The sequence below is a fragment of the Melopsittacus undulatus genome, chromosome 4, assembly GCF_012275295.1.
Source record: "Melopsittacus undulatus isolate bMelUnd1 chromosome 4, bMelUnd1.mat.Z, whole genome shotgun sequence".
Taxonomy (NCBI): domain Eukaryota; kingdom Metazoa; phylum Chordata; class Aves; order Psittaciformes; family Psittaculidae; genus Melopsittacus; species Melopsittacus undulatus.
Window position 1 is genome coordinate 7,178,121 of NC_047530.1, and position 69,665 is coordinate 7,247,785.

The 69,665-nt window shown below is 47.8% G+C and overlaps 3 protein-coding genes across 3 annotated transcripts; 1 reads left to right on the forward strand and 2 right to left on the reverse strand.

Annotated features, from left to right (window-relative positions):
- Window positions 1-667: 667 nt before the first annotated feature.
- Window positions 668-10,354, reverse strand: PPP1R14D (protein phosphatase 1 regulatory inhibitor subunit 14D). Its single transcript, XM_005143935.3, has 5 exons — window positions 9,982-10,354; window positions 7,457-7,918; window positions 4,274-4,369; window positions 4,029-4,061; window positions 668-1,492 (listed from the first exon to the last, which is right to left on the reverse strand). Exons 2-5 carry the CDS (start codon window positions 7,637-7,639, stop codon window positions 1,424-1,426), a joined length of 381 nt encoding a protein of 126 aa, XP_005143992.1. The 5' UTR covers window positions 7,640-7,918; window positions 9,982-10,354; the 3' UTR covers window positions 668-1,423.
- A 6,335-nt stretch (window positions 10,355-16,689) lies between these two features.
- SPINT1 (serine peptidase inhibitor, Kunitz type 1) lies at window positions 16,690-35,610 on the forward strand. The gene is made up of 11 exons (XM_005143934.3): window positions 16,690-16,846; window positions 16,959-17,431; window positions 25,660-25,811; window positions 27,543-27,681; window positions 28,742-28,912; window positions 29,461-29,487; window positions 30,351-30,476; window positions 31,365-31,415; window positions 32,023-32,193; window positions 32,897-32,953; window positions 34,080-35,610. The coding sequence occupies exons 2-11, from the start codon at window positions 17,002-17,004 to the stop codon at window positions 34,271-34,273; spliced, it is 1,518 nt and encodes a 505-aa protein (XP_005143991.2). The 5' UTR covers window positions 16,690-16,846; window positions 16,959-17,001; the 3' UTR covers window positions 34,274-35,610.
- A 19,462-nt stretch (window positions 35,611-55,072) lies between these two features.
- RHOV (ras homolog family member V) lies at window positions 55,073-62,032 on the reverse strand. The gene is made up of 3 exons (XM_005143933.4): window positions 61,636-62,032; window positions 58,223-58,281; window positions 55,073-57,907 (listed from the first exon to the last, which is right to left on the reverse strand). Exons 1-3 carry the CDS (start codon window positions 61,829-61,831, stop codon window positions 57,467-57,469), a joined length of 696 nt encoding a protein of 231 aa, XP_005143990.1. The 5' UTR covers window positions 61,832-62,032; the 3' UTR covers window positions 55,073-57,466.
- Window positions 62,033-69,665: the final 7,633 nt, after the last annotated feature.

A 69,665-nucleotide genomic window follows, 5' to 3' on the forward strand; every position in this document is an offset into this window, starting at 1 on the left:
CAGTTAGAAAAGCATGTGAACTTTCACACAATCTGAGTTATCTTGGTATAATCAAGAGGGCAAAGTTCCTTTAAAGAGACATTCTTACACAGTACATGCATACCAGACATTACAGCCTTATACGAGCAATGGTGCTGACAAACAGCAGAGTTAAGTGGCAGCTGTTTTAAAGAATGGTAAATAAAAGCAAGTATGATCTACTATTTTTAAGACCTAAACAAAAAGAAATTGCTGTGATGGCCTTGCATCCACCTTTTCCTTTTGCACCAGTGAGCTGAGAAATCATCCAGCACTGGCCACATCTTGCTTTGTTACCGCTGCTGCATGAGAGCATAGGGGCAGGACATGACGTGAGAGTCTGCTCTGCCTGAGCAATCAGCCTCCATTTGCTGTTATAGTTCCTAGCCACATGTGTCAAGTTACTGGCTTGCTGAGAGGCTGGATGTAGTTTCCTCTGTATTTTTCCAGCCACACAATATTGTAGCCAGAAGAGTTTTTGTAGCAAGACAATGTGTCCTACTTCATATCTGGTTTGTGAGACCAACCTGTCTGCAAAAGACTTGCTCTGAGATGCTCCCTGCAGGGGATTTGAGAGCAAGTGTTTTCTCATTTCAGTTTTTCTTTAGTGTCTAAAAAGAGAGCAAAAGCAAGCAGTGCATGGCCGGTTTTCTCTGGTTTAATATACAAAATAAGCATTTTTCCATTTCTAAATGATGACAAAAATCATTCCCAGATCTTAATAGTTTAAATGTGTCTTCTAAAGAAGCAAGTCCTAAATTCCACAAAAAGGAAAAACAGTCTCTTCTATTAACCTTAGCAGTTGTTTCCCCTTAAGTAGATCAGGTGCACACATTTTCCTTCCATCCTACCATGTATTTTCTGTCCAACCATCGGGGATAACAGAGGCTTAATAAGACCTACAAAGTACGTGCAATGCTGTACAGTCAGGTACAGCAGTAACAGGCAGGAGATCACAGCTGGGTCCCAGTCAGACTGAAACAGGGTACAGCTTAACAGTAACTGATTTTCCATGTTGATGAATGAGTGATAACCAATGCCTTGTTTTCCTTGCAGTGGACGGAAAGAAAGAAGTCTTGATGAGCTCCTGAGAACTGTATTCAGTGCTTCTCAGCCAGCATGGAAATTCCTAGAAGAAACTAAAGGAGGGACATCTTGGCCTGTTCCCCAGGTTAACATGCCCTTTAAGAATCAGGAATATGTACAGTCTAGCTCCCTGCTGTATGCGTAGATCTGGGATGAGCTGAGACTTCAAACCACTGGTATGAAGTTCACAAACTTGGTGATGTTTCCTCAATAACAGTAAGTCTTAAACATATTCTGAAGTGATGTTGCTGATCCTGGGTTTTGTGGGGAAGATACATATTCCCTTGTGACCAAAGCTGGGTGTTCCACGGGGGCAAGGTCATTTCTTCTGAGGATTGGTGACTCTCCGGAGACCTTTCAATCGACTGAGCAGTTCTGTAATGAAGTCCTAGAATGAGAATTGGTTGAAGAATGTCAGTTCCAGCACTCACCAGCCCACAGTTTTCTATGACACTTGCATTATTCCCACATTTGCCTTCATGCTGAGCAAAAACCAAAATTTTAGCTTAGGAAAGGAGACCTTTGCATGGATGAGAAGGATCTAAAAGCCCTTCTATTTCCCTTCTCTTGTCTCCCTCTGGAGCAGCCATACTTTTTCATCAGGAGCCAGCCTCCCCTTTCTTCACAGATACCTGCTCTTTCCACCTTGAGATGACATCAAGATGCTGTTGACCTCTGTTAGGTTCCACTGCTTCCTGTTGCCACCATTACCTCCTGCCCACTCCTGCAGCCCTCCCTATCTAGGACAAAGCAAGTTGTCCCTCTTGTAGAACCTGTAAAGCTCCATGTTGTACATTGCAAACCATCTCGAAACCATGCCAATTCTACAAGGAAGTGGCTGGCAGAAAAGAGGTGGAGCAAAACACACATAGGACTAATGATAACCTGGAGCAAGGGCTGAGGGCAGGCAGAGCAGATAGTTCAGCAGTTAATGGAGATAAACCCCAACTACTTTGCTGACACAGTCAAGGACTATGAACTAAACTGGACCATCTGGTTATTCCAAGCAGAAGTTAATGTGACTAGAGTAAATTTTACACTTTGCATGCCAATGTAACATCGCCATAATGGAGTGTGCAAGCTTTCTTCACCCAAAGACAGAGCTACATGTCCTTGTAAGTAGGCAAGGTCACTGGAAGTACTGTAGCTCACCATCTGTGCTGTGAGGAAGCACAAATAGGCAGAAAGGAAGTACAGCTTCCTCACTTGGGTGATCAGGGATTGCCTGCCACAGCATACCCTGGAAATAAATACCTAGGATCATATGTACCTTTTCAGTCAGTCCCTTCAGAGGAAACCAGTTTATTTTCACGTGAGACCTCACTTGGAGTATTGTGTGCAGTTCCGGTGTCCTCAACATAAAAAGGACATGGAACTGCTGGAACAAGTCCAGAGGAGGCCATGAGGATGATCAGGGACTGGAGCACCTCCCATATGAAGACAGGCTGAGAAAGCTGGGGCTGTTCAGCCTGGAGAAGAGAAGGCTGCATGGAGACCTCAGAGCAGCCTTCCAGTATCTGAAGGGGGCCTACAGGGATGCTGGTGAGGGACTATTCATCAGGGACTGTAGTGATAGGACAAGGGGTAATGGGTTGAAACTTAAACACCAGAGGTTTAGATTGGACATAAGGAAGAAATTCTTTACTGTTAGGGTGGTGAGGTACTGGAATGGGTTGCCCAGGGAGGTTGTGAGTGCTCCATCCCTTGTGGTGTTCAAGACCAGGCTGGACGAAGCCTTGGGTGACATTGTTTAGTGTGAGGTGTCCCTGCCCATGGCAGGGGGGTTGGAACTGGATGATCTTAAGGTCCTTTCCAACCCAAACCATTCTATGATTCTATGATTTCCTCTTTATGCAAATAGGCTGCTGTGATCTTCCAAGGGGACTGGATTCAAGATCACCAGGGTAAAAGTACATACATTTGCTAACGAGGCAGCAGTATTTGTAGTTAGCAAGTACCATGCTGTCCACAATACACTTTCAGGGCTCATCAACCAGTAGAGCAAACTCCAGTTATATCTCTGGGAATGTGGGGTTCTTGCCTAAGACCTGAAATTTCCCTATTGCCAGCCTTGTCTGCTAAATACTCGCTAGGGGACTCTCTGTAATGATCACTACAGCAAAGTTAGATTTCAGTGATGGTTGTGTATCCACCTCATTTTCTGTATGTTCATCATTGTACAGCTACATAGGCATGACAAGATACTGAGACCTATGAATGATGTCCAAGCACATGCAATGCATGTGACTGAAGCAGTGACTGGGGACCCCATTTTGCACAGGTATGCAGTACAGCGAGGGCAATTGTTGTGTGGTGCATGCACCACACTGCAAAATATTGGGTTCCACTCCTTTGGCCATTGTGACAGCTTGTGGGAGTTCTTCAGCTCTCTGACTCAAAACCAGTAAACTTCACATGGGAAGAAAACCAAACTTGAAAAATGGATTTATATAGCCACTACTCAACAATTATCTGCCCAATCCAATCTGAGGGCCATCTTTTGTTCTTGTCACTCATTACAGTGGAGTGGTTTAAGCTAAGAATGCTTTTAGTTAACAGTGTGCAAGATGGTTATGTGAGCTGTAATCCCCAAATATGGATTTTCTACACTGAGGTCCAAATAGTAACTCACCTTGGTCAGGTTAGGATGCCCAAAACATGAAATGGACTTTCTTTGGTTGTAAGGTGTAATTTCTTATTTGCTTCACTGCTCTGCCCTCAGCTCATTATGTATATGATGTAGATTTACATGTCTTTTTCTAACACAGCAGAATAAAGCAGCAAAGACTTTCCACTGGGAATTAAATGAATTTGCAGCATTGTGTTAGGCACAGGAATACTGTGGCTATTCAGTGGAGCAGCAACAATGACACACTCTCCCAGCACAGTATAACATATGAGTTATATGAATGTGCTTCACTCACCTCTGTTGGGTTGGAGCACTCATGGAGGATTTCCTAAAAGCAAAAATAGGGAGGAATCATTTCAGTATTCTATGAGTTGATCTCCCCTCTCTACAGAAAGGATATATAATTTTAACTACATTTGACATGCTAAGGCACAAGAAACCATCATGCAACACTATATACATATACACGTAACACTATATACACATACATGCAACTACTTCTGAAGGAAGTCCTAACTTAATGTCCCCAGTCCCTCTGACCTGTAGTTTTAATTTCTGTTCTTCATTAGGGACCTCCAGCAGATCTTCAAGATCAATTTGTGGCTCAGGAGCTGCTGCCTCTGTCTCCTCTCTTAGCTAAAAAGAAAAAAAAACAACCCATAGTTAATCTTCAAACTTTAAGAACTCTGGAGGCCATTTTAAAGAAGGGAGCAGCTTTGTCCTCCTTGCTTTAAAGAAGAGAGGAAGAACTAGTTGCATAGAACTGCTGTGCAGTTGAGATCAAGATACAAATCATCTCAAAATAATGAGATTCTTAGAGCACAGATTCCTGTCCCTCTCTGGTGTCTGCTACACCTGCACATCCTGATGTACATGTTCTTCGTCTTTTCCCACCCCAACACTTGATACCACTGCTCGGTGGGGAAACCCAGTTGACAGAAATCCAGTGGCCTTAATCTTAGAGAAGTACAATTAATACAAGGAAATTAGGCTAAATACATTCACATAGTTGGGATTTATACTAAGGCTTTTTGCAGTTATGGAGAGAAAAACAGTAAGGCTTTTGAGAGGCCTAATAATAATTTGCCAGCTTTCTCTATCAGACATGAGAGGGGTATAATAGTCTTCTTTAATGTAAAAGAAACCCCAGGCTTTGGTGATCGGAGTAATAATCTTGTCATCCATGGGGATGTTAGTTGAAGCAGTTTAAACCTGATCACAGATATATTTTAGGTCCACGTGTCCTTACCAGACTGTATAAAAAGCAGGCTGTGGTTTTCAATGGATTTGCAAAATAATCTTTGACAATACAACACTAGCGATATTGTAACAGTAATCAGAATAAGGATATTGATGAAACAACATAGTACCTGATTGCTGGGTAGCATTTATGGATGTGAATGTAAAACATTGCACAATAAAGGCAATACTTATGGAAAAAAAAAAGAAACTTGTTCTCTGATACCAAGGCAGAGATGAAGTAGAAAACCTTTGTTCACCTTTGTAATGCAACTGACCTGATAGTAAGTAATAAACCAGACTTAAATATATTGTATTGCGACCGATACAGCATTTACTCTTACAAATAATAGTTAGAATGTGACTGTTCAGACCAGGTGTTGATCCAGCTTGACTTTGGCTAAGAAGCAAAATAGGCAAGGAGAGTGAGAAAGAGTTGGAACCAATGGGCTTTTGGGTCCAAGTATGGATGGTGTTATGGCTTCCATGAGCAGGGAATCATCTTGAAAATCAAAATTGTCTCCTGGTTCTTAGTTTTGTTGCAGAAAGCCTCACGACAGTGAATAGCATATCATTCAGGTTATCTGTATCAGGAGGCAATGCTTGAACTAACCTTGCTGCAACTGAACAATTGCTGCAACCTGCTGTTCATTCTGACTCTGGAGATGGACTTTTCATCAGGGACTGTAGTGACAGGACAAGCAGCAATGGGTTTAAACTTAAACAGGGGAAGTTTAGATTGGATATAAAGAAGAAATTCTTTACTGTAAGGGTGGTGAAGCACTGGAATGGGTTGCACAAAGAAGTTGTGAATGCTCCATCCCTGGCAGTGTTCAAGGCCAGGTTGGATGGAGCCTTAGATGCCATGGTTTAGTGTGAGGTGTCCCTTCCCATGGCAGGGGCTTGGAACTGGATGATCTTAAGGTCCTTTCCAATCAAACCATTCTATGGTTCTATACCTTTCCTTTCTAGAAGTGTTTCTTCCAGGAACCTGTGTTTCTGGAAGACACTGAGGAACATTGCACTGCCCAGGGCAGGTGGAGCTAAGGAAGAAGCAGACTAAAAGACAAAGTAATGGAAATCAATGGATCCAAGGAAGTTCACACTAGCATGGCAAACTAAGTAGCCTTGCCACAATTAGCAGGACCTGCTGGCACCTGGGTGATTACAAGTAATTTACTGTGGCACATGTATTTAATTGAAGAGATCTTGTGTAACCCCCTGTTGTACCCTATTAACAATCTCTGACCTGGCACAGCATCATATTGTGTAGTTCCTGACAGCATATCTCTTCGGTTGGCCCAAATATACCAGGAAGTTGGGAAACCTGTTGTGCAGGACTGGTGCTAGCAAAGGCAATCTGCTGGCAATTGGTTCCTGTAAGGGCATTTCTGGATTTTGCACTTCTGGCTGCTGGGCTTTTGTAGCAGGAAAAAGATATGCCCTTTGGGCAGCTACTTTGAAGACAGTGAACAGCTCTCAGTTCTCAGAAAACCAGAAGTGATAACGTAACCTGACTTGGTTTTCTGGCACCTTTACAAGTGCACATCTGTAGACTTGGGCAAGTAAGTGAAGCACATGAGGATCCTCATCTTGGATCACATTACTGGTGGTACCAAGTGCTTTCATCTATCTCAAAAAAAAAACTCACACAAACCCACATGTCCTCTTTAAAACCAGAACAGTTTGTGAAAGAGTGAGATGTTCTGTTACTCAAAGCAGCAGCCATTCCCATTGCTTATCTCTGGCAAATGTTGTCAGGTAGCTCAGTAGAGGTAACTCTGTACTGAGCTACTAACCAGATAGATCCAGGGAGCAGTCCTTTAAATGCCAATGCAGGCAGGTCAGCAAGTGATGCCATCACTGGCACTTATTTTGACCAACAATCTCTCACCAGGACAACCACTAGCACCGCACAGACACACTGAATGTTGCCTGACTGACTGTATGTAGGTCATGTGTGTTTTCTGCTCCTATGTACACTACATGATCACAGAATCAGAGTCACAGATTGGTTTGGGTTGGGAAGGACCTTAAAGCTCATCCAGTTCAAAACCCCCTGCCATGGGCAGGGACACCTTCCACTAGACCAGGTTCCTCCAAGGCCCATCCAACCTGGCCTTGAACACTGCCAGGGATGGGGCAGCCGCAACTCTGCAGCTACAGGTACAGCATTATCCAAAGTGCCTCATTCAAACAGCAGCTACAGCTATGCTATTGTGACCAAAGGAATAAGGCTACACTAATAATTCTAACCCATCTTGCTTAGCTACCGCTTCCAGCAAAGACAGTCTGTACATGTAGCTCAGCAACAAGCAGCATTCCAGGTCCATGCTGTAGCAGGTGGCAATAAGATACCTAACGAAGACTGAAGATGAGGAGCTACTTGCAGTAAGTCAGAGCAAGCACACTTCTGTCCCAGCGCACAGGACACTGGTCCCATTCACCTGATGAGTAAGGAGCTGATCTGCCCCAGCTACTCACCCGGCACTGGTACAGCTCCTGCAGTTGGGTGTTGATCCATTCCTCTAGATCCAGCCAGCGCTGCAGGTCTTTGCGGTTGTACTTGATGGTTAACTTGCCCAGTTTCCTGTGTGATGATTCCTCCTCAGGCTTCTCTGGTGTCTGGAAAGTCACCCGGGGCAGTGCACTGGAGTTGCTGGCCATGCTCACCCCTCTGACAGCAGAAACTCCTTCCTGTGGGCTCCTTTTCTCTGTCTCCTTTAACCAACCCTTCTCTGCAACCAGTGGCCCACAGCACAAGCTAATCCCAGATGCGGAAAGCAGGATGCATTGATGATCCCAAGGAGACAGATGGAGGAGACCACACGACCAGGGCAGCAGCCAGGCTCCGCGGGCAGAGTTACAGCAGTGGAGTCTTGGGTTTCACCGTGGGCTGCGCTGACAGGAGCAGGGAGGGAGGCAGAGGAGTTGTTGTAACTACATCTGTTGTTAAAAGAAGCCAAGTGAACCAGGGAATTGATGAACCAAGGCTGTTAATATTTAACGCAAGGCAGCTCCAAGAGGTGGGGAAGAAGGAGGTTTTCTATTACTGCTTTCCTACAGGCATAACTTAGGTGCCTGTGCAGTTCCGGAGGGCTGATCCATACATAATGCATTGAATCCTGCTGTGTTCAACCTTCTGTAAACTACTTTGCTGCAGGGTTTAGCTCCCATTGAAACGGTGTAGTTGGCATTTTCTGGCTAAAGCACAGGACCCAGCACAGGTAAGAAGCGATCTGGAGTCAGGTGGCTACAGCCACTAATACTAGGTCAGTGACACTGAAGCCACACTTGGGCTCAGCAGTCCTGTTTGACGTCGTTCTACAATGGGTGAATCTATTCCAGCTTTCTCAAAGGTTGCTGTAGAAACCCTGCTGGCCTGAATTTGAGACCATTTGAGCAAGGGGCTTCTGAGAGAAAACAAAGTACCTGTGCTCTTCTTAAATAAACCAGGATTTGACCTGATGATACTGGAGGGGAAGGCCTGCCTAGGGACACAGCACTATCTTGTCCCAAAGAAAGGTACTTACCATAAACAGGCTTACCTGCTGAAGCATCATAAATGGCTGGTTTACTATGTCTTATCACTGCCGTGTTTACAATCTCTTTCTTACTGGAAGGTGGGTTAAAGGTCTGCAGCGTTATTGCCCTACATGTGAGCAGCACTGTTCAGAGGAACACAGATCAGGCTGGCTGAGTTTATGGTGTGCTGGAGCACTGCAACACCTGCATTCCCTCCAGATGCTGTATCACACAGGCTCCTTATTTATCCATTCCCAGAGCACTGCCCAGGGAACACATGCAACAGACAAACCAGCTGAGACCCTCCATCATGAAGCAGATCCACCAGTCCCAGTCTCATGATCTAAGTGGAAAAAGCAAGTGTCTGCTGCTCCTGCAAGCCAAGGTACTTCCAGGTAGGAGACCAAGAGCTAGATACACCAAAGGAAGAACAACCAGCCCTTCTCCCACTGACAGGTACTGCCAGGCAGCATGGGAATTCTGCAGGGAGCAAAAGCTTCTCTGTACCATAGGATCATATAATGGGTTGGGTTTGGAAGTGGTACCCAGTTCCCTAGCCAAAGCCCAATTCCTGTGCCCAGAGGGATGGTGGTACAGCCAGCCAGCAACATGTTGTACACAGGCCATTCCAGCCCTTCTCTTCATCCTGCAACTCAGCAAAAAAAAAAAAAAAAAAAAGCCTTTTCTGATGGAACATTCCACAAAATACTGATCCTGAAACTTGCTTCCTCATTGGTGAGGGATAAAGTGTTAAAGTGTACCTGAAACTGATACCATCTCCTCTGCTTTTCATAGCGTCATAGAATCACAGAATGGTTTGGGTTGGAAAGGACCTTAAGCTCATCCAGTTCCAACCCCCTACCATGGGCAGGGACACCTCACACTAAACCATGGCACCCAAGGCTCTGTCTAACCTGGCCTTGAACACTGCCAGGGATGGAGCATTCACAACTTCTTTGGGCAGCCTGTGCCAGTGCCTCAGCACCCTTACAGTAAAGAACTTCTTCCTTATATCCAACCTGAACTCTTTTCAGGCACCCTAAAATTCCTACTCAGAAGACAGACAGCAGGTATTTAATTTAAGCAGCTTTATCCACTTTTCCTCACTTGGCTTCCTCTAATCTTGCTCCTGAAATTGTTGTGAGAGGCCCAGACCATACTCAATGGGTGCAGATTCTTCAGAGGTTCTCAAGAGTTAGAAACCTTGCAAACCCCACTGAACACCCTCTAGTGTGTTTACAGCTCTTGGCTTTTCAAAGGTCAGTATCTGACCAAGCATAGGCAGATTCTCACAGGGTAGCTCTGGACCAAAGGACACTGCCAGGAGTCAACTTTTCACCTCCAAACACAAGTGCTCTATTTTGGTGTTCAAGGACCAGAAGTTTTAACAGGGAAAAACAACCTATGTTTCTTTGGTCCCAAGAAACCATGACAAGCTGTCATTAAGACCAGAGAAAAATAACCAGACTTAGAAGAGAAGTTACCTGGCTGAACTCTGGTGCAGCTGAGCAGTTCACTTCGACTCTGTGAAAGATGAGGTTTGCCCTGCTGATCTTCTACCAGCACAGTTGACCTCATGAAGTGCAGGATCCGGAGGTCACAGGATAGGTTTGAGGAAGAGGGAAAAGGGAATATAACCTTCCCTAATGGCTCTTCAAACACTTTGAGCCACTGTTGACTTGTAACCTCACTTGAGCATGAGCAATGCACTGAGATACCACGTCTGAAAAGGTCCACGGGCAGACTCACCCCACCGTCTCTATTGACAAGGTAGTGAGTGGAAGCCAGCACCCTTGTGCTGCTCTATCAGTGTCACCCTACAGTGGAATAAGACATATTGAGGGTGATGTCAGAGGCTTTCTCAGGCAACTGCAAACAAAAATGAGCCCGATTACAGGATGTTCATCATACTGCTTTGGCTTAGATAAGCTTAGTCATGGATTATTTGTAATGAGAAGGTGGCGACACAGGAATAAAGGTTTACAGATAAGGTAGGCCTCCTCCAGCAATAAACTATTTTAATGTATCATTAAAGCAAGAGAAAGAAGCAAAAAATGTGCAAGATCACAGCCTGAGGGTGTGGTAGAAAATCCATCAGGCACAGGATAGGGTGCCTCATACAGGCTAAGGGATATTGTCCCCTTTGAGGAAGACAGCATCTCCTATGGGTGCACCAGCCATCTGCCAGTGCTGATAAGTGCCAGTGCCACCAAGCAAGAAGAAGCTGTATAACTCTGCACACTGCTGCACCCCATCCTCTCCTCTTCTTGCTTCACATCAGATTCTGGTAGCCAAAGGGGCAGGACATTCACCATTGTGTCTGGACATGCACACTGGGGGGATCTCAGAGATCTCGGGCACAGCTTGGAGACAGGATCTTATTTTCAACCTCCTTATCTCTCATAGCCTTGAGCACACAGCCTGGACCAAAACTTGAGGAGTGAACACACATACTTGGGCAACTAAGTCATCTCATTAGACAACCTGTTTGTTCACCAGAGCTGTGCACATATAAACTCCAATGGGCCTCCTGCTGCAGTTGCTGGTGATTGTGCCCTCTGCAAACCCGCTTATGGAGTGAGTAAAGGGGGTTAACTGCAGCCAACACGTCCAAGTGTTAGACTGAAACACTGTGCCTCAGTTTCCATGCGTGTCACCTGAGGCTGCTGCTCCTCCTGGGGAGGGAGGTCTTGCCTCTGAAAAGGAGGGGGGATTCCATACTGTGAAGCTGGGCTTTTGTGACTCTCTATGGCTCCAGAGAGGGCCACCAAACCAAGATGAGCACCTGTGCCATGGTACCAAGCAGCTGTGACACAGATCCAGAGAGCAGAGCACAAGTGCATGAGGCAGATCAGTTACACTCCTGCGTTCTTGAAGCTTATAATGTCCATCCCACACCTGTGACCTAAGCTGGTGCTTCTCTTTCCCTCTGAGCTGATGACTCTGATGTGTACTCAATAATTCAGCAGGGCCCCAGCTCATCTTTCCAGAGATCCAGGTCGGCCCATTTCCCATTGAGTACCAGCATAGAGAGGGATGTTTCCCTTCAAGGGAAGCCACTCGCCACCTGGTTTAGAAAATAATCACTTTCCCTGTGGTTGCAAACATGATAGTTAACAGGGGTTACACCAGGGAAGACAGCAGAGGTGACTGTACCAGCACTGTGTTGACACCACAAGGTAAAGAGGCTCTGCACCCTCCTGTGACCAGGAACAGGCACAGAAAACAGTTGTGCAGAACAGAAAACATAGCCAGGACTGGAGATATAAAGAATCCAGAGCCCCAAGCACAGCATACACCCCTCACCCCCCCCCCCCCCCCCCCCCCCCCAGTATCTTGACATCCATCATCCACTTCCACAGCAGCGTGGAAACCAAAAAGGCTGCACTGAAATCTAGGCAGAGGAGGGAGCACACATCATCTCGTGCCTTCAACTCCTGGAGACTTAAGGAAGCAGCCAGGGGTTTCCAGCTCACAGATTCCCTACCTGAGCAATGCTGTACCTTCTCCTCAGCACACAGGACCATACCTATTCTTCAGACAGGCAATCAATAATCAGTCTTACTCCTCTCCCCCAACAGTCTCGCCCTTCATAAGGCAGTGAGCAGTGAGAAGGAAGAATGGCAAGAGACAGAGGAAGACATTTCCCAGCTCAGTATTTGCCTGATCAACTCCAAATCAGCACCTCAAAAACCAGGCAGGTCTCAGCAACAGAGAGAAGAGGTGAGAGGAGCTGGCCTGCCTGCCCTCCTGCCTCTGTTACTGGCAGGCAAGTGAAGTGTGAAGGGTAATGGCTCAGCACCAGCTGAGAAGGGTAAATGAGAACTAGCTGTACTTACTGCTTTGGCACAGCAGGACCAGTGAACTCTGGGCTCCCTTGTTGTTTAGGCAGTTCTGCTTATCTGTCCATCCTCAAACACTCTGTAGGTAGTGGGATCAGTAAGCATCTTCATTGAAGAGGAAGCCCCCCTCCCCTTGAGTACACGTGTGAAGCTGCCAGCATGGATTAGATGCCAAATGGATTATCTGGGGATCTTGGAAAACCTGTCCCTGTTGTTTTGCTGCCCTCCCTCTTGTGTTGCTTTGCTGTTTCCTACAGAGAGTTTTGCAGCACTAAAATAATTATCAGTGTTTTAATAGTTTTCAACAAGTCCTTGGATGGCAGAGTTGGAGACAAAGAGAAGCAGAGGCTGAGTAGATGAAGGGATTCTCCTTGTTTTCCAGCCTGCTTTCAATGAAAAAGTTTCTTGTGATCCATCACCTTGGAAAGGTGCAATTCCACTTGCAGGGTCTGTACTGCTCACACTGTAGGGAAATCACCATATACAGACCCAGGGCAAAGCAGCCTTTCATGGGAGGTGCTGGCAGCTGGCATGAAGTCTGAAGGTTTCCTGGGATGCAGTCACTGTGGGAAGTGACAGAGGAGAGGCTGTCGAAACCCCATGGCCCATCCTGTTCCACTGTAAAGAACAGGTCAGGTTGCTTATGGGGACTTCAGTAGGAAATGTTAAGCTTATTCTAGTATTTGCAAATTGAAGGTTCTTTGCTTCACATTTCCATATCCATCTCCATGTAAAAGCCTAATACAGACAAGACAAAAATGAAGATACTTTCTTGCTGTGACTCTTTTCCCTTCTTCCTTTTGCCATGCTCTTGCCTTTCAGGGTTTACCTTGACCAGCAACATGAAACTAAAAGCCAGTGCCATGCAGGACTATAGACAAGAATTCCCCATTGTAACTGCCTTCCCCAAAGCTACCCTCGATGCAATAGGAGTGGCTCTCAGGAGGACTCAGCAGCCTGTCATCCTTTCCCTTGCTTCCACAGGACCAGTTTTAGTCATAGCCTGACAAGGTCCCTCCTCGTCTCCTTCCTCTGCCACATCTTTGTGCCATCACTAGCATCCGGGCCTCACCCCTCAACCACACCAGGAGGTTTGCCTTGAGGCAAATACAATGAAACAAGCAAGCAAGCAAACCTGTCTCCCAAGCAGTAATAATACACAGAGTGGTTCCCAGGTAAAGCACAGCAGGATGGATTCATCTGCAGCAGCCGGTGGGACAAGCTGCTGTCAGGAAGCCACTGCAGATGGTGATGCCATGGAGCTGGGCTGCACAGCAAAGGGGATCTGAAACAGGTCTTCCCTATTTTTCTGCCTGTTGGGATCACTTCCTTATGGAAGTTGGACACCCACCTGCAGATGGATCTCCACAGCAAACACAGGGAGGCCAGTGACGCAGGCTCCTGCACCGAGTTCGTTACAAGCCATGCATGTGTGAGAGCTCTTAGAATCTTAGTTAAAGATTAACCTGTGGTATGGTTTCCCCCTGAGTCACCTCTTTGATGGTTATTGCCAGGCTGAGAGCAGACACAGCTCTCAAGGCTTCCCAAGGACAGACAGACGTTAACAATGACTCACTGTTCCACGACCCCTTAAACCACTCCAAGTCATGCCATTGCACACCCTACTTTCCCTACATGCTAACATGAATAACACGCAGCTCAGCTGAGATGTGATTTGTTTGGCAATGAGATGAGGGCTGCAATGGGATTTCTAGGGTAAGAGGGCAAAGAATGAGTTACTGAATTGGAAGGAAATCTGCTGCAGCAGAGAGAGGTTCCTGGTAGAAGTCCTTGATCTTGGGATTAATCTTAATTAAAGTTTTAATTACTGAACCTCTCCAGAAGAATCATAGAATAGTTAGGGTTGGAAAGGACCTTAAGATCATCCAGTTCCAACCCCCCTGCCATGGACAGGGACACCTCACACTAAACCATATCACCCAAGGCTTCATCCAACCTGGCCATATGTGAACAGTGTGCTACTGGCACAGAGGTGGGATGTATCCCTCCTACAGTGGAGGACCAAAGCTGTGATCTTTAAGATCAATAAATAAGCCAGACCCATCTGTGAAGCAATAAAAAATCGGACCAACTTATGATTATAGAGAATAGAAGAAGTAAAATCACTTACTTAGGGAATTGTCACCAGAATATTTATCTGGGACTCAGCTGAAAATGGCAGAGAGTATAAGACCAAGATCCATTCTGTTTTATCACATTGTGAGATGACTCTGCAGTGAACCTATGAATGATACTAGTGTGATCCCAAGATCTATTCAGCAACTTGCAGCAGAGAGAAGAAGAAATACATGGCAATGGTGATCCATTCTATAGACTGTGGCATGCCATTCTGTAACACATAATTAATACTAACAAAAATGGAACTGGAAAATGTAAGAAAATAAAGGCCATTAGGATAATAGAAGGAAAGTGGAGACTCTATCATAGAAGAGGATCCTGGCGTGCTTGCCCTAGCACACTGAAGACTGAGTTAGGATATGATTCCACTGAAATAAACACAGCTGAAAATGACAAAAGGAGAGAAGAATTTTGAGATGAAAGGACAAGACTGCACAATGAAACTGAACATAAAGTAACTATAAATGCATTTATGGTGAGCAGCAGAAAACCTTGCAGCAGGACACCAGCACAGCCCTCTGCTGAGAGCAAATGCTATTAACCCCCCTACTCTAAAGGACAGGCTTCATTAGCGTATGAAGGGACTTACCCCTTCATAAACAAACCAAAGCAAGGGCCAGAGATGCCAGTCAAGGAGTCATCCCAGCTCTGCCTTGGAGGAGTTACCTGGCACAAGCAGAGGAGACATCACGTCCTTCAGGTTTGCAGGAAACCCTTGACAGAGGTTTTGCAACACAACACAACTGCGGAGGCAAACTGGGTCACTGCCAGCCAGACACTACCAAGCCAGACTGCTCAATGTGCATATCCAAGCAAAGGGGATGAGGCCAGCAGCTCCCTGAGCACCATGGTCCTGTGCTGGGGAACTGCATTGAGCCTCCAGACCAAAGGCTTGAAATATTGATCTGGGAAAAGCTCTCTTCCAGGTTCAACACAAGAGAGAGTCCCCAGCAGAGTGCCTCAGACAGCGCAGAATGGAAGGAGGAGGCAGCCTTCATGTATTTAGAAGCAGTGTAGGGCAGTCTGCAGGCAGGTCCCAAAGACCTGGTGTAGAGACGGGGCCTGAATGGGGAGTAAGAAACACTCCTGCTTCTTCTGACCAAGATTCATGTGGCCAATAAGGGAAACAGACACTGCTCTGCTCCGCAGTTATGCGTGTTTCCTACTGCTGTTTTCATGGTTTATTTTTGTACCCTTCCATAGCCTGATCAAAGCCATTCCCTTTTCCAAACAGCAATCGCAATGTCAAGCCATAGAAAATTATGAGAGGTACTGAAAAGTAATATTCCCATAACATTATGGTCCCATAGCGTTTGTCTGTGACAGCCAGGAGAAGGAAACATGTCTCTAAGGACTCTCAATAAGTCCCATCAGGATACACAAGGCTGGATCATCAGCAAGAACTGAAACACTGGACACCAGAATGGTCCCCAAAAGAGCAAAGCTGCGACTGTTTGATGCATAGCTGCTGCTCACCATCTCTTTTCAAAGACATACCACATGAAACCACCTCACATTTGCTGCTGTTGCTTTAAATGATGCAATATTTCATTACAAATAATGTCTAAGCACATTACAAGCACTCCCTGCCTTCCTAAGGACTATGACAGAGGGATAACTACAGTTTATCCAGGGGCTTTAGGGCTGTTTACAGTCACAGGGGGGTGGACAACACTGCTGTGTTTGTTGAACTATTAATTTGAGCATGAAAGGAGAAAATACATGGACGTAATGGCAGGCAGCCTGTGTGTACCCAAACCCATCCTGTGAGGCAGGGCACTACCAACAGACCACAACTGATCTGAATGAGATGAAGTCAAATGTTGTTCACCAGCTGCGGGTGGCTGCTAGGTTTTCACTGCTGTGGTGGCAGGGCAGCCCCTGGGCATGCTACCAAACGCTTCCACTCCAAAGGAATCCTGTGTCCGAAGAGCAGAGGGATTCATGGTTTCAATGAGCACAAAACCTCTCACAGCAGAGACGCAGCTGGATCGTGAGTGCCACTGCTGGAGGCAGACTCCCCAGCTTTGGGTGCATCCTAAACACGGGGATGCAGCCAGCACCAGGCCGGTGGGATGCTCATCCCGAGTGGGTACCTACACCTGCATCCGCATGGCTCCTATGGGAGGAATCCTTCTCTCCCTTCACAGAGTGGACGCCGGTATCAGCCCCGTTCTCCTCCCCTTCCTCTTACGCAACTCAGCTCGTAGGGGAGTGCCTTGGTTTTTCTCCCCTCTCCCAGGGATTTCCTTTTCACTTCCTGCGCTCTCCGGGCCTTTGTCTGCGCTGGATGAAGCCGAGAGCACACCTGAGGGGTGAGCCACAGGGGGGACGAGGCGGACATCCCGCTCCCAGCATCAGAGCCCAGGTAGGGGACTGAGAGCCTGTACCTGGGGATGTGCTGCAGGGTGGGCGGACGCATTAGCCCCGCATCTGGACACCGTCCCTCTCAGCTTCATCTCTCTTCTCCCTTCTTTCAGGAAGGGATTCAGGTCTCAAGGTGGTGAGGATCGGGGCGCCAAGATGGCCAAAGGGAGCCCAGGTCCGCACATCGTGCTCTGGGTCTGCTTGGTGCTGGCGGTGGACTATGGAGAAGGGCAGGAGGGAAAACCCTTCGGTGAAGCGTGCCTGGAGGACTTTAGGGCAGGAATGCCGGATTTGGTGCTGGATACAGACGCCTCTGTCCAGAACGGAGCCACCTTCCTGTCGTCCCCCATGGCCCGCCGGAGGAGGGACTGCATAAGAGCCTGCTGTAGGGAGCCTGCTTGTAACCTGGCTCTTGTGGAGCAGGACCCTGGCACGGAGGAAGACCACATCCGGGGCTGCTTCCTCCTCAACTGCCTCTACGAGCAGGCTTTTGTGTGCAGGTTTGCCAGGAAGATCGGCTTCCTCAACTTCCTGAAGAAGGACGTGTATGATTCCTACCTGGCCATGCAGGATCACAGGTCGAACGGTAAGGTGTCCCTAATGGATCTGTGCAAACCGGGGCTGGAAAAGCGTTAATAGCCACTGGTGCCAGCTCCTCCGACTGTCATTTGTGCTGCCAAAGGATAAAGCAGTGTTAAAGATGGGGTTTCTGTATAGAAAATGGTCTATTTCTGTTGGCCATAGAGGTTTTCCCTAATTAAGAGCTGTGCTTCAGTTCACCTGTTAGTGAATGGAGAGGGAATTCTTTAACCTATTTGAAGTGGGTGAAGTGATTGTTTACCAAATGCAAGCTGGGGTTTGATACTTGTAGAGAAAAAGGAGTTGTTTCCCTTCTCCCTCCCCCCAGGCCTTTGAGGCTGGAAAGTGAAATCCTCCCAAAATCCCCACATCACCGCGTTTTAAAGGGCTGCGTTAACCCCATAATTGCTCAGGGGCTGGAGGCAGGACGCAATCCACTTACCTCTCATTTAGCCCCAGCGCTGTGAGCGGCAGCTTGGATGGGGAGGTGTGGCCATATCGCTGCTTGTTGAGGCTGGGTTTTGCTGCTGGGGGAGGCTGATGGAAAACTTCCCATTTGGAGGTGGGTTTCTCTTCCTCTCTGGTTCCCTGCACGCAGACCCACAAAACCAAGTGGAAAACAAGCTAATGTGGAGCTGGCTGTCTCCAAAGCAAGGCGGTGTGTTCAGAAACACGGAAACCACGGCCACTCCTCTTTTTGCCCTTCTTCCATGGTTCAGAGGAAGCCTAGCAAGGCTGGGGTGTCTCTGGTGTGGCTGGGACTTTGCCAGCCATACCCAGTTTATTGTATGTTGATGCTTGGGCAGGACTGTGTGGGTATATCTGGGTGTATCGGGATATGTATGGGTTATCCTCCTCATACCCCTTCCCAGCCCAGCCGTGGTGGGGAGGGGATCTGTGATGATGACCAGGGGAGTGGGCATACGGGCTTGGACTCTATGGCATGAGCTGAATAGCTCTTTGATTTTGTGCTGGGATACGCCAGCCTGTGAGCCTTGGAGACGTGCAATGGCACCAGACCCTACACTGACCACTTTGTCCATCCTGAGTAGCAGTGTGGGGCTTTTGGCTCCTATGGAGCAACCCTTGGGTATCACTGGTTTGAAGAGGGACATGGCAGAGGTATTCCTTTTGTCCTCTGTCTCTCCTAGTTGCTTCCCACTGGATTTTAGGGCCTTCTAGTAAATCTCTCCCCCACAGTTGCAATAGTTCTATGTCTTCATTCCAGCCTTAAAATCCTTTCCCTGTGAGGAAGTAAAGCCCACATTGCCAGGAGTGGAGGTGGCATGCTGGCAGCTGCCTGCATTTCTACATGCTACTTTGTAGGAGGAAAAAGGAATGCATCATCCCCAGTACATCCTGATTTCACAAGATTAGATCAGAATATGATGTAGTGTTGAGCAATTCAGCCTCTTCATCTCTGTGGACCAGCACCTTGTACCAGGAGGCTGCAACCTGCTTCTCCCTTGGCTGGTCCCAAGGATGTGTGTAGATCCTAGGAAGTATCCCTGGGTCATTGTGCTCCATGTGCCACCAGCAGTGCTATATTCCCCAATCCATGGCCCCTACCTCGAACATCCCAGCCACTGATATGCTGGTGCTGCCTTGAGAACCATCCCCATAATGCTACTTTCACAGATGCTGGGATGACAGTGATGGAGATGGAAAACCCTGGAAGGCTTATGAGTGGGAAGTGGGAAACACACCAGAAATGCTGCTGGGGATACTCTGCAAGGCAGATGTACCCTTCCTTACTCACATGCCATGATAGCTGTGGGTGTAGGAAGGGCTTGGTCCCTTCTACATCCCATGTTGGCACTCTCAGAGGGTGCAGGCTGCCAGGCTGCAGTAACAGACACTGGGAAGCTCGCTGCTTCATGGTTGGATCAGGCTGCAATGTTCATGCTGTGCTTCAGTGGGAAATGTGCTTCCCTCCTCTCCTGAAATTCTTGGGCATTGTCTTTGATACCCTAAGCTTTCTGAATCACCCTGAATGACATCAAAGGGCTGGTAGGAAAAGAGATGGAGGATAATTAGTTCATTAATCCAGAGATGAAAAAGGTTTATTTTACTGGAGAAATAGCAAATAATAACAAGGGTTAAATCAGACCCCATGAACTGGGACCTCCTTCCTGCAGCAGCTGAGAACTTTAGAATGCTGACCTTGATTTTGGTTCAGATCCAAACAAAAAGATCCAAACCTCAAGCCCCTACGGTGTGATGCTGGAATTTGGTCTGTGGAGAAGGAATGGACCTGGATGGGCAGGAAGGTGGGAGCCTGACTGGCACTTAGAAGAGGGGAAGGACACAAAGGTGCAGGAGGCCAAATGAAGGAGCCTCTTGGCCACTTGAGTGCATCCACCCAGCAGCATAAGGAAGCTTTATGGCATTTTTGCTTCCAGACCTTTTGAGGATGCCTGAAGAAATAAGGAAGCTGCGTTTGGAATGTCAGGTTTTCCTCCCAAATGTTTACAGGCAAAAATGTCTTGGCCCAGGTGTTGGATCTTCCTGCTGCTGTGCTGTATGGCTGTTAAAGTGTGAAGCTCTGTGGCTGCTCTAGAGCCTAAGTTGTTGTCAGCCCCCTGATACTGGCTCTAGCTACAGCTAAAGGTCTGCAGGAAGCTTATGTCCTGCTTTATCATCCATCCCTTTCATTATGTGCTGCTCTCAGGGGTCTGAGGAGCCTTTAGGCTATGTCCCTGTGGTGATGTCCTCTGCAGTAATGAGGATTAAAAGCATGTTTTTTCTAGTGAATGGTGTAATATATCTTTAGTGACCCCAGTGGGTGACATGAAACAAGAAAGCCACACATTGCAAGACCCTCACTACTACAGGGAGCAAACCTGTTGAATTGGGTTGTTTATATATGTTCAGGAGGAGACTGAAGAATGCTTGAAAGAGAGAGCACAGCCAGAGGCTGCTGAATTGGGCAGATTTGGAGTGTTTCTGGAGCTGATAGAAGTAGCTGAAAGCAGGGACAGTGTGAAGGGGGATGTACTGTGTGCATTTGCTCTTGCTCCACAGTGGGACTGCTGGCAATGGAACACAGGAACAGAAACACCCTTGCTCTAACCCACTGCGGCCAACCTGGGGGTAGAGGCAACAATTAATACAGCTGAAATCTGGCTTCTGCACAACCTCTGAGTGGTTTTTCAGTGTTCTGGAGAAGCTCTCAAGAGCTTCTGATTCATTTATAGGCCAGTGATGACAGCTTGGCTGTGTCTTTCTCCTGTTCCAGCTAACGTAGAGCAACAAGTCTCTGATGTTGTTGTTAAAAGGCACCATCCTCTTAAATGATTCCCCAGCCTGAACTTTGGTGCGAGTTTTCTGCCTGGCTCATTCGGGAGGGGCAGGCACTTTATTGGTAATAATGGAGCCTGGTGTTTAAGTAACTACCCTGAGCTTATTCTGGTCTGGGCAAACCAGTTCTGGGTGTGAAGCTGGAAAATAACCTCCCCGAACCTTTGTCCGTTTCTTGAACTGAGCCTTTTGTGGTGGTTGTGAAATGCTTGGTGACATCCTCCTCCTGCTGAATTCAGGGCTTTTGAGTGGGAGATGGGAAGCACTGGAGATGTGTTCAGGATGTGTCTGCTGCTGCCTCACCATAGGACATAAAATGGTTTGGGTCGGAAAGAGCATCCAGTTCGAACTCCCCTGCCATGGGCAGGAACACCTCACACTAAGCCATGGCACCGAAGGCTCTATCCAACCTGGCCTTGAACACTGCCAGGGATGGAACATTCACAACTTCTTTGTGCAGCCCATTCCAGTGCCTCAGCACCCTCACAGTAAAGAATTTCTTTTCATCTAACCTCAACTTCCCCTGTTTAAGTTTAAACCCATTACCCCTTGTCCTATCACTGCAGCCCCTAATGAAGAGAACTCCCCAGGTTTGAAGCTCATCCCTCTTCACATGCTTGGTCCCATGATGTTTCCTATTCTATGGGCACAGTGCAGCTAAAACGAGCAGTGCTTGGATCCTGGCTGGGGCTGAGACAGATCCCAACACTGGTCTCCCCTTGGCTGGTGCTGCTCAGTCCTGAGCCAGCTGCTCATCCTCCAGCATCCATGTGTGGCCAGGAGAGGTTGGAACTGCCGTTTCAGTGTAAGCTGAAACAGGGTAGGTTTAGATTAGACATAAGGAGCAATTTCTTCCCTGTGACGGTGGTGAGGCCCTGGCACAGGGTGCCCAGAGAAGCTGTGAAATTCACTTGCTGTGAGATTTCTGTTTGTCATGCAGAATCCACTGAAGTGCCGCCTGTTGTGGATACTTCACATCTTATCTCTGGAGCTGTTTAAGGAGGCCAGAGGAACAAACCTGTCGTCAGGGAATGGCATGAAGACCATTCATGCAGACCATTTAGTGGGAGAGTCTTTCCTTATACCCACTAAAGCCAATCATACTGGTTTCCCATGCCCTGAGGAAGGATGGAAGGAGCCTGGCAGCAGCAACAAGTTGCCTTATGCTGAAAATACAACACATTCAGTCATGTCGTGCTGTTTTGGAGAGGTGAAGTTGATCTGCTCTGTGCACCTCTTCCAAACCACCATAGAAACCTCTAGTAACTAAAGCTAAGAGCTGCTTGGCTCTGCATGAGTTATCAGAAAACTGCATGGCTTTATCATGACTGTATTTGTTGCCCATCCAGAATGAATCCTTATGGAAGGAGCCTGTATTTCTCTTTCTCCTTTGTTGCATTGCCTTGTTCCCCCTCCTCAGGCAAATTAACAGTGTGGCAGCATCATCACCCCTTGGTGATGTTGCAGTGGAGAGTTTTCTAGTGTTGATGGGCATGATTTGAATGAAATCTCCCTGAAAGCTGTTCACTTTTGAGTGACTTCCCTGCAAGCATCACAAGAGCAGAGCTTCAGCCTTTGCAGCTCCTAACTCTGCCCACCTTCTCTTGCAGCAGGCTGGCTCAGCTGGCTTCTGACCCCTGGAATCTCTGGGGTTATGTGTCTCATGGGTGCTGGAATTTGGGTGGCCTCATTTCTGCTCCTGTCTGCTTTGAGCAGTGGCTTTTGTGCCCAGCAAGGTCCTTGCTTCACAGTGCCTCAGTGTCCCTATAAGCTGCTTCTCCAATGGCAGACAACAGCGGGCTGTAAAAGCCCCTCGGTGACCATGAGAAAGCTTTCCAGCTGTTTCTAGTGACAACCTCGAATCATTCTCAGGTGTTTTCGAGCATTGCTTTATAGCCTCAAGTACTCAGGGTTCATCTGCATGAGTGCTGGAATGGAGGAGATCTGGTTTTCTGTGCATCTGTGTCTCCAGGGCAAGAGCTGGTATCAGCTCTACAAGAGAAATCTCCATACTGAAAGCAATGGCTTCCTGCTGCAGGATTTTGCTGGTGCAGGATTACACTGTGAGCCACATAGATACTGCTTAAACCATTTTGGATTTACTTTATCAAGCTTCTCTCCGGGATCATAAAGAAGTTTCACCTTCCAATGTATTTTATAAATGGAAGAGGAAGTGGTCACTTAGTGACATGACTCCAGGAGCATGTGTTCCACAGTAAAAGCACGCAATACAGAGCAGCATCATAAAGCTTTAATCTCCCTCTTAATTACAGAGTTTTACAGCAGAAACTTTCCACAGTCAAACATTATAGCAAAGGTAACTTTCCTTTTTCAAACAGGCTTTCAGAACAAACCACAATGGAGAATGTCCCTTCTACAAGCAGTTTGCTGGTAGTCTGCCTCAGTCAGCACTCAGTTCTGAGGCTCGGGTGGAGAACAGCCCCATTGCCACTGAAGGCTTCATGCAGTCAGTGTAGCAGAAATACTGCAAAGCCACTGAGCTTTCAGATGTGCTGGGGAGAAAAGGCAGAGACTTGAAGTCCTTCATTCCTAGAGGGATTTCCTCCTTGGCAGTCACCACAGATACGCAAATGCTCCTGACTGCTTTTTCTGGAGGTGAGGAGGGTCAGGGAATTTGGCTCATCAGAGATGGGATCTGGAGAAGTTGCTGACTCGTTGAGTAGAACCAGGCTTTTCAATCCACAGCCCAGAGTAGCTGAATGGACCTGTGGAGAAATGCTTGGTCTGCAATAAGTGTACATGTTTAAAGAGGGGAAGGAAAAACATGCTTTGGAGTTGGGAGTTTGTGATCAGCCTCTGGGCTGCTGAAGAACTGGTCTTGCCCTTGTGCAATTGCAGTCACCTCCGGGCAGTTGGGTGGCAGGGACCAGGCTGCATTTCTCCATGGCAGGGATATGTCCCTTTTAGTGTCCCTTTAGCTTGTAGTGCTGTGTACAAGGTGCTTGTAGGGCTGTTTTTCCCTCTTTGGTTTGGAAGGTGTTGCCAGCTTCAGTCATGGCCTTCGCCTGTGAATGTTCTGTGTGGCCACGTGTAAACAGAACAAAACTCCATGTATTTGTTCTACTGGCCCTGTCAAAACCAAGAGGTGTCAGGCTCCCTTGGCCCTGCTGGGTGTCCTTCAGCAGCCTTTGTGCCAGGCTGAGATAGGACCCATCCCTGTGGCATGCAGCCCTGAGGAAGGAGCGGTAGGGAGGTCTGCCTCCTGTCTGAGAGGACACCAGGGTGGGCATCTCTGCTTGTCTTTGTTCAGGTTCTGTTTGTGCCCAGTTTTGGGCCCCTCACTACAAGAGAGACATTGAGGTGCTGGAGTGGGTCCAGAAAAGGGCAATGGAGCTGGTGAAGGGTCTGGAGCACAAGTGTGATGGGGAATGGCTGAGGGACCTGGGGGTGTTTAGTCTGGAGAAGAGAAGGCTCAGGGGGGACCTTACTGCTCCTTGCAACTGCCTGAAAGGAGGTTGAGTGAGGTGGAGGTCAGTCCCTTCTCCCAAGTAACAAGTGATGGGACAAGAGCAGACTGCAGGTGGAATGTCAGAAGGTGGCACACACAAACCCTCCCTGATCCTGTAGCCAAACAGGCTGAATACCATGCTCAAACGTGTAAACAAGGGAAGGTTTGTTTCCCGTGTGACTTTCTGGTGGCAGCAGCATTTGTAAGAGCAGGGCAGAATGAATGTGGCTTCACTTGGTAAAAGATACCAGAAAATAGAAGGTTTCGGGTGGGTTTGTGATAACTGAGCAGGAATACATGTTGCAAAGCCCTCAATCCTACTGAGTTTAGTGATGAAGGAACTAAAAAGTAGCTTGTTTTGAACGTCATGTTTATTGGTATATATGCTTTACATTAAAGGTCCCTTCAGCAGGCTGTAAAAGAGTCAGCAGCTGGCACCTGAATCCAGAAACACTCAAACAGGAAATTAGGAGCAAGTCTGCAACAGTGAAAATAATTACCTGATGGAGTAGTTTCCTAAGGGGTTTGGGCACTAATCCTTCTCCTCAGTCACAGTCAATATAACAGTGTAATGGCTGAGTGATTTATATCTACCTTATAAATCGATGCCTTTACAAAAGACTCAGGTTGAACCTGGACATTGAATCTTGGACTTGGTACAGGTGCTACCAGGTGGAGTTTTATGGGCTGAGCTGTGCAGAAAGCCTGTGATCAGAGGCATTGAGGCTGAGAGCAGTTCTGAGTCAGGCTTAATGGTGTCATTGTATAGGCTGTTCTTGCTGACACAGCCAGGGGTCAGTTTTCATGTTTTACAGTCTGGAAACGTGTTTGTGGATTGTGGAAGCTGCTGGTGAGCTAATCCATGGAATGGCACAGAAATAATGATCTCATGAATGGCTTTTGTGTGCTTTTTTAAACTATGTGTGTCAGAGAACGGGGTGGAATATAAGGTGGTGGAGGGATAGTTCCCATCCAGATCCCGCATTGCATAGTCTTGGTTAGGTATGCTTACACAGTGCTTAGAGATGGTGGCAGGAATGATGAGAATCAGTTCCACATTCTTCAACACTCACACCAGGTCATCTCCCTAAGTGAAGGGTGGAGATTGCTCTGTGCTGTTTTGCAAGGATGTGGTCCAACAGACAGAACTCAATGGCTGGAGCCATGGGGACACCCTCTTACAGTGGTTCCTATGGGCAGAAGTGGCCAGAGAGCCAACTGGTTCAAAGGTACTGCCAGAATGGGTTGTGGCATTACTAAGTTAGTAAGGGCAGTAATAACAGTATCGATTGCCTGTTGCTTGCTCAGGCTGCAAGTACAGGTGTATGAAAGTGTTTTCCTTTCAATGGTTGAAGTCTGTATTGATTTCATTTAGAAGAATCCCCCTCCCTTGTCTTCCTGCCATAGAGATATGGACTGGACCCTTCAGCCTCTTACTTAAGCCTTGTTCTGCCTTTGTTCTGCAGATGACCATCCTCCAATAGCTCGCACTGCCAAGGACATGAGGGTACAGCCAGGAGAGCCAGTGATGCTGAGAGGCATAGAGAGCACAGATGACCGAGGGATAGTAAGCTATGAATGGAAACAGGTTGTTGGCGACCCCTCCGTGGAGATGAAGGTAGGGAGCTGCAGGAAGCAAGCAGCTTGCTCAGTGTCACCTGCATTAGGTTGGGCTCTCAGCCACTGACTTGGAGATCACCTTGTCCTTCCCTCTTTGAGACAGTCCACCCATAAGCCTGTTCCCAAAGGCTGTGGGGCACTCCTTGTGTCCTTGTGGGGGACATGGTATTTCTTGGCCTCACCAGGTTGCAGGCTCCCTGCACCAGGTTGCCATCTCAAACCTTCCTGAGCAGCACCTCATCTTCCTGGGTGGGAGTACTTGAGAGGGAAGCAGCTTCAGTGCAAGAGCTGATTCTGCTCCCAGGCTCCTGTAGTTCTGTGAGGGGCCTGCCCTTAGTTTTGCTCTGGTGCTTCTACTCCTCTGGGTCTGAATAATCCAGCCTCAGGATCTGCTTCTGTTCTGGGGTTTTTGCTGGACTTTGCCTCTCTTTAGAGCATAGTTTCCTCCTCCTATTGTATCTGAGCTGGAGCAGAAGCCACATCTCCTGACTGGCTCCAAGATCTCCAAGGTGTGAACACTGCCTATCTGATAGATGTTAAATGTGAACTGTGGCTTTAGAAGAGCAAATGATTCCTGTTAAACTTGTGTGAAATGCCCTGGAAAACCTTGGAGCTGATACAGAGATCTTGTGGCACCTTTTGGAAGAATTAGCAAATGAGTGCATCAGGCCCACAGCTGATTTTGAAGATGCAGTGACTAGCTGTAGGGTTCCGAGGGCACTCTGCAAATATGCAAGCGTTCCTTTCCTTTTCCCTTCCCCTAGTGCAACCAAAGTAACTTGTGTGAGGGTACACAAACCAAAACCAAACCCCGAAAAAGAGTCCTCATGTATTATTCTTTGTTAACTACATTAAGATGATACATAAACAGCACTGTGATCTCTGGAAACAAAACCCAAAAAGGTAGATAGCATGGAAACAGAGGCCCAGTATTGTTAGCAAATATCACAGAATCGTTAGGGTTGGAAAGGACCTTGAGATCATGCAGGGATGGAGCATTCACAACTTCTTTGTGCAACCCATTCCAGTACCTCACCACCCTAACAGTAAAGAATTTCTTCCTTATATCCAATCTAAACCTCCCCTAAGTTTTAACCCATTACTCCTTGTCCTGTCACTACAGCCCCTAATGAAGAGTCCCTCCACAGCATCTTTATAGGCCCCCCTGCAGATACTGGAAGGCTGCTATGAGGTCTCCATGCAGCCTTTGTGCCAGTAGTATCACAGCTTTCTATTCTGACAAAAATAATCCCCTCTCTTTTAGAAACCTCTCAGCAAGTAAAAATGTGCACTCATTTCCACCTCTAAAATGAAATATACTTGTCATATTCAAGATGAAAGAGTGTACATATCTTAAATACACCTGGTTTATTCCCTGTGTGCTAAGTAAAGGACTCATAATAAGTTTTAGTTTTTAAAAAGTAAAATAAAAACTATTTCAGTCCTCTCCAAAGACTTTTATTTTCCCTCGTGCCTTCACAATGCCCCAAAATATGAAATATCTGCTTACACGTGTGGTACTCTTTCTCACTGCTGTTCCAGCTGGGTACCAGCCCATGGATTTGGGGGGATTGTACAGCACTGAGACATTTTTCATGCCAGGCATCTGCTTGGGGGTTTGTAGCCACACTGCTTTCTTCCTAATGCAGGAACACAGGCCTTGTGTGGCTTCACTCACTCCCTCATTAGAGGTACATCTGCTGCATAAGCCTTTCTTTTGCATTCTCAGAAGCACAAAGACGATCAAGTAGAAATCTCCAATCTACAAGCAGGGATTTACGTCTTCCAGCTTACTGTCACAGACACTGCACAACAGCAAGACTTCACCAACATCACCATCATGGTGCTGAATTCTGAGCAGACTGAAGGTGAGCTTAAGCCCACGGGTGTCTAGATGGAGTCCCCAAGCCTGGGTGATGCTCTTCTCAGAGGAGTAGATGGGAGAAGAGCACAACCAAGAGATTAGACTTGTGTGTCAGCTTTTCCCAATAACAGCCTGCACCCGACCAGTAAGTGGAAGGTCTCCACATTCATAGTGGTCTGTTTTAGGGGTTTAGCATCCCCTTGCAGAAGAGGTGGCCACAACAACCCCATCCTGTCTGCACGTCATGCCCTCTGCTGGGTGACGCCAGAGTGGCTGAAGCCTGGGGTGTAGCTGAGGGTGTAATAGAGAACCTGGAATGTTGGCTCCATGGTTTTGCTGTGAAAGCCCTAATTTCCTTAAGCTGCAGGATAGGTGGAGCTGCCTGCTTGACATTCAAAGCGTCCCCGGCTTTCTTTATATGTTTTACTTTAATGGCTGGGTTTAATGATCAAAATGTTCAGCCTCACAAGTGCGTTAGGATCACAGAGCTCTTGGATAAAAGGTTGATTAGTAGCTAAGCAGGAAATTTCTGCTCCTACCACAGGTACCATAAAAATACAAGAACAGCCATGTCAAGTGGCACTAATGGTCTGTCCAGAATCCAGTACACTGCATTCAACAGTGTCCAGAGGCTGATACTCTGGAAAGGGTACCAGAACATGGCATGCTATCAGTAAATCCCTGCTATGCTTGGCTAGTGCCAAGGAATTTGCAGCTGGGAGGTTTTTGTAAGCAGAAGGTGGTGTCTTTGTGTTTAATAGCCCTTTTTGACCGTGTGTAATCTTTGCACAACAGCAACATCCTGAAGCAAGGAGTTACACAGCTTAACTATGTGTTGTGTGGAAAAGCGGCTCCTTTTGTTTTATGGATGTGGCACCTTCTAATTTGATTCTTTGACCCTGCCTTCCATATAAGAAAATATATACCAGGATTCCCTGCTCACCTTCTCCATGCTGCTCAGGACTTTATAACTCTTGCAGACAAGGGCTTTGGAAGAGTTTCTCCTCTGTAGATGTGAAGGCAAAGCCAACTAACCAGAGCTTTTTGTGTTAACTTTATCATAGAGCATTGTTTGACTCCTAAGAAGGTGGGTTGGTGCCGGGGATCTTTTCCACGCTGGTTTTACAATCCGAGCCTTCAGCAGTGTGAGGAGTTCATTTTTGGTGGCTGCAAGCCCAACAAGAATAACTATTTAAGGGAAGAGGAGTGTCAACTTGCCTGCAAGAATGTTAGAGGTAAGTCTTCTTCAGAAATCAGTTCTGTCTTTCCCATAGGATTGGGATGACTCCATAGGCAGGTACTGCAGCTTACTGGCTGGCAGCTAGTTAGAGCCCAGAGAGCTGAGGAGACTTGGCTAATTATGAATGGGGTCACTGCCGATGTATCAGACCCAGCTCCTGGAGCACTGCTCCCCTTGTCACTGTCCCTGGTGTATCTCAGGCTGCAGAAATACTCCCCAAATCTTCATGTCACATCTGAAACCTAAATTCACAGGGTAGAAATGTGCTGTGGAGGAGCCAGAAGTGCTTCACTCCCATTTGGGAATGGTCTAGCTCGTGGTGGGAAGTTCCCCTCTGTTCCTCCAGGCCTGCCTCATGTGGGTACTACTCATCTGGGGTCTCCAGGTGGTGGGCATCCATATTTCCCCTCCAAAATGCCTACAGGGCTCACTTCCAGGATATAAGTACTCCTTAGATGAGATATGAGGGCCATATGAAGCTGATCTTGAGCTGACAAAAGGGTGTGGTGGTAAATTTGCTCTGTTTTTTCCCTTGTCTCTCAGGTTCTGTTGGTGGGCGACAGCAGCCAGGTGAGCCTCCTGTACCGCTCCGTAATCCTGCTGTGAGCTCAGGCTGGGTGTCTCATGTCCATTCCTGTGGCTTTTGATTAGCACTCACTCAGTGTGGAAAGGGAGGCACTGGAGACTCAAGTCTTTACTATGCCTTTCACTTTCATGCCATGGGATAATTCAGGCTGGGGATTACCTCTGGAGATCATCTGGTCCAACCCACTACTCAAAGCAGGGTCAGCTTTGAGTCACATTGGGTTGCTCAGGACTGCACCCAGTCCAGTTCTGGGTATCTGATAAAGGAGATTTTTGTTTGATCTTTGTCATAACTTTACTCTCATACGGAATAATTTTCTCTTGTTGAAACTTATGTCTGTGGCTGCTTATCCTATTACTGTGCACCTCCAAAACTTGTCTATTCCAAAACCTCACACTAGGTCTTGTGCTCCAGCCCCTTGCTGAGTCTACTGGATTCACTTGAGTATGTTTTCTGTGCACTGGGAAGCTTGGAACTGGGCACAGTACTCAGCATTTGGGACCACCTCTGGAGAAAAGGGGAATAACTGCTCCTCTCCATTGATTCTTGCAGCCCAGTGTGCAGGTTTCAGTTTGGTTTTCCTGATTTACTCCCCCATGCTTGGGCAATGTCTCTATTTTCTTCTTGAGTAGCTCATTCTTGCTTCCACTTTCTGTGTACTTCTTTTCTGAGTGGAAGCATCACTGTTCCCAAAACAGTGTTTCATTTATGCTCAGGGTGGCACTGAAGACAGACCTTAACCAATCTGTCTTGTTTGCCTGCCCTATCAACAGCTTTTAAGTCCTTCATAAAGCATCTGTGTGGCAGGGAGAATTTTAATGCTCTATCTGAACTGTTTCTGATGCAGTGTGCAATGGGAAGTGTCAACCCCCATTCTTCAAATGCAAGGATGGTTGCTGCATTGATGCATATCTGGAGTGTGATGAAACTCTTGACTGTGCCGATGGATCAGATGAGATGTATTGTGAACAATGTAAGTACTTCAAATTCTGTCTTAGACTACTTAGTATCTGCCTGAAGCTGAGAGCAATGTAAGTTACAGGTGTTGACTCAATGCTTTTTGCTGCCCTCTGTTCTTACCTGCTGACCCTGCATTATCTCTTCCTGTGGTGTTGTATTTGCAGATTCTGCCATCTCCTGTATCTCTGCTGACTGCAAGAGCTGATCTTCCCTCTGGGATGTTTCCTGCCTCTTAAATACTTTCCAACTCTCTTCTCTGCACCTGTCTGTAAGACTTCAGAACCCTCCTCTTCCCATATTTTTCTCACTGAATGACCTTACCTGCTCTCACAGAGTTGGTAGTTGGGAAATGAAAGCATGATTTCTCCCAGTCTGTCCAGTGTCACAGTCCCCTTAACATCCTCGTGTTATGCTAATGTAAATGCACAGTGATGAGCTGCCCAAGTCCATAGTCCCTCCTCCTTCCTCTCTTCTGATGGAGTTCCCGTAGTGTCTTTCCTACATGTGGATGTCCTGTTGTCTTTCTAGGTTGCAAGCTTACAATTCATCCCTCTTGCCCTCTCATATCCTACACTTGTGCTCTTTTGTTCTTCTAGAGTGATAGCAGTTTCCCCATGCTTCTTGATGGAAAAAAATATAATAAGAAAGCTTTTGTTTTCTTTAGTTCTGTCTCTGTACTTGTGGAATGGAAATAGGGAATGGTTTCTCATTGTTTTATTTTTCCCGTGTTCTTCTCACAACTTTGTGATATTTAAGAACCACAAATTATCTCTCTCTTTCCCTGGCTTGTGATAGCGGAATGTGCAGGAAAACCCTGTCTGCTCATATCTGCATGGACAGAAGCTTTTCTTTGGCATTCAACTGGTGACAGGAGTTCTAACATGAAATGTTGCTCTTGCAGATGCTCGTGACTTCAACAGACTACAGAAAATCAATGCCACACACCAGCAAGGTATGTCCCACCCAGAGAACCTAGGCTGACGTCTACCAGCTTTTTGTTTTCTTTAGTCTGTTGTTTCATGGTAAAACTGCTTCCCTGTATAATTCCAAAAATGGCTGGTTTTAGAAATAGCTCAAACCAAAGCAGTGTGAGTGCACAGCAATGGCATAATACCAGTAATGGCATAATACAAGTAATCATATGCTTGTGCTCAGTCCCATATCTTTGTCTTGTTTGTACCAATGTAAACAGTGGTACTGTCACTGGGCTAAAATAGTATATCCCAAGTGCAGAGACCTGAAATGAACTGTGGTTTCTGTGTGTCCAGGCTCTTCTTCTTCCCTTCTACCTCCCAAAGAGGACAGATCATTCCTGCAGGAAGCTTAATCCCAGGTCTAGCACGACTGCACGCTGTTCCTCCCTGCTAGCTGGGTTTATGGGCAGGTGGCATCTCACTGTGGCAATGCCAGATTGAGCGGCTGACAACTGGGCAGTGGAGATCTGAGATCCTCTATTCTGGCTGTGGATTTCCTCTTCCACAGTGCTTGTACTCTTCTGTTGTGAACAGAAGATGTTGCTGCTCTGTTTGGGCTAGTGCACATCTCCTTTGCTTTGCCAGGTCACTGTGTGGAGTTGCCTGATACTGGACAGTGCACCGAGAGCATCCCTCGCTGGTACTACAACCCATTCTCTCAGAAATGTGACCCCTTCACCTATGGGGGCTGTGAAGGCAACAACAACAACTTTGAAAAGGAGGACGAGTGCATGAAATCATGTTCAGGCATCACAAGTAAGCAGACATAGTGAAGGCTAGAGTTTTAATGATGAAACTGTGAAAATCACTCCAGATTAAATTCTGTGGTCCCAAAAGAGGCAGTGATTTAGGAGGTTTCAGGCAAAGCAGCTCTGCTCCCAAACCCTGGCCATCCATCACAGCGTTCTTCAGTGTGACTGATGGCTTGTGGGAAGTGGTGTGTATCTACAACATGTTTTTGCAATGCAGCCTGTCATTTCTCAGAGCTGGAAAACTTTGGGTGCTGATGTTGAAAAAGGGACAGAACAGGATGACAAAACTAACCAGAGATATGGTATGGCCTTTCTAGAAAGTATCTAACTTTCTAGCTTGGCTCCAGTTCTCCCCATGTGGGAGGGGGAGAAATCAGGAAAATCCTCAATGACACATATTAGACTGAAGTTTCAAACAAACAAGAGGGAAAAGTTGATGCTATCAGCTTTGTATTTGTGGCTGTGGAGGCCATCAGCTGAAATAGCAGGAATTCTGCCAGACTGGACCTGTCAGGAGGCAAACTCTTGCTGCTTTTCTACAGCTACACTGTGCTGTACTGAGAGCTCAGTACCATGGCTGTCAAGAAGGATGCTGTATGCATTCAGTCTTTTCAGAGCACTGGAAATATGCTCCTCAGAATCCTGTCTTATCCCTTGTTTCCACATTCTTTGTAAAATCTTTTTCCCCCTGTCTGCTCCCAATTCAGAAGCAGATGTCATTGGCCGGAGATGGGAATCATTTGAGTCCCAAAGCAGTCTGTTGAGTGAGTAACAATTTTTCCTACAGATCTTGCTTGTTGCTTTTATCCTGTTCTGAAAAATATTTGGTATTTCCTTACAAATGATAGCCTTCTGTCCCAACCTCCTTTTGACGCTGAGGAAGCAATGTGGGATGTGTGGGATGCCAGCAGTGGCAAGAGATGCTTCTGTGCACCGTGCATCTGTGGTCCAACTTCTTCTTTGTCTGTGACCCAGTAGCTCGTATCAGAAGCTTCTGATTCTCCTTCCATCAACTTGCATGAATGCTCCACTGTTGAACATCAAAAAGTGCAAGTAAAATTCTTCCTAAGGGCCAAGTTCACCTCAGGACCCCTGACTTCTGCAAAAAAAGAAGGACCAGTGGGTATGGGAATAATGTTGGAAATCTGATGACCCTATATAACTTCCCTACAATTGTTCTTTACAGTTGTAAAGAACACCAAAGCTATTTAAGTACAAGTTCTTGAAAGAATATCACATTAAGGTTGGTGTCCTTTCCCCACAGAGCTGTAAGGCCTCTTTCTTTAGTAGAGACCTCCTGAAAACATACACTTTTGTTCTTCAAACCTAGAGTTTGATTTAATCTTCAAATTCACACCAGCTCTGAAATGCATCACTTTTGACAGTCTCCATTGATGATGCAGGAGTTTGGTTGGTTGTAAAAGACCAAGTGCTCACAGCACTGCTACAAACTCTTTCCCCTAAACTTAGCCTGTCCACCATAGCTCACTCCAACAGCCTTATCCCAACCAGGAGAAGCTTTCTGCCACCCCTTGGTGGCCTCCCTGTTGACATACAAAGCAAAGCCAGCGTTTTGGAAGGGCTTGATATTCTGTCGAAGTCACTGAATAGCCTTTAGAGGGCGTGTTGCATCTGGGAAATTATGGCAACCATAATTTGGGAGAGATGGGCTGGCTATACCCTTGCCATGCCCTTATGCCATGTGATTGCTGTCTTTCTTCTTTGCCCTGTTGATCAATGACCACCCTGCTATCAGGCCAGCTATTGTCTACCTCTTCTCTTTGCCAGCACAGCTTTTGCAGTGGCTTTTGTGCTTTCTTCTTTCTGACCACTCCTTCTGCATCAGAGCTCATGGAGCAGCCCTTCTAACATGTTTGTGTAACCCCACAGGTGCGTTTGAGGTAGTGATTGCCGTGCTCCTCGGGATCTGCATCATGGTGGTCCTGGCCATCATCGGCTATTTCTTCCTGAAGAAAAGGAAGAACAGCGGCCGGCATCAGCCATCCACTGCTACCAACTCCACCCTCTCCACCACCGAGGACACTGAGCGTCTGTTTTACAGCAGTGCCACCAAACCAGTCTGACCTACGGCTTCTCCCCTTCCAGCCCAGTGATGGGGCACTCCCCAGAACTTCTGGAGTTCTGGTTTTAGACACGGGCCAGTGCCTGAAGGATGTTTTCCCTTTGAAGACATTTGTCAGGCCAAGGTCTAGCCATGATTTGGCAGTACTAGTGTTTGTGATTGTGTTGGTTAAATGGCTGCCTGGAAAGTGAGGGTCTGGGAGCATTTTGATGCTCTGTGATGTCTGTACCTTCCCAACCTCAATCAATCCAGTGAAACTCTGAATTACATCTTACTTCCTGCCCAAACCCGGAGCACAACTCCACTCAACTCACTGAAGGACCCTGGGACTGGATCTGAGTAGCCTTTGCATTGGTGAATAGTGAAAGCTCACCAGAGCCACCAGGTTTTTGTTTGCAGTGCCAATTTCTTCCATACAATCTCTTACTTTCCTCCCTTTCCCCCAGTCCTCTGCAGATGGCCCTGCCTCCCTGCAGCCCTCATAGTCATAGTGGGCCTCTCAAGGGCTGTGAGACTGATGTAATGATTCAGATCTGTTCCAGGGGCTCTGTGACACTCTCCAGTGGTTCCTGGTTTTGAGATGAAAGGAAGCAGAAATTCCTGCTTTAATCCCTAGGCTTTGCTTTTTAACATAAAAGCACACCTAGAGTTTTTTATGCCTGGCTGCCATGTTACAGCCTCCTATGTATAGTACGTGTCCACTATTTTCTCTCTGTGATTTGCTCTGTTTGCTTTTCCAGTGTTCACTCTGAACCCAAACACATTGAGAAAATAGCTATTTATTCTGAAATGAAAGAAAAGGAATGTCCCTACTTCTCCTGCTGATGGCAAGAGGAAGGTGGAAGGACCCAGCTCCCTCACAGTTGCATCTGTGAGGCAGCTTTGATATTACAGTGCTCTCATCCAAGCACACATCCTGACCCAAGTCCCTGGCATCTCTCAGAGCACAGAAGTGGGCTGGATACCCAGCTGGTGTCCCCAGGCTTCCTCGCTCCTGCTGGCCTGTTCCTCCCGGTGCAAGATGATGCCAGCCCCAGGAGGTCCAGAGCTCATCCCTGACCCCATGGCAACATATGAAATCCCCACTTCGGCAAGGTCCGTGTGTTCCCCCTTGGCTGTTTGCAGTGAGGTGCTTCCCAGATCTGTACTGCTGTACACCTGTGGTTCAGGCTTGTACCTCTAGGAGCTGAGGACATCTGCTGGGGGCAGAAGCTGCTAATTCTGAAGTACCTGGTATGCTTTGTGAGCTCTGAAGTTGGCACCAATCCCCAGGCTTCCAGTGCCTGCTGCTCTTGGAAAACTCACTCTGTGAAAAGAATGGAAATCGGGGCCGGGGGGGGGGGGGGGGGGAAGCAGGAGGCTTTATTTGCATGTGTGTGCACATGTGTCTGTAAGAAGCATAAATCTATGTGCAGACTTTAATTTAAATGCTTGGACCCTTTCAGGGCTGAGGGCACAGTGGCTCTGGAAGGCTTTGGTGAAGCCATGCCCAGCTCAGGTGCAGCTTCAGGAGAGCTGCCTTGCCGGGCCAGTGCCTGGGCTGGAAGGGAAGAAACCCTTGCCCTCAGCCTGCTGGCAATCTGACTGCATGCTTCTCCCCATCTTGGGCATCTGCATTAGTGTCCCTGGGGCTGGTCTGATTCCTCCATGGCTTTTCATGATCTCTCATATCCTTTCTTCCATCTCTTTGTTTTTCCCACAGCATGTCATGGCCTAAGCAGTAAACCTGACATCTTGATTTATGTTTTTGTGCGCTCACTCTGCTAATAAAAAGGAATTGTTTGTTTTATCTGACTTGGGAGTGGTGTCTGAGAAGCAATGACCCGCAGAGGGGGCAGGTACCATTCCCATGCCTGCTATCTCACACCCTTTCATCTGCACACGCTGCCGTAGCTCAGGGCACTGCACTGCAGCAGCAGCAGCGGTCCCATGGCTTGGGGAGGGCTGGGAGAGGGGGATGCAGTGTGTGCGGATACCTGGGGAGGCAGCTACCAGGTGAGGTGTGCTGAGAGTGAGATCATTACACACCAAGTCACCCAGAGAGCAAGGCAGGGTGTAACTGAAACTGGGTTCCAGCTGGTCAGACTGGTTTGGGGTTTGAGTCTGAAACCAGAAGCAGACACTTCTTCCAACAGGAGCTGCTGTGGCTGTGTCTCCAGACTGGTGATCACTCAGGCACTGCCATGTATAGTTAGCTAAATGTAAATTGGGCTAATTGGCAATGAATATGTATGGCACCAGGTGAACCTCCACCACTGACCAGGCGGTGCTGGCTCTCCACAGCAGGCTTCCACCCCTGCACTCTGGACTGTGGGGTGTGCTTGGTCAATGCCACCTCTTTCTTCCCCCACTCTATACCAGCTCTCCCCACTGCTGTTTCCAGTTACTCATGTCTGCGTTACCCCTCATGTCCCATGAGGAGCAGCTCTGCTGAGCTGTGCTCTGGGCAGGCAATGGGGTCACCAGTGCGATGGGGTAACCCCTGCACTGAGGGTGCTATTGGAAACCAAAGCTGCTTCTCTTGGTAGTCTCCAAAGAGAGAAGGTGACTGAGTGTATCACAGTCTGTTTGGATGGAGCGAAGAGGTGGCTGGTCTCTTCTTGCAAGTAACAAGTGATAGGACAAGAGAAAACAGCCTTAAGATGTGCATGGGGGAGTTTAGACTGGAGATTAGGAACAATTTCTTCATGGAGAGGGTGTTCAGGCATTGAGACAGGTGGAAGTGTTCACAAACCATGTACACGAGGCCCTCAGTGACACGGTTTAGTGGTGGCCTTGGCAGTGCTGGGGAAAGATTGGACTTGATGATCTTCAAGGTCTTTTCCAGCCTGGTTGGTTCTATGATTCCCTTTCACGTGAAGCACATCTTTGTGTCTCCCGGTGCCACACATGGCCCTGGTGGGCTCTGCAGGCCGGCCCCGAGCCCTCCCCTTTGCTCTGCATCTCACTAAACACTTCCTCCTTCACCCCAAGAAGGTGCAGAGCAGTGAGGGAGGCGGAGGGGCCGGACCCCGCGGGCACCCCGTGAGGAGATGCCGCCATGTCGGTGCGGTGCGACCGGAGGACTCGGGCCCTGCGGCACGGAGGTGGCACCGGCGCCAGCCGCCAGCACGGGGCCGTGCCGCACTCCCTGCCACAGCCGCCGGCCGCCTGCGTTCCCCGGCTTGGCCGTGTGGGGGCACTCGGGCTGCGCCGGCAGCTCCGCCGTGGGGCGGGTGGAGAAGGCCCCGGTGCTGAACGGGCTCGGTTCTGCTTCCCCCGCGGGGTGAGGGCTTCTGCTCCTCGGGGATTCCAGCTCCTCAGAGCGGGTTTGTGCTCGGGACGGGAATGGGAGCCCAGCTGTTGAGCCTTGCTGCAGAGTGAACCACTCCTCACAAACCAGGACTGGAGAGTGCCTCGCTGTGCACTGGTGAAGGAGCATTGAGCTGCCTTGTTTCACTGGCTGAGCCTAGCAAAGCCGCCTGTTCCCCCAGTTAAGGCCAGAAACAAGCGGTTACACGAAGCTGTTGTCTGTTTTGGGGCAGAGCCCCACAGTGTGTGCCCCTGAGCCCATCGCCCCACTGCAGCCATGCCCTGGTGCCGGCAGCCGCGGGGCTCTGGAACTGGTCCCTTGTCCTGCACCGTCCAGGCAGTGTCCTCCTCACCAAGGGCTGTGTTTTTGAGGGGGGTTGCATGGTTTATGGAGCCAGGTCTTGTCAAGCCCCCGGAGCTGCTGCCCACTGTGCTGCATCCTCTGCACAAGGGTCCTGCCTGTCTTTTGACAGCCTCCATCTCTGCAGAAGGAGGTGCCTCTCATCCCTTCCTGATCCCCAAAGCTTTTGGCCTTGCTCTGGCTATCAGGAAGAAGGGTTTGCTTGCTTGGGTGTATGGCTGAGTTAATCCCAGTGGGCTGGAAGGGACCTCACAGGCTTTGCATGGCTGCCGGGCTGGATGCAGGAAGCATTAGCTCATAGCTTAATACTGAGTGTCTCCGGCTTCCCTGTGGCACAATGGCTCACAAATAAACACAGCAGCTGCCCCGGCATGACAAGGGATGGCTCCACGGTGTCAGGACTGAATATTGCCCCCCTGCACAAAAGCCACAGTGATGTGATGCTTTTGGATAAGTTACTTCAGCTCTCCACCCTCATTTATTGCTTAAGGAAGAAATTATTTAGGCTTTGAGGTCAAAAGGTTCATTCAGGTTAAAAATATATCTCTAAAGCTGGGGGGTGAGGGGAAGGGAGAAGGAATGGGGTTGTCTGCAAGCTCTGAACAATGTAAAGAGAATTCCTTAATATCATTCCCCTTAGTGCAAGGCAATTAGGAATGACCAGACTTGCTCCTTCTGCAGTGTGCTCCTTCTGCATCCTAAAGGGAGCGGATGCAGATTAGAAGTGCCAAAGCTAGTCCGGCATGTGGTAAGCAAACATTACTCGATCAAGCGCTGCCTGTGTGGGAAGTAGGCTGTGAAAACTTTCCAGGCACTCCTGTTCTTTATCCTTGAAGAAATGGAGATAGAAATTGAAAATGCTCTCCCTTGGTCATCAAGCACAGGACTGCATGTTACTGTAATAGCTTAGAGTCATAGAACAGTTTGGTTTGGAAGGGACCTTCAAAGGTCAGCTAGTCCAACCCCCAAAGGCACAGGGAAATACAGTCAGCTATAGAAAGTACAGCAGATCTGATCAGTTCTGCAGCATGTAAAAGGAATCTCTCTGCAAGGAAGCTTTGCTGATCATTGTCACAGGGAAATGAGTGTTTCCCTGGGCAAGGGGCCACCTGAGGCATGACAGAGTTTCTGTGGCCTTTAGTCAATGGTTACCTCTCTGAGACGTCCTCATCTCCCGCTGTGTCAGGAGTTTGGAAACTTACCATCAGTTCCTATAACAGCTTTAGGAGACTTTGCAAGGCCAGACCCATCATTTAATTATCATCACTAGGTTGCCCAGAGCCAGCCTACATGAGAGGATATACAGAATGAATGAGCGGCCGGTGGGGCTGCAGAGGCCAGGAGCTCTGCTGGAGCCAGCCAGGCGTTCGAGCAAGAAGGGTACTTTTCCACAAGGCTCAGTGCAGACAAAGCCTGTGTGTCTTTGTTCTCTGCCCTGACACACCTGACCCACATGCTGGCTGCTTCAGGATTGTTCAGAAATACTTGTGATGGGCTGAAGCAAAAGCACTGGCCCAGGAATGTGAGCTGCTGGGACTCCCCCAGCGAGAAACTCTGCTTTTAATTAAACCAGTGTCCCTCTCACATAGGCAACGTGGGAGCCCTTCCCTGAGGCAGCTGCACCCAAAGGGACCTGAGCTCTGCTGCCTGCAGGCTGAAGTGCTGCAGGTGTTATTCATTATGGGGTTATTGCTCAGCCAGAGCAGGTGCCCACTGTGGTTTGCCAGCTCCTCTGAGATGTACACAAGAGGGGGCAGCAATAACTTAACATCCTGCCCAGCGTTGCCTTTGACACTGGACTGTCAAACCAGCAGGGACATTGTGCACTGCTGGAGCTGGATGCTAAGATGTTAGATGCTCTGGAACTCTATAAGCTTCATAAAATAGGAGTTCCTGTTCCCTTCCTCCCTGTCTAAAGTAATGTTATGGTCCATATTAGCATACCCTCTCTGGTCCTGAATCCTCATAGCCATCTGCAAGGCAGGGAAGAGATGTATAACCTTCAGAAGAACAGAGAATTGACCTCAGGTCTCCCAAGCCTCTTTTGGGTCCTCTGTGCCCTGGGTCTGCTTCCCCTCAGTTTCATGTGTTCTACAGAGCCAGACCCAGCTCTTGGAGTCACCAGTCCAGCAGCAACAGCTTGCCAGTGGGACTTTAAAAAACAATGCTTGTGTGTGCTTCTCCCTCTTGTTCTTTATCTATTTGGATCAGTTTCCCAGATTTTCTTTTGCTGACACACACTATGTTTTGAAAGAAATAAGCGATTTTTTCCCTGTTATCAAAGGACTTCAGGCAGCAATGCCCCTATTAAAACTAAAGCAAGCCAAAACAGTCCTTGTGCAAAGTGTCATCAGGTTTAGAAGCTGGTAGCTGTGTCCCACAAGCCTCTCCACACAGCCCTTTCTCTGCCTTGGAGGCAACTGCAATCCTGTATTAGAGGATGAAGGGGCATTTGTGACACACTTGAGGAGGCTTAGCAACAGGCAGATCACTGGGGTCATTGCATGGACCACGTGTCTCTGCAGCCAAGCAGACAGGAGCTGCTGAAGATGCAAAGCTCTTTCTCTAATGTCCTCACTAGAGGTCTTTGGTGCATGAAGTTTCTGTTAAACCAGTTTGAACTGGTTCTCGCTCATATTTAGAAACTATCCCTGCTTATGCTGTAGAATTACACCCTGTCAACAAATCTTCCTTTCCCTCTCATCCTAGTATTTTGGGGCAAGACTTCTACCCTTTACCCCAAAGCCTTGGCTAATCTGTTTTAAATGGATTGCCTGCCATGTCTTCTGCCAATTGATTCTTCCACGGCTCCTCTGCTTTTCAGCCATGTGGTTTCCACCCTCCTACCTCTTATCTCCCAGTTCAGCTGCTAAAGGACCCATCAGAGACGAGATCCGCTCAGAACACAACCAGAGATAACGAGAAGAGCTGGCACAATGTGTGTGCCCAGTATCATTCTTCCCATAACCTTGTTCACAGGCATTCTCAACCAGCAAAGCTTTATCTTCTTCCTTTTCTGTTGCATTCCCATCACATTACTGTCTTAAGTACAGGAGGCTGTAAAAACCATGCAAATATGTGGCCATCTCCAAAATGAGTAAGCATCTGAAGGGCTCTGCTTGGGAATAGTCAATGTAATCAGACACTGCCATTTGAATACTAAAAGTGTTGTGTATTGGGGAAACTTCCACTGTTGGCCAACCCTGGGGCACTGGGTGAGATCCAAAAGGAAGCCAAAGTACTAAGAAAATGGCTACTTGTTTTCATCAGTATTTTTTCCTCACTAGGCCCCTCTTCCTCTGCAAGGCCCTGGATGCAAGGATCTGAGATCTCCAGTGCTGTACCTCACACAAGGCATTTCACAATCCACTGCAGGTTCTCCCAGACTGCCGAGCATATTTGTCTCCATGTACCTGGGGGTGAGCTGGACTTCACTGGGGACAGTGGTCCTCATGTCACTAAACACCAGGCAGGTCTGCTTGATGGGACAGGCTGGAAGGGATGTTCTCTTTCCCTGCTGGGTGAGCTTTCCCTCTGTGTTGGTAGGAATCTCCAGCCCAGGGTGCAAGATATGGCAGGACCCCTGCGTGAACAGCAGCCCACACAGCTGGTGGTGAAAATGGAGTCCAAAGGAGCAGATCAGCATTGCAACTCAGTCTGTCTGACAGCTAACCCCTGCTGAAGGGGTAGTCCCACATGCTGTCTGCTTTCTTCATATTAGCTTTGTCTCCCTGAAACATCCTGGCAAAAAGCTATTCACTTTTCAGGGATTTGCTTTCTGCTCCTTGAACCAGCTCCCCAGGGCATCAGCTGAGCACCAGCACTGGCAGGAAACCTATGGGAGCATGCCTTGGAGAGCATCTCTGAGGGAAGCTAACCCAAAAATGTCAAACCATACCCATCAGCCCTGACATCTCCTCTAGTCCTGTACACCCTGGCATTACAGCACCAGACTGAAGCTCTAGAAGACTGCAGCCAGCTCTTGCCTTCTTGTTGTGGAAGTCACAGCACTGCTTAGTGTATCTCTTCATCAGCACATCACGAGTAACATTGTCATCTTGCCTCTCAGCCTCCCTGTGGCTGAGAGATTCCTCCTGCACTGTGGGAGCTGGTGTCTGGGGCTAGCAGCTTACCTGTGTCCTGTCTTAGCCCACAGCCCTGGGGCCAAGGGAGCCAGGAGCACTGCCCCAGACTGCCCTCATCAGCCCTTTCACATGGACCCACAACCTCATGAAAGGCTGCTTTTTCCCTGTGCCTCCAGGCTTGCTGTAAATTGCTCATCCAGCTGCTGAGAAAAGGGGGGTTTCCCAGCTTTCATTTATTGCCCTCTGTGTTCAGGTTTATGTTAATTGTGCGTGATTAATCAGCTGTGGGCTGGAAACTCTTCTGACAGCCTGTTCAAGGAGGCCATGAGGAGACAGCCAGGAAACAGCAGTGGTGAAACCCTCATGGAAAACTGCAGAAGCTTCTCCCTGGATTTCAGCAGCCGGAGGAGCAGTCTGCCACAGCCCCTAAGTGCAGGCTCAAGCAGAGCCTGTGTTTGCTACCTACAAGGATGCTGGACAGGGATTGTAGTGATAGGACAAGGGGTAACGGATTCAAACTTAAACAAGGGAAGTTTAGGTTGGATATAAGGAGGAAGTTCTTTACTGTAAGGGTGCTGAGGCACTGGAATGGGTTGCCCAGGGAAGTGTTAAATTGTGCCTGCCATTCTTGAACAGTGTTCACATCCCTGGCAGTGTTCAAGGCCAGGCTGGACAGAGCCTTGGGCAACATGGTTTAGTGTGAGGTGGCCCTGCCCATGACAGGGCATTGGAACTGCATGATCTTAAGATCCTTTCCAACCCAAACCATTCTATGATTTGGGTTGGATAAGTCACCTAAGACTGCAGGCAGAAGACTGCTTGGCAGGGTTGTGCATGTGATCATCAATCACTCAGGAGAAAAGCCTCTTCCAGAGCCAGGAAGGGATTCCCTGAGCCCTGTTCACAGTGTCTGCATCCCTGGAACTGCACACTCTGATGTTTTGTCCATGCAGTTATTGCATCATGTGTAAATCAGGTACAAAAGGCCACTGGGTCATCATTACCCTCTGGGTGAAAGAAAAGTGGTAGCAGCACTTTTTTTGTCTTCTTGGTAGCTCTGCAGATCTTGGCAGGTTTGTAGGCTGCAGGGAAACAAGCCCCGTGTCCCTGCTCCACTCCCTGCTCTCCAGTGAAGTTCCTCGGGAGCTGAGATGCTCACAAAGCTCAGCTGACCTGCAGACTGGGTACTTGAGCCTCTGTTTTCCTGCCTTCTTCAACAGGAAACTCTTTCTTCTTCTTGTCCCCAAACCTTGAGAAGTACCTGCAGAAATGAGGATGGCAGGGAGCACAGGATGCTTGTCCTTCCCTGGGAAATAACTGTCTTACCTGACTCCATCCAGCTAATGCCCTTTTTACGGTATAGCTCCTAATAACTTTCCTCCTGGGGTGACCTAATACGTAACTAATGAAATCCACAACGGTTAATATCAGTTTGCAATTGGCTTTGGAGTATGCTGCATCTGTTTCTAAATGGAGAAGGGCTCTTGTGCCAGGTGTTTGCTGTTTTGAGTGTTGCCTCTGCTCACCAAGCTCGAAAACTTATATTTGGTAGAGTAGGAGAAAGGCAGATGTTCTGGATACGGGGTAATTTCTCTTCTGTAATCTTCTCTTTCAGCAATCAAATGGATCCTGGGGTGAGCTGCAGATATCACAGAATCCTCCTCTGTCACTGTCCCACAACCAATTCCTTCCCAAGCCGTGTGATGTACACATCACATGTGAACAAGTGTTTCCCCTGCAGAGCCACTTTTGATACCTGCACAGGGGCCTTTGGCAAGGGCTGCCGACTGACACGCTCCCCACACCATGTCTCAACCACCTCCCCTCTGCAGGCACACCACCAGCAAATAAACCCTGCTCACCCGGTGCTGCTCCGCACCCCAGTTCCCACTGCAGTCACTGGGCAGACTGGGCTGTGGTCAGGCAGCAGGCAGGTAGAACCGGTACCTGAGGCATGACTGGGCTTGTTCAAAGTCTAACTTCCTATTGCTTTTGTTTGCCCCCCTCCTGTTCACTTTCCCATAAACTCTACCTTTGTTTGACTCTCAGCACACCCTTCTTTCCTGTCTTTTTCTTCCCCATTCAGAGACTTCTGATGTGCGTTGCAAGAAGCCTGGAACTGCCAGACCGTGTGGCATAATCCAAGTATCACAGCATCAGGCAGGAGATAGCATCTTTCTCCAGTCACAGAAGAGCTGTATCTCTCTGTATGATCCTGGGACCCTGTAAACTTTCTGGTTTGAAACCACTGTGCAGATTTTTGGCACTGTGCAAAGCACTCCGGTATCAGTCTGGGTGGGACATTTGCAAACCTTGCAGAAAGCACCATGGGAACCCAAGGATTGAAAATGTACCTTGGCTGTGAAAAACAGTGCCTCTGATTCTGAGAAAGTTAATGTCAATTGAGTGTCCTACAGCAAAATTCAAGATAAGGAAATATTCACCCTTGTGTATGGACATGAGGCCCACACTACAGCTTCTCTCCATGGGGGAAGGTCAAAACAACCTGGCTCTTGTCTTACCCAGCTTAATGATGCTTTTCAACAAACCTGAACCAAACTGTCCTCTCCGGGGTGCCTTTCACCTCCTTGCAATAGAAGACAAAACAAGTCCTCCTTGATATGTTCAGAGGATGACATGACCTCCTCATGACCAGACTGCTGCCTCTGTGACACAGGTTTGGGGCTGTCTGCTGAGGTGCTGTGCTTCCATCCCTGATGTCTTGGGTTGGTTTTTTTGTGAGCCCAGACCTGTGGGTGGCTGATGGGAGCAGAATCCTTGTCCTTGTCCCAGCCCAGGCACTAAGAAAACCAGTTCCCTGCCCAATTGTTCCAGGAAAACAGTGATGTTTGGGATTCCAGGTTCCCGTCTAAAGACTCTGTTATGAAGGAAGAGCTAATGCATGGATGCCGCTTAAAACTGGCCACTGAAAGCAAAGACACAAACTGTGTTTGGTTCCTAACCAAGCCTGTGCTTGTCTGTGCTGCAATTAGAATGGAGTAATACATGTTGCACATCGTATGGTCCAAATTTCTCATAGAGATGAGTGTTGTGGAGCTGGGCAAAGCTCAGGAGCCATCCCTGGCGTGATGGTAATTGTAAGGTACAGCAGTCCTTTGAAACTGCTTTTGAACGCGGGACTGGAAAGGGCTTCCTGACTCATATCCACTTACCTACCTTCTGTTTTAGAGAACTTTGTCATCTCATAGTTTTCTTAAACAAGACATTCTTGGTGTTCAAGGGGAGGGTCTTGTTCTCACACTGTTCCAGCTGCAAACCTCCCCAGAACCTGTGGGCTCTGTGACCAAAAACCACTCTTCTACTTTCCAACCTGTCCTGAATTTTGTCCACTTTGTACCCATTTCATTTGTGTCAGAAAATGTTCTTTTGCTTAAGAAGTTGCTTTCTACCCTTAGCATGAGCAAACAGAACCTCGTGAGACTGGCCAGTGCCTATGTCTCAACCTCTCCTTCCAGTTCATCCTAAACTGCAATAATTGATGTATCAGATGATTAGAGCACTGGATCTTCTAGCTTTATAGGATTACCCACAAATAACACAAAATAAGAGAGATTTCAGAAATCCTTTGGGTGTTTAATGAAGCTGACACTTACTGATTCACCCTAGGACAAATCAGAGAGAATGCTCTGCTGCCCAAGCATCCTTGTTCCTCCTGGGTATGGACAGATGTCAAAAAGGATCCTGCTGTGGCCAGTGATGATTTCTAAGCCACTCAACCAAAGTTCAGACATGGTGAGAGGAAAGCAAACCTTTCTGTTTTTATGACAAATGTATTTTAGCATAGTGAGATCTGTTTGCTGATTTAGTTTAAAAGCCCCTGTTTTCAACCTCCTGAAACTGTCAGGAAGCACCCCTGCACCTTTGCAATGCCTCTCCAGTCCCCAGGCCTTGCACATTATCACTGCTGTTTAAATCAGGGATGGGGACTCCATTGATGCTCTTCCCTTCACAGGTACAAAAGAAAGAGATCATCCCATCTCTGCAGAGTTTATTAGCTGATGCAAGCATGACCCCATGCCATCAAAACCTCCTGGAAGCAAGTCAGATTGATGTTCCACTGATAAACATATCAGCAGCTGAGGAGCTGTGCACAGTGCAGCTCCCATAATTACTAACTCCAGTTCAAAGGCTTTTATGCAAAGGAACAATGGGCACCAAAACACTGTTGCAGCCTGTTATGCACCGCAGTGTTTTGCTGTGATGGAAAGGCTTGCCCTGTCAAACAAGCCTGCTTTTCATGTCCCTGTCCTCTTCATAACACCAAGGTACTTCCTATCAGTAAGGAGGCTATTGTCCACCTTTTAAGAACAACAGCCAGGGATGTCCATGCTGGCTAAGAACATGAAAAGAGGTGTTAGTAAAAAGGGAAGTACCAGTCAATAAAAGGGCTGCTTTCCTCACTGGAATTCTGTCCCTATTATCAGAGGATTTCCCTGTCACCAGCAGTACCCGAGACAGAAGTGGCAGCTCATTTGTTTTGCCCTCGCTGCCAACAGTTGAGCACATCTGTGCGTGTCATTAAAGAGTGCTTTTTTGCCTCATGCCCATTTTTCCTCTCTCCTCACCAAGCTCAGGTTCAGCCTTTGAAAATAAGTCTACTTTCAGCACGATCTTAGGACTCTTTGGGAAGTAAGCTGCTGCCTGGCCAGCCCCTGTCATTTCAGGGTGGCTCTCGCTGACTTCAGAACCAGCTTCTTGTGCAACTTTGCAATCAGCAATGCATATTATGACTGGGCAGCTTCCTTCCACCCAGAGCACTATTTATTTCATAGGAAAATGCTTTGTGTAAAGCCTTCATACCCTGCTCAGTCAGCACTGATAAGGCAGGACTCTGCGGGCAGCACCCAGATGTGTGGGGTGAGTCCCCCTGCAAGGAACTTCCCAGTCCTTGCAAGAACCAGGCCCTTTTCCAGCTCCCTGGGTTATTGAGGGCTCCAGCTCTTCTGCACAAAACTAGATTATCCTCTAGTGACTTTCATTCTGTTTGTTGAGATTTAGCTTATTTTCAGACAGATCTTTCCTTCCTCCTTGTTTGTCCTTGTTGACTTCAGAACACCAATCTAATGTCTTTGCACAGCAGCACCCCAAAGCCAGATCTGCAGACAGTGCATCCAAAGTATTGAAGAACAGCAGAAACCTCTCCTGTTTTCTTCTGAGGGAAAAGGAAGAACTAGAATGAAAGTGATCCTCACAGAGCTATCCTAGCACTATCCCATCACTCATACTTCTCCAACCCCTTTTCATAGCATGGCAGGTGCAATGTGAAATGTTCTGCTTTCTGAGCAGCTGGAGAGGTTGTGCTGGAAGTTTGTGTGCTTTTAAACCACCAGGTTTCTTTTCCTCTCCTTCAGACTCATGCTTGGAGTGCTGTAGGTAGTGCAGGTCAGTGGGCCAGGGTCACCTGAGTGTTTACTTGCAGCATCAGGATCTCTATGAGGTTGATGCAGGCTTCAGCAGGGAAGATCTCTACAGCCAACACTCATAGAGGGTCTGTGTTGGCATCTAGAGCTTAATAATAAAACCATTTATTGGTAAGTAAAAGCAATGTTAGTGATAACAAAGTATCTGCTTCATATTGTGTGTAATATCAATAGATTTCACTTTGCTTCCCAGTGCTACAGCTTGCTGAAACTCCACTTCTTCTCTGGGGCATATATTTCCACTACTTTGGAATATATCTGGCAAATATTCCAACATAGATTTTTGTTGTGACCCACTCTGAGCCCTGGGATTTCTTTAGAACAGAAAACTTTCCCTCAAGGAAACCACAAGTCCTTTCACTCCTAAATGAAAGAAGCCAATGGTCTGTTCATCTTTGAGGGATCTCCCTTCCCACAGAGCCATGGGATATCAAAAGGGATCTCCTTCCAGACAGGGCCCTTAGGGCATCAGAGCTGTGAGAGCTGAAGGTGAGACTCATTTCTTCTCAGTGGGAAGGTGGGAATCCAAGTCAGGAGTGGTCAGTGTGGTTGAATTGCTCCAGGGTTCATCAAGACCCACTGCTGAGAACAGACAGGTCCTGAAGCCCTGGCTGTGTTGCAGTGGGTGATAACCAAAACAGGACTGTTCCACTCAAAAATCCAATGGAAAAAACTAATCTACCAAAGTGTGAAAGTGTTGGTTAAATTCCTGACCTTTAACCCTCATATCAGTTCCACCAGCTGAGGTGAAAAGAAAGGGATGTGGAGAACACAAGGCTGGATAGTAGTTGGGGCTTGCTCCTTGCCAGGATAGCTTCCCAGGAGTGGAATGACCAAAGGCAGCTGAGGTCTCCGAAGATGTCTGGGAGAACCTTGCAAAGGGAAGCGATCTGCAGTGAGTCACCCCAGGCTCAGGTCTGATATCCCTGCATAAAGAGGCAGAGGTAATTACCTCTGATTAGTGCTGGCAAACCCCTGTGAACTCCGGTGAGGATATGAAAGGACTGACATGCCTCTTTGAGATGGGGGTAAGATAGAGTACAGTCAAGTGTGGGAAGAAAATTAAGCTGAGATGCAGTTTTTAATTACCAATAAAGCCATGCTCTAGGATGGAGGGTTGAGAGCAGGACTCAGCCTCTTCCTACTCTTGCATGCTCCTATAGAAAGGAGTTTATGGAAGAGCAACTAGTGCCTGCTGTAGAGTCCCGTTTGTAGCATTTAAATGCTGGTGCTGCCCCCTCGTCCTTTCTTGCTGGAAGGCTGCAATTATTTAGACTACAGATGTGGCCAGAGATTTCCAACATGTGCCAATAAAACAGGGAAGGACAGCAGCAGTGAAGTCAGAACTGATACTCAGCAGCAGCAAACTTACCCCTTCACTGGCTATTTGTCCAGATGAGGCAGGAAGAAGCCTGGACTCCAGTGTGACTGTTCCTTGTCTGGGAATGGTTCCTGCTGCTGCATGGTGGCCTCTTTTCCAGGCACAGGGTGGAAGCAGCAGAAAATGAATGTCCCACATTCTGCATTTTGGGTTCATCTCTTAATTTTAATCTGGGACTTGATAGTATGAACTATATGAAAACACCATGTTTTATTCTTCCTCTTCTCCCACCGAATCACCAAGGTGGCATAGGTACCATTTAAGTAGCGATATGTATAGGACTTCCTTTTAATCATCTCCTATTTTTCCAGACCACGGGGTTCCATGTTTCCTTCAGCAGCTCTGAAAACCGGAGACATTCACTCTATTCTCTGTTAATTGTCTGAACCCCAGAGCTGGAGCTACAACCAGAGTTTGGTTTTCCAGTTCCCTCTGGAGGCTGGTGTCTGGACACATCTCAGGGCTTTTGTCCCATTTTGAGGACCATGAGGAGAAGCACTGTGATGTTCCTCGCAATAACCCTTCCCCTACAATGGCACCCTGTGAATCCCAGTTAATAAATGTGCATGAAGGGGAGGGAACTCCCTTTTAGAAACGGAAATGGGAAAGTCCTTCACCCAAAACACAGAGAAATGATGTTAAAGCCTGGGTTAGCACTTCCAGGTTTCTGCTGACCTGAACTTACTTACTTACCCTGTCTCTCAGCATCTAATGCAGTGTCTTTATCAACTGAAAAGAGATGTTTGGAGATAGTGAATAAATGCACTGTATGGAAAGGCAGGATGCTGCTGTAACTGGTACTCATAAGGCAGTCAACCAGGTGCTGCAGGATGTCCTGTTCCTCCCAAGCTGTGGTTGTATTTTATTGGTGCCTGTATTTCAGGCTTAGCATCCCTTGACAGGAATCTCATACATGTAAGACTTTACTGCTAGATGCTAATAACTCTTGTTATTCTACAAATCTATTTGGCTTATAAATAGAAACAAAACAAATTGTCCTATAGAAGATATCACTATATAGAAGATATGCTATATGAGAGCATTAGGTATCCTCTCCTACCCTCCCTTCACATTATACGCTGCTGCCCAGATAATATTCAAGGGTGGCTGACATCTTTCATCTACTCCATGTTATTAAAACCCCTTAGCAAGAGGAATGAATATTCATCTGTGCTATATATAGCACCATGTGTATTGCTATCCACAGCTGGGAGTACAGCCCGGGTACCCACACTCGCATCTTTACGCTTTGGTTTTTGCAAGCTCTTTAGCTCTGTGGCTGCCAAGTCTCTGGCTGGCTGGTGGCATCAGCGCTCCGCAAGGAGACTGCTGCTCCTCTTCCCTGGCAGAGGTTCCACAGGGTTTCAAAGCCTCCCTGCAGTGTGGTTATTAAAGGCTTTTTGTTTATCTTGTGAAATCTGCCCCGTGAATGCTGACACCGACTGAAGCGCTGGGAGAGTTTCCCCGACTCTTCCTCTCGCTGTCTCTCACGGGTCTATTCCCATGAACATGATCTCAGGTGTGCCGTGCGTCATCGGGCCGCCCCGGGCGCTCTCTGCTTTACTGGCAGGGAAGATGAATGCGCAGTTTCTGAAGCTCTGCCCGTAGCCGGGTGCTCCTCCTGCCTCCCGGCCTGCCCCAGCGCTGCCGAGAGCAGTCCCAGCCATCGCAGTGGCTGCGGCAGCGGCAGGCACCAGCCGCTGTCCCCGGGCACACTGCGCTCCCAGCAAAGGGCTTGCTGCAGGAGAGCGGCTCTGCAATACCGCCCCAAACCCTTCGGCACTGCTCCGGCAGCATTTTCCCAGCCTCTCTTTCCCGTCTATCCCCGCAGGGATGCAGCCTCTGCCGGGACAACCGAATCCTCCCACGGCAGGCCCGCTGCAGCACGTGATGCTGACTTTCCCCTTTGGATGAGAAAGCATCTCAGTCTGCAGGGCTGGGGTGTTGATGCTTGCCGTCAGCGAGATCCCGGCTGCATCCCTGACTTCTCCCTCTGCCCCTGCTGCCACTGAGCTACATAAGCAGGTGCTCACCGGGAGAAGCTGAGGGTTATGCTTGGTGGCAGTGAGAGACACTTATGGGATGGTGGAGGAAGAGCAGGCCCATGATTTATTCACAGATAAATGGTAGATTCTTCACTGTGAAGGTGGTAAGAGAGACACTGGCACGAGGTGCCCAGAGAAGCTGTGGCTGCCCCATCCCTAGCAGTGTTCAAGGCCAGGTTGGACAGGGCTTGGAGCAACCTGCTCTACTGGAAGGTGTCCCTGCCCATGCAGGGGGGTGGAACTGGGTGAGCTTTAAGGTCCCTTCCAACCAAAGCCAATCTATGACTCTTTGACTTGAGTGCCCTGAGTTTAACAGCAGTGATGGCACTACCATCACAAGCATTCACATGTATGTGGCCTCTTAGAAATCACCAGCGCTGTCCCCACCAGCAAGCTCCATCAGCACAATAGCAGCAGCACAGCCGCAGGGGTGCTGCAAGAAGGGGTTTTGCTCTCCATGCTTGATTCAGGAACCTCCCATCCATCCTCCTCTGCAGGACTGTGGATGTTCCTCCATGGGAGGCTGAGCTCTTCGACCCTCACCACCGACAGAGTGGGGTCTGCAGGGAGCAGCAGGCATCATCCCCTGAACAGGAAGCCAGGCCTGGCTCCAAGGCTGCTGCTGCTGCTGCTGTTCCCTGTGCACCGCAAGCCTGGGGAAGGTTTCAGAAGGGCCTGGCTCGCTTTCTGAGAAAACAAGGAAAGAGAGATTTACCCTAAGTCCTGGGAAGCCCGTGTATTTTCATTGTATTTTAATTTTAAGAGATTGTCTGCCCCGCCCAAGATTATCTCATGGGAAAGAAAAGCCTGGCTCAGTGACTCGTGGTGAAACTTGTCCCGGAGCCAGATTTCCCCGCACCTGATGTTCCTCCATAGCAGCAGAAACCAGAGTATTTCAGTTCACAACACTGCCCCAGGGGCAGCGCTGGGGATAAGGGGATGGAGGGGGAGGATGGGACCCACGTCTCCTCCTGCTCTTCCAGAACAAGTCCAGCAGGTTTAGATGCTGAGCAGCTCAGTCCCGGAGCTGGAAAGGGCATGGTGTCACCCTGGGAACTGGGATCACGTGGGGCTGCAGCACAGGGAACCTGTCTCAGGGATACGTTGAAACATACCCTGTGCTCTTGTGCAATAGGTCTTTGCAAGTACAATGCTGTATTTATACGGTGGGAACGGAGAGCCCAGGGCTGGACTCCACAGAGGCATGAGTAAGCAGCTTCCAGGAGGCCCAGGTGCCGGCTGGGCCAGCTCTTTGATTCCTCTTCTGGGAGCAGATGCAGACTGGGAGCTGGATATTGACCGGCATCCTCCAGTACAGGAGGACAGTCTTGGAGCCATATGGTAAAATTTGAGTGGTTCATTTGTATAAATGCTTTATTGGCTACAGAGAGACCTTACAACAGTCTTACTGTACCTAAAGGGGATTTACAAGAAATCTGGAGAGGGACTTTTGACACAGGTATGTAGTAATAGGACAAGAGGGGATGGGTTTAAACTGATTTAGATTAGATACTAGTAAGAAATTCTTCCCTGTGAGGGTGCTGAGGTGCTGGCACAGGGTGTCCAGAGAAGCTGTGGCTGCCCCATCCCTGGCAGTGTTCAAGGCCAGGTTGGACAGGCCTTGGAGCAACCTGCTCTAATGGAAGGTGTCTCTGCCTGTGGCAGAGGTTAGAACTGGATGAGCTTTAAGGTCCCTTTCAACACAAACCATTCTGTGATTCTATGATCTCCCAGGCCCACTACCTGTCAATTTAGCATGGCTCCAAGCGTAAAGGAGAGCTGAGATGTTTAAGCAGACCAAGCAGGCCAAGGACAGCCTTGCAGGCACAGAAGACTCAGCAGGGTTGGAACAGCAGCAGTCTGATTGAAGGACAAACGTTTCTTGTGGTGCCAGTGCCTGTCAGAGCAGTGCCTCTGCTCACTCCTGCTCCTCTGGTATTCCCACACTGCTCTTTGCAAGGCCACAGAGGAGACCACAGGAGGGAACCAATCTAACCCAAACCAGGGGCAGGAAGGCATTAGGAGCAAGGCTGGAGCAGACTACCACTGAGAAAAGTCAAACCAAGCCCTGCTTCCAAGCTGGAAATGGGCACCTAATTGATAAACAGCATTGAATTTGGAGCAATCTGAAAAGAACGGGCAGTTAGCACCTGAGGATTAGATTGGTGGGTGTTAAGGTGATAAGGTTGTTAATGCAGTCATACCTCTGCAGGAAATGGGGGAGGATACCATGCCAGTAATTGTGTTTCAGCAGTGTCCAAGCACCACCAGGTTCCTGCTGCTGAACTCGTGTGTTTTCCTGACCTGGTAATAATTCAGCCTGGCCCTTCAAACTAAATAGGACGTAACCTACAGGGCATGAATGTCTCCTGAAGGGACCTTTCAGACTTGCCCTTCTGGCGCTGGCAGGAGCTCTGTTGAGTCAGACGAAACTTGGTATTATTTTGGGGATTAATTCCCAGTTAGGGTTAAGCAGAAGCTTGTGAAAGCTGGGAACCTTCTTGGCACAACTCAGTTCATTTAGGGTGTGCTACGTACAGAGAAAGGAATCAAAAGGGTCCTTTCCACACCATGTTCCTACTATTGCTGACACCTGAGCTCAGCATCTTTGGAGACAGCAGCAGAGAGTGGCAGCTAACACAGCACCTTCATGCAGAAATACACACCATAGTGCAGACCCTTATAGAAGTACCTGCAGTGTTGCTTCTGCTGGTGGGAAAGTCCTGGTGAGTTACTCTCTTGGATGCAGGAATCTGCTGATCTAAGACACCTTGGGCAAGAAAGAAGGCACTAGAGAGTTTCTATAGGGTAGCTATAGGCACATCAGTGTGTTTTAGCATTTGATGCTGAGCTTTGCACTATGGAGCAAGTCAGATCAACTAATCATAAGGATCCTCTCTGGCATTAACGTAAGTGACACTCATGTGGAATTGTGCTGGCGTAGTAATGGGCTTGGCTAGCTTCATCCAGCCTGGTGGGGTGGTTTGTGTTAGCAACAGTCTCCCAGGAGCCCTCCTGTGCTCTCAGCATCATCTGAAAATACAGGTTGGTCAAGCAGCACTGCAAGGCAGAAACAAGCCCAAACTGTACCAAAGCCACGTAGCAACACCGATCCAGTACTGCAGCATGGAAAGCACTAGAGCAAGGCTTTAAAGATGCCTTGGGTGACTTTGGTAGGACTCTCCATCTAATGAGATGGATTCACCCCCACCCCTGGGAGCTCAGCTTTGTTCATGGGTTTCAGGGAGTTTTAGGGTGCTTATTGTGCACATGGCAGGATATGGCTCAGTGGGATGACTCACTCACTGTAAAGTTAATTCACACTTTGCTGCTATTTCCATTCACAGGTTTTCTGTAAGCTTTAATGCTGGGAAGCTGCAAAGCTGGGAGCTGGCTCCAACTAATCCCTCAGGTTGTTTCACAGCCAGCAAAGAGCAGACTGCAGGAGGACAGCTCCCACATCATGTATTATCAGCAGTAATTTCCCATTCCCTTCTAGCTACTGAATCACATTTGCTCGTTACCTCTGCTACACTGTGATTTTTGTCCATTTTGCTTTCGTACCTCCCTGCTGAACTCCCCCAGCAACCTCCCTTCCCAGCCCTTTTGCCTTTGAGCAGCTACGGAGACCCAGATGTGGACACATAGGAGACCTGACCTACCTGTAGTGCTGATCATGGGGTGAAAGGATGTCCTGTGAGCTGTCCTAGATAGAGCCTTTGTGCCCCATGTGGCACAGACAGATTTTTCCAGCACTTGAGCAGTTTTACCTACTAAGGTAAGTTGAATAAAGCTGGTCGCTGAATTACTCACCGGCCTAATGACAGAGCAGCATGCTGTTATTAAGGTTCCAAATGCAAACCCTACATGGGCTTGTCTCAGTGAGTGTTGGGAGGGCCTCGGCTGGTCGCTGGATGGTGGCTTCTGGGGAGAGGCACTGAAAGCATTGCGTGTTTGCTCCTCCATCCCTCTCAGCAGCCTCCACCCTGAGCGGCTGCTGAGGGAGAGGAAAATGAGCTGAGGCAATGCTGGATCTTGGAAGGTTTCAGCTATGAGAGGATTTTTACCATTGCTAGTGGGGGTTAGGACATAGAGGGAAAAGTGGGGCAATTTCCCTTGTATGCCAGTAACTCCTTCTGAATCTTAAAGCCCAGGTTGTTTTGCACTAATTGTAATTTACAAATTCCAAACACAAATTACGGACATTAAAAAAGAATTTATTTGAACAAGTATTAGACACAATCACAGAGGAAGAAAGCAGCTCTCAGTTTCTTTTCCAGAATAAAATAATCCCTGTTTCATACCAAGCTACTGCAGCACAACCCTTGCTCTCCTCAGCAGGAGGAAGGCTGATGTTCTTCCACCCATGGAGCTACTCCATAAGGGTACAATGTGCTCCTTTGCAGGCCACACCACAGCCCTCGCTCTCAAAGGCTAAAGAAATGCATAAAGACCCAACAGACAAACTGAACTAGTGATACAGCAAAGGTGCCTGTCCAGGTAAGAAATGCATGTAGGGATGCTCTGCTGAGTGAGAGCTCTGTAAGTGATGTCCTGTTATAGGTGTGTAGGACATGTCACTTCTAGCTGCCACCTCTGTACTCCCCATATCTTGGGTCTCCTCATTGAACCCTCACTGATGACCTTTCAGCTGGGGGACTCCTTTTAACATTCAGCTCTTTTTGCCACACCATCCTTTCCAGGTCTCTAGGCCCCACCTTACAAGCAGCTCCAAGGCTGTGAGCTACTTCCCTTTGCAAGACCTGCCCTCCTCTTTCACACTGTGATACTGCCCATGCAGACAGCAGGCTTGTCTCATGTCCTAGGGACTACATGAGCTGCACCACAAAGAGAAATGGTTGTGAGACAGCTGCAGGCATTTGTTTGAATCCAGAACCATACTGCATTACTTTGTTTCTTTTACAGGCCCACTAGCTCAGGTATGCTTGCTTTTGGTGCAGGACAAACAATCTACGGCTATGTTACCTTCTCTGGAGTGTTCCCAAAGTGATGGGCCATGGCCAGATGCAGAGAACACCCCAAGTATTGAAAGCATTTGCTGACAGACCTGTGATGCTCTCTGCTACATAAACCAGAACAAAACATCTCTGTAAAAGAAGTTTGAGAAACTGATGCAAGTTCTGTAATAAAATGTGAAAACACCCACTGGGAAATGAATCCAATGGGAAACAGGTGAGAAGGGAATGGAGCAAACATAGTGAATGTTTTCCTCTGGCAGCAACTTCATGGATTTTCTTTACTTTTGATTTCAACAGATCAAACAGTGACTTTTAAGAAAGGGAAGCACAATGGAAAGAAGCCCTGAGCCCTTCATTCCTGTTCTGCAGCCTTAGGAAGAACCGTACAAGGTACATTCTGTTCTGCATAGATCTGAAACTGAGGGGTTTACTGACCAAGAGAAATGTTCTCATTACAACCCCCTCCTTTTGATTCAGAGCTTAATGTATGGACAACATTACTTTGAAATTGAGATCATGAGCAAATTTTCAGGTCCCTGCAAGATTCCCTGAATATTAGCATCTCAACTAAGTAGAATCACAACGTTCATTTAACAATGTTCATTCTTTCTTTCTCCATCTCCCTTTCTTCCATCTCTCTTTTCCCTTTTTATTCCCTCCCTTTTCTTCCTTCTCTCATTACATTCTTCTATTCTCACATTACATGCATGGCTCTCCATCTACCTTTCACCCCTTGGTACTGTTATAAACCCTTTGCTGACAGTTTTGTCTCTGCTAGACAGAGAGAGCCACTCAACACCGTTCCTCACCTGTTCTTTCTCTCCAAACACCACACACACACACACACACACACACAAGGCCTTCCAAAATAGGTCCCCAAGTTCATTACTACCTCTTCAGACAGGACTAAAGCACTGGCATCCATTGGACTACAGAATTCTCTCAGAGAATATTTTGCTTAAAAAATTACTGTAGCTCCCAGTGCCTGCTAATGGCCTATATATGGGAAAACCTTCTCAAGGATATTCACAACACAGGGCGTTTTAAGAGTGAGCGCTGCTTTTTCACAGCCCAGTGACTTATACCTATCTTGGCAAGCAGAATCAGAGGGGGGATCCCAAATCTCTCATTACAAACTCTGCAGCCCATGTCTGATCACTTTGCGGTTGCCTGTACCTGACACTGCACTACTCTCTCCCAAGCCTGTAAATCAGCCAAAACATAGGCAGCCTTCACAAGTCCCTCAGGTTTTTTTGCTGCATCAGAACTCTGTGTGTTAGCCTCAGACAGAAAACTGGTCATTCTGAACAATGTAAGGAACCTGCCTGTTCTGGGGTACTGAGTTGTGATGTATGAAAGGCTCCCATTAGTCTGGGACACGACAGACATGTCCAGCAGGTACTTATAGCTGCCTGGACCATTCCACATCCCAGCACAATGGAAATCCAGTAAGTGTCTCCTTAGGCATCTGATACTGTAACCCAGCAAGAGCCAGGTTTCCAAGCCCAGCAGCTTATCATACCCTCCTCACTGGGGCCATAGGAGCAGTCCCTCCAAGAAGGTGCAGAGCCAATACTGGCATAGGTGTTTCTTCCCCTCCCCAAAGCAGCTTCAGACAAAGCAGAAGAACTTCTTCCAGCGGCACTTGGAGAGGGTTTTGATACCTTTGGCAGTCATCTTCTTTTCCTGCCGTGCTTTGTGCTCAACACCACTGACAATGGCCATGTCAAAAACTTCTTTGAGGTTCTTCTGAGTCAGTGCTGAGCATTCCAGGTAGGCTTCAGCCCGGATTTTATCAGCTAGACCTTCTGCCTGAGGCCGGGGCACAGGCTTCACATGGTAGCGATCCAGGCTGATGAGGACATTGACATCGTCCCGCAAATCTGCCTGTGTCCCCACTAGCAGCACTGGTGCCCGGGGGTTGTGAGTTCGTATCTCGGGGATCCATTTCTCAGTAATGTTCTGAAAGGAGCTCGGATTTACCACGCTGAAGCAGACAAGGAAGACGTCGGTGTCAGGGTAACAAAGTGAGCGCAAACAGTCAAAGTCCTCCTGTAGGAAATGGAAGGAGGGGAAAGAAAAAAGTCTTTACTGGATGATCTCCTAACAGCATGATGCTGCAGCATCTTTTCCACACATTAGATAAGACAGCAACTCCTTCATTGTGCTGACTTGGCCATGCCATGGTTCAGATACAAGTTTCAGATACATTCACCCTTCTGTGACTGCCACATCAGCAAATGGCTAAAGCTGGACTAGTGCATTGCCTTCCTTCCCTCCTTCCCAGTTAAATACTGCCTTCCTGAAAAGCCTGCTAACAGTCCCTGTCCCCCAGGAGCAGAGATGACAGCTATTGGTAGAGCTTACCTGTCCAGCGGTGTCCCACAGCTGGATCCGGACTGGGGCTCCATCCACCAGGACTTGCACTGTGGTAGAAAGAGAGTAAGGATGAGTCTGAGGGATTTGCCCAGCTCACTCACATACATTCATACAGGCAGAGCACTCTGGTTTGTATCCCACTGAACAGACTCCCTGAAGTCACTCAAGTCTGCCCTCCTCACTGAGCATCCTCCCAAACCTTACTGAAACAGCTGAAGGTTGCATTGGGAACATTAAAAGACCCCCAATAGACTTTCTGATTTGCTTAGCCCTCAGGTGTTTTGGGCTCTTCTATAGTTCCATATTACTGGACAACTGCTTTTCCAGGGAAGAAGAGCCCTCAGTCAAACAGTGCCCTGAGAGCAACTTGCTGTTCTTCCATAACCCAAGAAAGCGGATTTGGATAGATACAAGCAGAGGACTTCACCAACTTGTTCCTAGCTTCTTGCCCAAGGGTGGAAGTTCAAATAAGTCTCCATTACACATGCTACTGGAGATTTGTCCCATCCAGGCCAGAAATTTGGCTGAATTTATATATGTAAGTGTTTCTGTGAGTGCCCTCGCTAAAGAAAAGCAAGACCCAAACCCAACTTTGAAATAAAGAAGGTATTAAGGAAACAGGAAACAGTGATGAGTGAAATCCCCTTCAGAGACTATCCCCACGCTGGAAAACTGCTGAGTTACACAGGTAAGGTCTGTTCCCATTTCACTCCCTAATCACACTAAGCCTTCATGTGGTATCAGCTGACTCAGACTGAGGGCTGGCAGGACCTCTGATGGGAATCTGGAATGAAACTGTTAGATGTCTGAGTGCACAGACACCACAGAGACTGGATATGGACTGAGGAAAAGGAGAAGAGGGTTAGGGGAGCTGGAAAGCACTTGAACAAGGTGGATGGGGCTGAGCTCTGAAGAACAGAGGCAGGCACGCTGGCTAAGGTTGGTGACAATGGCTGGCACTTAACATGAGCTAGCTAAACTCCACTGCTGTGCTCAAGGAGGAGACTTTATTGTCCTTTTTGTTTAAACAACAGGAAAAAAAAAGACCCAAAACAAAAGCAGGCTCAATCTCTTTGTGATTCTGAAAGTAATTATTCAGGTGAGAAAAGTGACAGGAACAACTGACTTAGAGAGTTTAACTCTGAGGTGCTCCTGAGGAAAGCATTCCTCCCTGAAAGCAGTCTGGGGAGGAGGGAGACACAGAGGAAAGATGAACTGAAGTTTGGTGGGAGACAGAGACAAGGAGAAAGGAAGGGATGGGTGCGTCCAGCACAGAGCCACTCCTCACTGCAGCGTAGCTGAAAGTCAGTGCTTCCTTGTGACTGGGAAACGGTTGGGATGTTACCATATCTTTGCCCCAGAGGAGGAAGAGAAACCTGTTCCTGATCAAAGAACCTGCTAGATCCTGACTTGATCTTCAAACCACTGGGCATTTGCCTTTCTAGTATCTGGTTTCTTCTGTCTCACAAGTACACTGAGAGAAGGAATTAGCATCTCTGCAACATTTCACTGTCTTCAGAAGAAAGGCACCACATGTATTACCTGCTGCTCCAGCACTTGCACAAAGTTTTGCTCTATCTGCTGCAAACCTCAGCTACGCTAGCAACAGCCATCCACACACCACCCTCAGGAGGCCCACACCCTGGGGATGAGGCTGGATTTCGGTACAACAGCACAGGGCTCGCAGAACAGGATAGCCTGGTGGAGAAAGGTCACCAGGTACACGTTTCACTCAAGGCTGCTCTACCTGCCAGGGACACCCAGCAGGAGGTAGCACCCAGAAAGATGTGGCTTGATCACAGTCCCAGAGCTGTTCTCCTCATAATGCAAGGCTTTCTCCTGTCTTATCCCCGGAATTGCTGTCCCAAAACGAGGATTAAGGTTAAGATGTGAACTGCTCAGTTCTCTTGGTAGCTGTGGGTATTCCCTAAGAGTGAAGGAAACCTGGCTGAAGTTTCTGAAATGGATCCTGAACTGTAATTTGTGAATCAAGGGAGGGACTTTCTTCAAGGTTATCCAGGTTAAGCGTAGGGGTGGGAAGGGAAAATTGTCTCTTCTCCCAGTAAGCAGAAAGTGAACTTCAGAGACCCATTTTTAATGGTTTTTATTTCTATCAGTTGCAAACCTTAAGCACCTCTGGAAGTCAGGATTAGTACTTGGACATTGAGAGGGGAGCTAAAACCATGTGCAGCTCTCTTCAAATTACTTACTACTAATCGGGGAATCTGAACTCCTGCCTCCACCTTCCTGGATTGTTTTATTGTGGGTTTACCCTTTGAGAGAGCACGGAGGCTAATCTATGGTAATTTCGAGCTTCTTTTAGCCCAAACCATACACATCAATGTGAAGGGAGCTGAGAGAGCAGCAACCCTTCCCTTGGAGGACTCAAGAGCTCCTTACATCTGTTCCCAAAGGGCTGCTGGACCTTGAACAGCAGGATGTTCCCTGGTCATTTCCTTCAAGTGACAGCATGAGAGCTTGGAGAAGGTCAAGGGCAAATCAATTCCCAGTGCAAGAGTGAGCAACTGGGGGGACATTCAGACAAACAGAACACTCCCTCTAAGAACCCATGAGACAATGACACATGTGATGTCTCGTTCCTGGTCTGACCTGAGCCCATCTGTAATCTACCGATCTATACTGTCATATACTGTTGTGTTTCTTCATAGCAAATGAAGATCAGAAATCTTTCAAAGGGCTTTGTAATTTCCAGGGGTTTATACTACAAACTGGAGCCCAAGTGAAGAGGAGAAGGAGAACAAAGACAGCATTTACAGAAGTGGAGACTAATGAGAGCTCATCAGCTAATAGGGAGGGCAATTCTAGCCAGACTTAGAGCTCTTCAACTTTTTGGGAACTTCTGTTCAATGATAACTTCATTAGCCACATTAACCCCATTAGGACATGTGTGGGAAAGGATGTTTTTCTGAGTATCAGTTGAAGGTAGAAAGTCTACAGTGCAATGCTGTGATATTTCTGAAGATAAAAAACCCCAACAGTAACAGAAAAATCAGCCCCCTTCTCTTTAGTCATAATAACACCACAAGACCAAGAAGGTGCCCAGTTTCATAGCACTCTCAAGGCAGCTTGACAGGGAAGCTGTGGCTGCCCCATCCCTGGCAGTGCTCAAGGCCAGGTTGGATGGGACTTGGAGCACCGTGCTCTAGTGGAAGGTGTCCGTGGCACGGGGTTAGAACTGGATGAGCTTTAAGGTCCCTTCCAACACAAACCATTCCATGACCCATGACACATGCCCGGTAACACACAAACGCAGCACTCCCACCCGGTCACTGTGCTGAACACCCGAGCACCGGTGCGGGCTGTGGGGCTCTATGTCTCGGGCTGTGCCCACCCTCCACCCGCCCCAACACCGGGCGCTGCCCACCCCGCCGGGTACCTACCGGAGAAGGTATCGAGTGCGGTGGGCTGGTACTCGTCGGGGTACCCGTTGGTGGTGTAGCTGACGACCAGGCTGGTCTTGCCCACGGCGCCATCGCCCACCAGCACGCACTTGATGCCCAGCTCCGGGCCGCTGCCCCGGGGCGGGCTGTGTCTGCGCAGGGCGGGCGAGTAGTCCAGGAGCTCCTGAGGCGGCATCGCAGCGGTACCGGTAAGCGGTAGGTCAGGGGGGGCTCAGCGCGGGGAGCGGCGCGGCGGGGCCAATGCCATGCCCGGGCGGGCGGGCTGCTGTTGGGGATGCCGTGCGGGACGGAGCGCTCCAGCCCGCCCAGCACCGCTGCTCATCGCTACACCTGCCGCCCAGCGCCCAAAACCCGCTCCATTTCCCTAGGTCCGCCCCGGACCGCCCCAACGGGAGGGAGCCCGGCACGGCCCGCCCCGGCTCGGCCACCTCCTCCCGGGGTGCACCCGCCCCCGAGCAGCGCCTACTCTGGGGATGCCGGCAGCAGGCAGGTGCTCCGTGCTGTGTGCAGGTCCATCCGTGCACATCCCCTCCTGTCATCCTGCTCCTCCCCTTGTCAAAAGAAGCAGCACAGATGCATTTATTTGCTTTTTATTTATGTTTCCTATTACCTGTGGTTTCTGGCATAACAGGAGTATTACCAATAGTGGGAGGGACAGTGGGGACCCCAACCCAAGAGGGATGTGGATCTATGTGAGTGAGTCCAGAGGAGGCCATGATGATGCTCAGAGGCCTGGAGCAGCTCAGCTCTGGAAACAGGCTGAGAGAACTGGGCTGGTTCAGTCTTGAGAAAAGGCGAGACCTTAGAGCAGCTCCAGTGCCTAAAGGGGCTACATGAAATCTGGAGAGGGACTTTGGACAAGGGCCTGTAGGGACAGGACAAGGGGGAATGGATTTAAACTGACAGAGAGGAGATTTGAGATGAGACATCAGGAAAAAAATCTTCCCTGTGAGGGTGCTGAGGCACTGGCACAGGGTGCCAGAGAAGCTGTGGCTGCCCCATCCCTGGCAGTGTTCAAGGCCAGGTTGGACACAGGGGCTTGGAGCAACCTGCTCTAGTGGAAGGGGTCCCTGCCCATGGCAGGGGTTGGAACTGGATGGGCTTTAAGGTCCCTTCCAACCCAAAATATTCCATGATCCTATGATTCTATGAAATACATCCCATTTGTTCACTGTGTGACTCCTGTTACTGAGCTCCTCTGACCCAGCCAAGCTGTTGCTACATGCTGGCAAAAGCCACAGAGTGCATTTTCCCATGACATGTGCAGGAGTTCCCAGTCTACTGCCTTTTTTCATACTCACCTCTGGTAGCTCACACACTACCCTATGCCCTTGGCAGCTGAGAAGATGGCTCCATCCCTGCCCTGAGGAGCTCACTGTCTAAAGCAGTACAACTAAACAAACAGAAGAGTGGGAGCACACCACTTAAAAGGAGAGATGTGACCACACTATCACAGCAACCATTGAACCCCAGTGTAACATTGCCAAGTGATTGAAAACACTAGAGGGAAAGTATTAATGCAGGCAAGACCTATTATTGCAACACCAGCTTTGAATGTGAAGCTGTTTCCTAATGGAGGAGCTAAACTCCAGCCACGATGAGTGCCCCCAATTCAGCTACATGATGTCTTTCCTTGTGCTCTCAGCAAGGGAGATCTGTCTGCACTAGGCAAGTTCATGCTGCAAAGAGCCATTGATTAGCAGCTCCTGAGTGTGGATTTCGTCCACGCTAAGAAACTCCTCAGATATTGCACTTAAATTAATGCTAAACTTGAGAATCCATCTTTAAGGCAGGCACAGCCTAAAATGCTTTTTCCCATGGTTGACAGAAGGCCACAAGCATTGCAGCCCCTCAGGCTCAAGAGTCTTGGCTGGAGAAAGCGTGTCCACTCTTTGGAGACAAGCTTCCTGGGAACAGCAAGGTGGTTTTTTCTCTGCCGTTTTCTCTAAGCAGTTTGCTTTAATCAACCTCTTCTGTGTTTTTACTGGCACAACCTTAAATTTCTATAGCTACAAAAGATGGGGATGGCATAATAAACTATACTGCTACTAAAACATGTGCCAAACAGTCTTACTGCAGTGAGTGGCTCCTAACTCAAGTGACTGGCTTGCATGAGACCAGTGGTAGTTCAGAGCCAGGCGACAGCCGAACTGCTCCAGAAGAGGCAGAAAGCGCTGGGACAGGCGATACTCCTTAACGTGCGAGGTGTGGCTGTGCCTCCGAGGGGACTGGCAAGGACACTGCAGCGCAGCCGGGTGAGCAGCACAGCGGGAGAGCATCTCGCCGAGGTTTCTCAATGCGTTTTCAGGCTGACATTCTGTGAACTATGACATTTCCATTTCATCGGAAGAAACGAATATAAATGAGGGATTATTCACCAAATTGTTCACTGTAAGCAAGGGGGAAGAGATGAGGAGAAGCTGGCAGCTCTTGTTTCCTAGATGCTGTTTACTTAGGCGTGACTCGTTAAGAAGATACACTGGTGCCCCACACTAAGGACTGAATCCCTTTTTCTTTTATTCCTTTCCTAAAATCTCTTCCTTCTGTGACTGTGTTATTTTTTTCCTTGCAGTTCCTGACAGCTGTTGGTTGACACACACTTAACTTGTGGATGAGCTTAAGTGATTTTTAATCTATATTTAAACTAAGCGATTAAGCAAACAAACAGCGCGGCTCCCACGGGTTCGTTTCTCAGGTCTTGCCTTGCTCCTGACAGCTCACAGAAGATCCAGGTTTCATTTCACAACGCAGTGACGAGTCAAACGTTTGGTTTTGCAAGGGTTTTGTACAGCTTTGAGGGGTTTTTGCAGTGAAAGTCCATTGCATACCTAGAGCTGCTGAACTGGCATCTGCAGGGACACGTAGGTAGCGGGTACAGCAAAGAGCCCCACTGCACAACATGCTCCTCTGCCAAAATCAGCTCTCTGCCTGAGTGGGAAACACATAGTCTTGGCCTCTCTCCCAGGGATTATAATTAGTACCAATTATGATGGTATTCTTCCTGATGTGAATTCCCATCCACTGGGAATTAAGTGCAGAAGATCAAACTCCTTTCAGGCAGACCAAATGTAGATTTCAGGTACTGTCAGTGTTCAGCTGCTGTTCAACTGGGCTGCACTATCACATGTAGCTTCTTAAATGAAATAGAAAAGCTGTGCTGTTACAGTACACAGTGAATTACAGTGGAAATAAATTTACATATTTGGCAGTGTGTGATTGTCACCACCAAATTAACCTTATACGTCTGTACAAAGTCCTATTATTTTAAAAGCACATACACTTTATTTTTCTGCCTATTTCTATTATTTTCTGCCTGTTTCTGTTAATTTCTGCCAATTTCTATGAATTTCTGCCTGTTTCTATTAATTATAGCCACTTTCTCACTGGAGCTGTGGCAGAGTCCACCAATGAGTCAAGTTAAAACCAGTAACTAAGCCAATTCAGATGATGAGGAAACTAAGGCTTGTCCCTTATGGTGGGAGCAAAGGTATGATCAGCTCAAATTATTCCACTAATTTCCCCTCCAAAGTGCAGTTACAATATTAGGAAATTGTGCTACTGGGATTTTTTGCTGCAAGTGATCTGATCCTTTCTCTGGCTCCTGAGCAATACTGCACCTCTGACAACATTGCATTCTGCCTCCCTGGCTGATCTCATTTGTACTTCTGCATGATGTGTGGCTACAGCCCAGTCTGAGTCCGCCTGAAAGTCACGGAGTGGGAGCATCTATCATAGTCTTTTGCAAGGTCTACTGAAGTACTTACATTGCCTCAGAAGAAGCATTGCATGTTGTGGGAGTTGCCAGACCTCTGTTTTAAAAGAGAGCAGGCTCCCTTCTTACTAAGGAAGAGAGGAAGATTTATCAGCTACTCCTAACACAGTAGTGAGCAAACCCAGCCTTCAGCTTTACCTACAAGTGGGCTGCCTGTGTCAATACACTCCCTTTGCAAACGATGCCCTGGGATCACATTTCTGGATCCTTTCACAGGGCCGTGTATGAGAAACAGGAAACAATGAGAAAAGGAGGGATGATGAGAACAGGCAACAATGTCATCACACCACTAGGACACAAGAGAGGGGATCTAGACTGAGAGAGGGGCTAAACTTCAATGCAGGTGCCAGAGCAAACCAGATCCTGTGATGCCAAGAGATAGGCTGAAGAAGTCAAGAATCAGCCACTACCTGGCCAGTTGCCTTCATCATCACCAGCAATGAGACAAGCAGTGCTGAGTCACCCGGGGTTTTGTCATGCACCTGAGTGTGCATCCTCCCTGGGAAAAATCAAGCGTAATTACCACTTAAAAGAAGTGACAGACCAAAGGGTAAAGCCCAGAGCTGAGCGGTTTCCCTTGTGGTGTGCCTGTCTAGTCATAGTCACTGCAACCTGCAGGAAGTGATGTCAAGTGGTTCTTCGTATCATTTTCTACTAATCTTGCAGAGGCAGAAGTACCCATATCACACAAGTCAGTGGAAAATCAGGTTTTGGCTATTTACAGAAAAATTACAACAACTACAATCAATGGAAGAAAGATGCTTGTATTTGCTTTGCCATATAGAGCTCCTGATTGATAGGGGCTCCGTAGTTTCTGAGTCCACAGCAATAAAAATCCTTTATTGCTGATTCTATAGCACCTAATGGGTATTTCTGGTGTGCACTGGGGATGTGTGATTTTGAAATGCCATTTAGAAAAATAACAAAAGGAGGGGAAACAATGTGTGAATACAGCTCCCACTATCCTGGCCTCTGAACTACTCTCTTGCTCCTTGGAAATAAAAGCAATGCTATGAGGGATCCACAGGGATGCTCTGGTTCATCCATTCATAGCCACTCTAGTTAAATGCAGAGGCAAAAAGCTACAGCAACATTATAGTGCATTTTAAGATACCGGAATAACAAATTTAAATGAAATGACAATGCCACTAGCATAGACAATATATTTGTGAATGGTCCAAGAAAAGATAGGCACCTATATTGTACTCAGCCCCTTTCTCAAAGACAAATTCATCTCATAGCAGCCTTCCAGTATCTGAAGGGGGCCTACAGGGATGCTGGGGAAGGACTGTTCATTAGGGACTGTAGTGATAGGACAAGGGGTAATGGGTTGAAACTTAAACAGCAGAGATTTAGATTGGATCTAAGGAAGAAATTCTTTACTGTTAGGGTGGTGAGGCACTGGAATGGGTTGCCCAGGGAGGTTGTGAATGCTCCATCCCTGGCAGTGTTCAAGGCCAGGTTGGACAGAGCCTTGGGTGATATGGTTTAGTGTGAGGTGTCCCTGCCCATGGCAGGGGGGTTGGAACTGGATGATCTTAAGGTCCTTTCCAGCCCTAACTATTCTATGATGCTATGATTCTATGATCTCCTATCTGACTTGTACAGGAAGGAGTTCTACCTCTCCGATGTTCTATAAATACTTTAGAAGTATGTTGCCATCTGCTGGAGAAAGTACATCTTCTAATATATCACCTATGAATGTGGGAAAATGGGCAAGGTTTAAGGCACTCAAAGCCTTTCCTTTAAATCTGAAACAGAAAGAGCAAATTTAAGACTAAGGATAGGCTGGGAGACAATGCTCTGAGCTTAATTTAATTATGTCGCTCAGACACTTCAAACAAAAAGAGGAGTTAACACTTAACTAGACTGAGGGGGAGAATTAGCAAGAGGAAGGTGATAAGGTCCATTTTCCCCTTGTGAAACAGAGAAAGGCAGGCAGTTAACACCTAACAGTGAGGGGCTGGGCAGAAAAAGGCTCGCTAGGAAAACCATAAAATGCTGTAAGACCACTGTCTCCACCAAGTTATCAGTTTCAGCTCTCAAGCTTATCATCCCTAGATCTTCCCCAAGGATCAGACCTGAGGGATTAGCCACAGGGTACTGGTGGTGGGAAAAAGGTTTTGTCACTGCAAAAGCTTGGTTTTGTCCTTTCTCTCTGGTGTTTGTATGCCTGTTACAGGACTGATGGAGTGCACCTGTAGAGTTTCTATGAGGGCACTGTTTGCTTCGGAAGGGCAGCATGCTCTGGAGTGCACGTGTAGCATCAACAGACCTTGATAGGTCCCGTGTGGGAAAACTTCTGTAGGTGTCAGAGGAGCTGTGGTATGCAGGTCTGTGAGTGCTGCTGTGGCACAATATGGTTCCACCCAGTGTTTGCTGGTCTGCAGGAAGTCTGCTTCTGACAATGAGTATGGAGCTTGGGAGTGGGGCTAATGGCTAATGAATTGAGCCCCAGCAAACTCATTTCAAGCTTTGCTCTCCTTAAGTGTAAATTATAATTGTTATATGGCTTCCCATGAAGGTTCCAGTTCAGGTTCTCATGGGTAACTTGTGATACCCATGCGTACACAGCCATGGCTGTGAAGTTGGACATAGAATTCAAGTGGTCACTCAAAGACTGTGTCACTGGGGAAGTGTCACTCTTGGGAAGTAAGTTACAGGGTTGTCTGAGAGTCTGTAACCTGCCCGATGGGTAACTTATGTAGGCTGTTGTGTTTGGGGAAATATGCCTATTTGCCTATGGCTTTTATGAACGCAATGTAGTTTTTATGTTGACCACAATGAAGGAATGTCCTATATCCAGGGAGTGATGATCAGTACCACGTTTGTAGTGGAAATCTGTGAAGAAATCCAGGGTATAATTCAAGTTATAACTGTGTCACTAGGTTATCTTGGGGGCAGTTCAAGTCATTTAAATCTGAGCTGTGTTCTGCCCTTAAGTCTTCCCACAGCCATGTCTTCCTGCCCTCTCTTCTGCACCAGCACTTGTGTTTAGATTGTGGATCACAAAGCCATTTGCTGTGGGGCAATGAACTGGCTCACTCTGCAGTCATACATGCAGTAATACTGGCACAAAGTGTGGGCCAGACGGGACAGCCAGGAATGACAGAGGCAGTGTTGTGGGAGCCCAGATTTAGACAGGCTTAATCTGCTGGGAATCTGGACCTTGGACACAGTATGTGTTTGTCAGCACCGTTATCTAGAATCGGTTCCTCAAGGCAGCTGGAGAGATTAGTATGCCATACAGCATCCAGATGTTTAGAGCTGTGTCCATAACTTGAAGAAAATGTTAACTTTTAAAGCCAAAATTACTGCAAGTGTGACCACAGCCATTCAAAAATAAGAGATCAGAATTTAGGTTTCTAATCCAAGCATATCACCAAAATCACTCACTTCATTCTCTCCCACAAGTCCCTCTTACAGACTTACACCACTAGACTTACACATCAAATGTAATAATCTGATTCTCCACACATTCCTGGTGAATCAAAGAGCTCATAAATCTTCTGCCTGCAACCCTTACTCTGCCCTTCTTTTCAGAATACCAAATCTGTGAATGCAGCACTGGCATATAATTATTGCACATGTTTGTAAATTAAATAATCAGAGCAGATGATAGTGCAGATGGATGGAGCAGGTTTGTGGGCCTGGGTTAGCTTTAGCTGATGTTTCATTTCCAAATAAGGTGAGAATCTGGCTTCCAATTTAACCACACTAAAAGCAGACACAGGTTTCTCATGAGGTATCAGCCCTAACTGGCAGTAACACCTGCCAGAATGAGAAAGAGAACTTCTCCCCCCCAACCAAGATCACAAAGATATGTCCTGATCTAGGCTTTGGATACAAACACCCCACAGAGCTGGACAGTGAGGCATTTGTGCACAGATTTCAAGTTAGCCGAATTTCCACATACATTTAAATGATTTGTTTCCCCCTTACCAAATAACCCTTCAGTCTTCTGCTGCTAAAACTCTGACTAAAAAGAAACATGTACAAGCATCATTGTTGAAGGCAACAGGGTGAGCCCTCTGAAATGAGGGGTCAAACTATGCTCACCCCATTACAGAGGCAAAGCTGTGCTGAATGCAGAGATGCTCCAGGAAATGAATTCTCTCCCATTTTTAAGAGGAGAAAAGAAAGAACTCCTTGGTTTGGTAAATCCTGGATTTGGTTCATCTGAATGAAGGCTACAATTGGTGCTGGTATTTGCAAAGGGAACTAATGCTCTAAAATG

What these genes read in the sequence shown, in the direction of transcription:
- PPP1R14D (XM_005143935.3), bottom strand. Translation starts at nt 7,639, where the DNA reads ATGGCCAGCAACTCCAGTGCACTGCCCCGGGTGACTTTCCAGACACCA. An exon ending in AACAGAAATTAAAACTACAG is followed by an intron (nt 4,062 to 4,273) that starts GTCAGAGGGACT and finishes TTTTGCTTTTAG; the next exon opens with GAAATCCTCCATGAGTGCTC. An exon ending in AGTGCTCCAACCCAACAGAG is followed by an intron (nt 1,493 to 4,028) that starts GTGAGTGAAGCA and finishes TTCTCATTCTAG; the next exon opens with GACTTCATTACAGAACTGCT.
- SPINT1 (XM_005143934.3), top strand. Translation starts at nt 17,002, where the DNA reads ATGGCCAAAGGGAGCCCAGGTCCGCACATCGTGCTCTGGGTCTGCTTG. An exon ending in TGGTGGGCGACAGCAGCCAG is followed by an intron (nt 29,488 to 30,350) that starts GTGAGCCTCCTG and finishes TTTCTGATGCAG; the next exon opens with TGTGCAATGGGAAGTGTCAA. An exon ending in CAATGCCACACACCAGCAAG is followed by an intron (nt 31,416 to 32,022) that starts GTATGTCCCACC and finishes TTGCTTTGCCAG; the next exon opens with GTCACTGTGTGGAGTTGCCT.
- RHOV (XM_005143933.4), bottom strand. Translation starts at nt 61,831, where the DNA reads ATGCCGCCTCAGGAGCTCCTGGACTACTCGCCCGCCCTGCGCAGACAC. An exon ending in CGCACTCGATACCTTCTCCG is followed by an intron (nt 58,282 to 61,635) that starts GTAGGTACCCGG and finishes TTTCTACCACAG; the next exon opens with TGCAAGTCCTGGTGGATGGA. An exon ending in TGTGGGACACCGCTGGACAG is followed by an intron (nt 57,908 to 58,222) that starts GTAAGCTCTACC and finishes CATTTCCTACAG; the next exon opens with GAGGACTTTGACTGTTTGCG.